Here is a 72,089-nt window from a genome sequence, read left to right as displayed (position 1 = left end):
GCAGACATTTTTTTTAGTTGTATACTATAGGAAATCAATCGGTTACAGAAAAGCCAAATAACATTTGGACTTATAGCGTAGGTAAGAAAAGATTGGATATTTCACTGGCTGTGCAAAAGTGCGTGTGTTTCATGGAGCCTATATGTTTAGTATTTTCAAAATCTGAAGGTTTTCAGGGTAACTGTTACTGGTATATTTCTCGTTTTAAATTAATATTTGTGTTTCGCGTCTAAAAAATACTGCCTGAGTTAAAAGAGTATCTCACTTGTGTTAGTTCTACTTCTTTCTTCCTTTGAAGGCCAAGATCATTGCATCTTATCCTTTTCAATCACTCACAATAGAACAAGGTAGAAGGTAGAAAAATCTTGTGTTGGCTGCAGCTGTAATTATAATCAGAGACGATCGCGGAGTGACACTTTGTGTCCTTGTGCTGCATGGAGTTTGTCTCCACATTCAAAAAAGACAACCAGTGCACAAAACAACTTGATTTTCTAGGTGACAGGCAGACCTGTTTAAAGTAATTAGCCTTAACCTAATTTAATGCAACACTTTTTCCCCCCTCTGTGATGCAATTGACTATTTATAGTTAAAATAGATTAGATAGATGGTTCGAGGCAGTGGCAGTTTAAATTATCCTAGAAAATATAAAAAACATTGTTTATATTGTTATGATGAATATACTGTGCTGTGCTTTAAATATAGTGTGTGTCTTCTTTCTTTGTTAACATAGCACAACTACATTTCCATGTTGAAATGTGCATTTTTCCCCTTCTTTTTAATCCAAACCTACAAATAGAAAATATCTACTAAACAAGTGCCGGTAGTAACAATTTAGTCGATTTACTGGCGTGTTTTGCGTTTAAAAGTTAATATAGTTGTTGGGTTTTAGTTTAGTGAGTTCAACTGGGACTAGATGTGTAACTCCTAACAGGCGCATGAAAAAGTAGTGATATCTTCTTCTGCAGCGTGTTGTTTACGTCTCCAAGGGGCTAATTACAATAGTGGAAGTGTGAGGCTGTCAATTGAAGCCAGGAGCTCACCACTATGCTCAAGTCTTGATATAAGCCCATAAAAGACAGAGTCCACACTGAAAGGCTGTGTAACTGAGATCTAATGTATCATAGTTTTCGTTTGCTCAGTGTTGAATGTACCCTGTCATCAAAGCTGTCAGCCATTCCACTTGATATTTTTCTATTTTATCCCATCATAGGGATTTATTCTAAACTTTTATTTGTATGATCTTTAGCACTGAATGATATACACAATTCACAGTCAAAGAAAGGATAGTGGTGTTATGTTGATAAGAATATGCAGACAGGTAGATATTAATGTGTGAAAAAAAAAAAATCAGTATTCTCTGTCAGCCTGCACAAGGCCAGATGCTGTCAGAATAGACAGTGCATCATAATCTTGTTCCATCTGGCATATGGTGGATACAATCTCTAAAAATGTTTCACTTGAGGGATGTACTCTCGTAGGGCTTGGCATACCCCCTGCTGTCAACATTTGAGCTATTGCGCTGACTTACTCCAAATATTCCATTCTGGCTGAATGTCTCAAAATGTCACCCCTGACTTCTGCACAAAGAATGCGATCCCCACCAATCAGGTGGCTCAGGTTGAGGAGATAAATGACATTCTTTAGGAGAGAAAGTGCAATCTAATTTCTACAGCGTCCCTAAGTTGCTCATCCCTGATAGCCTTGCACATAGCTCTATTGCCTCTGCCCCTTTGGGAAAGCAGACCATTTTTCTTTTTGGCTACGGAGAAGGAACTGAGCAGGAGCCAGCAGAAGCCAGATTGGCAATATTTATCTTGGTCTGAAGAGGGACTGAAAACAAACATTCAGGGTAATTTTAACCTGGAATGTATGCTCGGGAGGGGAATGAGGACTGTGCCAATATCAAAGTAAAATAACAATTTCCATTGGTTTGGTTAGCTTTTTTACTGTGATTAAAAACATGTAGGAATGAAGAGATGACAAAAAAACCTATACAATTTATTTGTAATATATTAGCTCAGCTACATTCCAACCCGCATGTATTTGCATACATTATAGAGGCCACTAGTGCTGACCAAGCTGCCATCTTTCTCTGTTCCCATCTTTCAATGGCTGCTTCAATTTCAGCTTGACCCTCTAAACCGCAGGTAAGTAATCTTTTTTTTGTCATCTTTCCTTGCTGTCCCACTGGACTGGACATTAGTTTAGTTTTTTTTAGCTACATCTGGTGAAGTTGTGGTAAAATGCTGGTATTAGCCTATTCGTTGTAGCAGGCTAGCATGAAGCTAATATTTGCTAAATTTAGGGATACCTGTGTCTCTTTAGGAGTTGGAGGCCGGTGTTTTAGGAGCGGCACAAGATCTCATCAACAGGCAGTGTTGGGGAGTAACGTAATACATGCACCGGCGTTATGTATTTAAAATACAAAATATGAGTAAATGTATCTGTTACAGTTACCGTTCAATAGGTGATATTGAGAATACAGTTACTTTGTTGAAATAAATGGATTACATGGCGGTATTTCCCTGTTTCATATGTTAGGCTATGGTCTCTCTATTTTTGGTAATTCCACGCCGGTGGAAACCCAAACAAAACACGCAATAAGAGGCTCTAAAAATCATTATACAGAAACGATTTAGTATGAAGGCAATAGCAGAGTGTTACAGGCATCGCCCTAAACAATGTAGCCTGATGGGCAGTGTACTCCGTGCTGCAGGGAGAATGGACTGCCATACCCGTTATGTGTCTGTGAGCGAGGGAGGGAGAGAAAGGAAAAGTATGAGTTGTCACCGAGCAGAAACGGGAGCTGGAAGCATGTAAATATAATAATAACCACTGCAGGCAAAAAGAGTGCCTGACGAGCCCAGCTGTAAGTAAGCTATTAAGACTCGACTGTACACCGTGTTCGTGTTTTCCTCTGAAACAATAAGTTCAGTTGGAGCAGCCTTTCAATGCCTCTCTCTGTCTCTCGTTAGCAAAGTTGACCCAGACAACAAAGTAAAGCTAGTTTTCAGGCATCTCTACATCCTCTAGCAGACCATTACATGGGGAAACCTTTTGAATACAAGCGTGCTGATCCACACAGGTGTGCACACAGGTGTTCACTGTTCATAGACATAAACTACACCTTTATTGGCTGCTATTTCCAAGCACATTATGCGCTGTCGGTCCTGCTTGCTACACAACAACATTCAATATTGAGTATTAACTGCTGTTTACACTTAGCTAGATTAACGTGATGGTGTTGTGTTTAGTATGTTGCTCTGGTTTTTTTGCTTGTTTTCTCTTCTTTTTCTCTCAACAGGTGATCCAGGAGATTTTTTTTTTTATCTCTTTCTCTTTTTAAGTGCCCTTTCTCACTGTCCCTCTTCCCTTCTGTTTTTCCTTCATCTTTCTTTCTCCCTTTCCTATCCCTCAGTCATGTCTGTCCTGTCTGTAACAACTGAAAATAAAATAAAATGACAATAACAATAAAGGTTGATCAAATGGATCAATACGGCAAGGCCGTGATGATCCATTTGACAAAGTAAATCCATTGGGTATCCTTGTTGGTCTTCAGACAACAATTCTGACGGCTAAAGAACCAAATGGGACAGGCAAAAAAAAAAAAAAAAAAAATTGTATGGTGAAAATTATACTTTTAGTTATCTTGATTGGCAAAAGAAAAGTAAATACAAAATCTGCTTCTCACATATAGAAGGACCGCTGGACCTCTCAGCATCTGCCATTCCCGAACAGACACATGCAATTTTTCCGTGACCGCAGCCGCGTCGTCAGTGTTTTCTCCAGTCATTGGTCAGCATTATAATACATGCAAATACATGCGGGTCGGAATCCCCGCCCACCCAGCGTGCCCCCTGACGCCAAAACAGTGCCAGCAGAGTGAAACTGAAAAATGGATTGAAACCGAAAAATGGATTGAAACAAAAATTGTAAGCGAAAACAAAAAAATTACAGTTTCAATTAATTGTTTTTCACTATCATTTTTTTTTTCAGCTTCAATACAAGATTTTTCAGTACATTTATTTCAGTTACAATATTTTTTTTCGGTTTCATTTCAAGGTGGCATCATTCTGATCCCATAGTTTCCTGTCATTGCCACACTATCCGTACACACACATGCACAACTTTAGAACAAAAGCCTGTTGGGAAATGTTTTTGTTCACCATTCCCCACAGACTTGCAATCAATAAAAAAGCTCAGAGCCTGTTAACCTACCTGAACTATTTAACACCAGCTGGCCCCTATTACTCAGACCAGTCGATGATGTGTGTCACTTAATGTGATTAGTACACTTTCCTATTAAGCCTATCAGAGAGCTCTGCCTGTTACTGAAGGGGTCAGCATTTGGCAGCTACCTTGCACCTAGCCTTCTTTTGACTAGCTAAAGAGTTAAACATTAATTATCTCTTTTTCTCTGTTTATTGGTGTTTTTCCATTTTTTCCTCTTCTTTACCTTTCTATATTATTTGTCTCGTCAGTTCTAATAATCTTTTTGAATTATGTATCTGATAGGAAAAGCTGCATGATTCTCCTGAGAGCTACATTTTAGTAGATAAGGAAGAGTACTTTGAACATTAAAACCAAAACAATGATACAAAATAGCCTAACGGACTATGTAGAGTTTGGTGGTTATTCTCTGTGATGCTCCTTACTAGGAATTTCTTTCACATATCACATAGTTGTTACATCGGTGGTTATGTTAGGATACATCTTGATTTATTGCAGCTGTGAAAGGTTTTGCACTAAAATGTCACTTTGTAGGGTTCATCATACAGTAAAAATGCTCCCTTATCTGGAAAAGGAACAGTTGCTCAGAATAGCTCAGAATCCTGAGTGATATGGGTAAAATCAGCCAAGGCAGAGAGATCAGCTCGCACCTGCAGGGATTACAGCAGGCCTACCACTGTACACATCTTTGCCTCTGACTTCACACATTTAAAAGAGCTGTTCGAATGTCAGCATCATTTTGGAGTGATGATAGAAGTGATTATTTCTGTTTATTTATTTCTTTTTTTAAATTATACTTTAGATGTTTGCATGCGCACAGTTATTATGCTTCACACCTAACTGTAATTTACTGATTTGATCGAGCGTAAACACCAAGGTATCGATGACTTCCTCAGCTTCATCAGCCAGCTGAAGAGGCGGGTCCGCTCAAATGCCACCGTCCCTGATTTCCTGTAGGCAGAAGACAGAAGGTCAATGGATTGACAATTCAGTTGGCTGGCAAGTCAAACAAAGAGGTGGATCCTTTCTCTCTTCTCTGCCCTTTCATTGGTATCGTATTTCTTTGGTAAAATTTTGTTCAAGCGTGTCCGTGAGTTTTCTGCGTTGGGAGTCGAGGGTGTGTAAGGGTGGTTTGGGTTTCAGAAAGATGAAAAGAGCGATTATCAATTGATACCCTGTGTAGTGTGCATCTTGCTTGTGGCACTGCTGGTGCCATGAAATGCTCCCTTTGTGAATTTCCAATGAATTGTTAAACATAGGGGAGGTATCATCAGCAAAGCAATAATTTATACAGTGAACATGATTCAGTACAAAAGGTTATACGCACTTCATAATTTCCACTTTTGTAAGGCTTGGGCCAATTGTAGGCTGACATGTACTGAATAAATATTTGACATTTTAAGTAGTTTTAAATTTCACTGGTGTAATTAACTCAAACAGGCCATTTTAATTCTGGTAATTGACTTGAGACATTTGACATTTTATTATGGAGTGTCACCCGTCATACACATAATGTATTTTTCTAGTTTAGCCAGAATGCTTTCTGGTAGTTAGATTATTTTTTTTAATCTGGAAATGCACCATTTGAGCCATTCACTTTTTCTTGTTACCACATTACAGATAATTCTAATTTTCTTTTTACCTTCCAGCCTTTGGAACCAAAACACTATTAAGTACTTTCAGGCTTCCCATTCTTCTCTTCCTGCTCAGTAGAGCCCATAGGCCAAGATGTATGCTTGTCACATTACTCTGAAAAAACGCATTGATATTCTGCCCACAAAGTGTTCTTTGTAGTGTTTTCCACTGAATATGGACTACACTCCTTTTACGTAGTCTGTTTTAACCAGGAAAAGACAGGCAACGGTTGCTTGAAATGAAACATCTCTTCTAGTAGATATATACTAGGTGCTAGGGTGCAAGAGCAGAGCTGAATGTCAATGCCATAGCTAATGCAAGAGAACAAATTGTTGTTTTCTTGCAGGGGAAATACCAGGGTGTGCTCACGTCTACAAAAATCAAAATCCGGTGCCACTCTGCCCGCACACTTTTTCTTTTTTTTTCCATTAGCCATATGTCTTGCCAGTGTGAAGTGAAGAAGACAACAATTTCTCTGCCCAGGAAAATACATGGATGTTCACACCATTCACTGTTGTTGTTCAGGACAAGAAGGGGAAATGAGAAAAATTATTTGATGGTGACCCATTGTTGCAGTACACTCATTCTAATTGGCTGCGTTGTTGTGGCTGCAATTGCTTGAAATGAGTTTCCTCCAGAGAGTTTTGGATTTATTTGGAATTATACTGCCAAGCAAAGGCAAAAACATCTTATAAAAGATCCATTTATGATGTCATGCCACATATTCTAGAAAATTTTTAGCATGAAAGTGAACAAGAACAAAGAGGTCTCATATAAATATAGCGATTTAGTTTGATGACTGAATCGGAAATTTCACCTTTTATCTTTTGCAAATGATTTGTTTAGTGAATGAGTAGTCCAGAGATGACAGATTTCTGTCACAGAGGGTTATAACACAATGTAACTCAACATGTCTGAAATTGTTTTGCTATTTCCATAATCATTTGTAGAGCTACTTAAAGCAGATCTCTTCTGTGTACACTCATCAGACACTGTGAGTACCGTGAACTCATTGCTACGTTCAAGTAACTGGTTTCAGATGACTTGACCTGACTGCAATGTGTTGCATTATCCTGTTGGAAGCAGCCATCAGAAAACAAGTACACTGTGGTCGCAGAGGGATGAACATGAACAGCAAAAATACTCGAAGAGTGTGCAAAGAAAATATTTGCCACACGATTACACCACCTACTCCAGCATGAACTGTTGATACAAAGCATGTTGTTTATGCCAAACTGATGGCAAATTCAGACCCTATCACTCAAATGTCGCAGCAGAAACTGAGACTCATTAGACCACATGATGCTTTCCCAATTTTCTATTGTTCAGTTTACTGAGCCTGTGTGAATTGTGGTCCGAGTTTCCTGTTCTTAGCTGACAGGAGTGGTGCCCAGTGTGGCCTTCTCCTGCTATATCTCACTTGCTTTAAGATTTAAGATGTTTAAGTTACTGTCGCCTTTCTATCAGCTTGACAGTGTCTTGCCATTCTCCTTTGACCTCTGGAATCATGTCTTTACGTCCACTTGTTGGATATTTTCTCTTTTTTGGACCGTTCTCTGCAAACCCAATAGATAGCTGTGAGGAACAACCCCAATAGATCAGCAGTTTCTGAAATACTCAGACCAGCCTGTCTGGCATCAACAGCCATCCAGTGTTCAAGGCCACTTAACATCACTTAGTTTCATCTTCAGCAAGTAGTCTTGACCATGGCTGTGTGCCTAAATGCACTGAATTGTTGCCATGTGATTGGCTGATTAGATATTTGCACTAACAAGTAGTTGGGCAGGTGTACCTAACAAAAAATCTGTTGACCGTATGTAGTTTTTGGAAATTGTGCCTTCCCCATGTATTTAGTGGCTGCTACTTTAATAGATTAAAGTATTTGGCACAGTTTTACACCGAGTTGCATTCTGCTACAGTCTGCCAGTGTTGAAAAGGCAAAGCAATAAAGCAATTTACAGGTGGAGACAAAACTTTTGCAGAGGAAGGCAAATCTCTATAAATTTCAGTTACACCTTTTTGCTGATGTTCCTTATCAGAGTGGTTGACTTTATGCCTTTAGTGTCTTTAGAATTGATTTTTAGAGTGTCTGTTGACCCTATTGGATTGGATGGTCCCACTCTCAGGGAGGCAGGATGTAAGTAGCTTTATAGGGCAGCAATTAATGAGATTTTGGTACAGCATCGATCTGTATGCTGGTAAAAGAAGAATGGAGTTAAGCATCAAGTCCTTACATGTTAATAAAAAAGTTTCTTCTCTGATATGGAATTGTAGATTAGGTTTAAAACTCTCCACTATATTGTTAACAGAGGTATGAAGATAAATACTGGGGTATTTTTTTAAATGTATAGAATTCCTCCTATACATAACACCAGGCTCTGTAGAATCAGGGCATTGTCGCAGAGTATGTCTCTATGGCAGCATATTGTTTCCATCATGAAAAAATAAATACATAAACAATAAGAAATGTGAGGTACTTTAACAATGGGGGAGTAATTCTGTGTATCTGTAATGTAAATGTAAAGAATCTCTATTTAATTTGCTGGACGTAGCTCAGGTCTGTTTCTCTTCAGACTGCAAACTACTCTGCTGTCAGTAAGCCATGCCACCGGTGAGGCTGCTGAACAAACAGAGAGCACAGGGTAATGCATTTTTGATGCCCACGATGGCTACCGTTTCCTTGCTTAGGGACTTGTGTGGCTGCAGCAAGAGGAACTCTGTGTCTTCAGGTCTAGCTTCCGAATAAGTGTTAAGTGTCGCATTAAAATGAATGTCCAAATCAGCAGGGAGAAGCAGACTCTGCTACGAGCTCCTAATCTCTCCTTTCAGCCCCACTTATCTGCACTATCTCAGAGGGAAGTTCTCCAAAGGTGGCACAGTTTGAAGTCCTTGTGCCCTGCCCTTGAAGGGTCTCACCCTTTTCCCCAGACATGTAATCAAAAAGTTTCTTCCTATCTCTTCTGCTCATGCCATTTCTCCTCTTTTTTACACATGGTAAGCTGTGTGCTATTCTTAAGACATGTTTTGGGTTATGGGGTTATGTATACAACGTATGTATGATGAGTTCATATGTTTGTGTGTGTGTTTGTAAACAGTTCACTGACTAGTAGGCTCTCCACATTCAAACTCATCCTGTATATAACAGCGCTGAATCTGAATCAGATGGCAAAAGTCTAGTAATAATACTGTTCGTTTGTTCCCCACCTACAGATGTTTTCATATGAAGCCTCACCAATCATGAGGACTGCACCTTTTCATTTTAATAGCAGCCCACTAAGATCCTTGGGGGCTGGTCCCTGTCATTCAGGCACTGAACAGACATTATTGAGGAAGGTAATTGGCAGGGAGCCTCATCTCTGGAGGTTTCCCTGGGCCTCAGTGATCTGTCAGAGGACTGTGAGACTCTGCTATTAATCAGTATAGGGATAAGAGAAAGGAGGGATGTGCCAGCACTGGCCCAGACCTTTACCTTTTCTTCCCCCTGACAGAAAAATCCTTACCTAATCAAACTGCCCCTTCTAATCTACGCTTAGCATCTTTGTGTAAGGTGGCTCACATAAAATGAGGGTAACACTTCTTAAATGAGAAACTGTATGAATACAAAATTGCTACTTTTTCAGTGAACTGAAAGAAATATTCCATTGGATGTAAACATGACATTTAGCATAGGCTATACTTATCCACATTAAATCCACACAGTGTCTGCATTATTATTTTCAACTTTTTTTCTTATCTGGGATTAAATTAGTAAACTGTTTTACTGACATTTTGCAGGCAGTGCCTTACATATTACAATAAGATTAAAGGCTAAGTGGATTTGTAAACTGAGGCTCATACTGAACTATATCCATTAGTTAAGAAACCAGCTGCTTGAAAGGGGTTACTGGTGTACATGGGTATGTGTGCCTGTGTCTATGCGTTTTGTAGCTTGTATTTTTTTTAATGTAATCCTCTCCTTTATACAATTTATAAGCAATTTGTTGTTTTAAATGTGCTTTAATTAGTTAAATGAATTCAAATTGGATTCGACTGGATTCATTGATTTAGTTTTGGTTGGTTTTTGGTTAAAAAAAACAAAAACTCCAAGTCCACAGAAAGTGGTCACCGTCACTCAGACTGTCACAGATATTTACACAGCTAGTTCCTGCAGTTATTGGATACACAGGTTAAATATGTTTGCTTTCTCCTCACTCCTAGCCTGGGTCTTCCGAGGTGTCTTGCTGCTGTTTTTCCCGTGGCCTAGTGCTTGCTCAGAAGAGATCTTCTGATTATTGTTTTTTTTTTCTTTTCTAATATTGTAGGGTGTTACAATATTAGCACATTGAGGCAACTATTGTGGTTATCTGGCACTATACAAATAAAACTGAATTTAATTGAACTAAATGTGTTGGAGAAAAAATCCAAACTGCCAGATCATTCTTGAGATGGCAATGATGGAGTCCAAAAACTAGTGAAATACATACTCTGGCAGAAGCCTGTTCTTTGTCTATATGAAACATGGGTTATCTTTTAAAATGAACATAACATGAGTCACTTAGCATGGCCGGGTCACACCAACATTAGTCTCTTTCAGTGCTTTTGCAGACCGCTTGGTTTGTGCTTTTAAAGGCTCATTACAACAGATGTTTTTGTTATGTAGCATAGTGTTATAACAATTTGACAACCTGCCACTTGAACTACTGACTAATTGTCAGAAAGTCTTAGATTGGGGACAGCCCTAAATATCTGTGTAGCAGACAATTTGAAAACCTGAATTCTACTATATTGACACATTTGTAAAGACTATTTTGTAAAAATGTGTTGTTCTGAATTAAAAGGAGCAAACAATGACTTTGGCTGGGAATTCAGATAAAGAATCTTATGTTAAGTACCTTCATTTATCCATAAATGTGGGGCAAAAAAGGAAAAACAACAACAGAACCAATCATTACCCTCAACACCTAATCCCATATGTCTCACTGATTACTTGCTCGGTCCCAGATAGATACGGCATGAACATTGTTTTGCAAGTCAATAACACAGTAATTGTGTGTAGTATATAGGAATCGTCTTAGTAGAGGTCATGGTAGTGAAATCTTTCTATGCTATTTGACTTTATGTTTTGCTCAGGGGAGCTGTATGTGCCTCAGAATGCAAAGCTGCCTCTTTTCCCCAACTGACGGAGGGGAGATTGTAGCAGATGCCTGACCCTCTCCCAGTGAGGTTATTTCTAATTTGTTTTTACCCCCTTTCTCCAGTGGGGACTTCAAGAGGAAAGGAGATTATTCCCAAAATACTATATTCAACATTTTACATCCATTTTCTTTTTCAAAAATTCTGATTTGTTCCTGAAATTGTGATTGTTCTGTCAAGCTTTAATCAGACCAGTGAGCTTGCTTTGTGTCATGCTTTGGATACAGATGACTGAAGTACAAAGACACCCCCGGGCTTTGAGATCATCTTCCAAAATGACCCACAAGATCAAAAGAATGGCAGACATTTATGATAAACAAAGTTCACTTGTATGAACTTCAAAATGGATGAACGTAATCAAAAGACAAGAACTGACTTGATGATTGATCTGGGATAAATGGCATTTCCTCTGGCTGACAGAGTTATTTCTCTAGTCAATATATGCATCTACCCTGATGAGTCAAAACAGTAAACCCACCTTCCTGAAGTTTTGTCTGACAAAACAGCTTTGATCTGGTGAGGCATGGACTTCAAAATTGTTCTATAGTACCAGGTATGTTAGCAGCAGTTATAGCACTGTGCTAAAGTCTCCAACCATCTCTTATTTATTCAAATTTTGGTTCCAAAAAGCCAGACTTGTCATTTTTTAAGGGTTTTTTTTTTTGTTTTTTTGTTTTTTTAGGCCTTTGGCTGATTTTTCACCTATTTTCAGTACAGCCCAGGGAAAATATGAACAGAATCCATGTTGTTTGTTTGTTTGCTAAGTGATTTTATACTGATCCATGAATCCTCCAAGCCTGAAAAGGCTCCTGTGGAAGTGGTGAACCAGTGCTGGGTCTACACATAACAGACAACTAACCAAAGAGCCAATTTTAAATTGTATCATTACACAATTTATTACTATGAGTCAGTTGAAAAACAGTTCCTGGTTTTTTGAATCTATGAAAAATGCAAACTATAACACATGCCAGTTATTTTAGGCATAAAATAGTATTTTAGCACCAACAAAGTGATTCTCAAAAAGCTATTAGCAAAAATTTGGCATATCTCAGCATGGTGTCTGGTGCCACAGGAGTTTTTTAGAGGGTCCTGGTCAAAAAAGACATGCCCAAAATGAATTGACCGTTTGTCTGCTATTACAAACTCACACCATCCTTTCTTCTCTATATTTTTGAAAATGTGTGGTAAAACAAAAATTCAAGGAAACCATGAATCAGCATTTGATTATTACCTTTGAAAGGATAATGCTGACAAAGTGAAACAGAGTAATTCTCATTGTAGTTGATTTTTGTAAACAACAAAACAAAGCAAAAAGCATAGATGACAACACTATTGTACACAATGGTAGACTGGTACATAATTTATTTTTATGTGTCAACAAGCGAACAAAGCAGAAAATCTAGATTTTTGAAGGGAAACTGCTCTCGAAGCACACGGAGAGATTAAGTTGTGCACAACGTGCATTTTTATCCCAGTACATTTAGGTTTTGGAAGCTTTTGGAAGATTCATGATAATGTTTTTCAAACATGAAGCATAACGTTGGTCCCCATTTGCTGCTCGTTCAGTGAATTTTGTTTGCAGCGTGATGAAACTTCCAGTTTAGGAATCTGATACATTGCTTGTCCGAGAACATGCCGTCGGGTGAAGAGGAGAATGCATGTTTTGCATTTTTTGTAGAATTTGATTACTTGCTCTTTTAGCTGTGTTTAGTGTTCGTACAAATATCTTTTAGGTGAGATTTATTTTTTATTTATACAACAGACCTGGTGTCACATCCTGTGAAACCAGAAGTTCACTCCTCGGGATTTAGGAGGTTAAAAAGAATTTGTGTAAACTGGACCAGGAAGGACAAAAGAAGGATGCATCTGACCCTGCAGTTGATCAATCTACTGTTTGCTAAAGTCTCATCAGAAATGATCTCAGCAGAAAAGAAAGCCATTCTTAAAGAAGGGAAAGAGGGAGAGGAACCTGAGGCATGCCAATAACACAAGAGCTGGTCTGAAAATCACTGGCAACAGGTCTTATTAGTTATTAATTCAATTTTGAAATTTTTGGTTTAAATTGTCATCAATATGCATGGAGGAGGTCAGCCAAGAGGTACAACAATGCGTTTCTATAGAAATCTATAAGACATGGTGGAGGCGCTGTCATTGGTTGGTGTCCACTTAAGTCAGTGGTGTTAAAGATCAAAAAGCATGACAATACTGAAAATACACTGAATAATCAGTAAAAGGATACCTGGATATAAAAAAACACACACAATGTAACAGTAATGGACTGGCCTCTCCACAGCGCACACCTCAAAATTATTGAAGCAGTTGGACATCATCTTGACAGAGAATATAACAATGTGTGCAAACAGTAGATGGTTGCACATTTTAATCAATCACTACACCTGTAGTGATTCCCGCTTCCCAAAATAAAAAGAAGCAAGTGGTGACTTTGTGCCGTACTTGGGCTGCTTTCTGTGTCATATCCCTCAGATGCTTGATCGGATTTAAAGATCATGTTTGGCATGTTCTTTATGACAGTGTGGCAGGGCACTGCACATAACACTGCCATGAAGGGTTGTTCATAGTCTGCAACAAAGCGTGGGAGGGTGGTCAGAATAAGATCTTCATCAATGCTAGGACCACAGCATTTGGTGGCTGGCCTTCTTCCCATAATTCATCTACTGCCACATCATCTTTGGGTAAATCTTTTTGACATCGCTCCATTTTCCAGTGGCTATGCTCATCAATTGTAGGCGTTTTATTTGGTGCAGGGGCCAATACACAGCTCTATTCATGATAAGCTGTGATGCACTTTATTCTGACACCTTTTCATTATAGCTGCTATTAGGTTATGAGCAATTTGCAGTACAGTAGTTCTCCTGAAGGATGAGAGCAAAGAGGCCAGCCTTTGTTGCCCACACACTTAGAGTAGGATCTGTCTTTTTATAAAGACAACAAAGTCTCACAAACTCCTCTTACACATAGCTTAAAAACTTTTTTAAATATCTACCATACTTCTAGCTTCTTTAGCTGACTGTGTATCAATTTCTATAGCTTTCAGTCAGTCCAAGGGAGGAAATTTTACCTTACCCTTAGTCTTAAAGCTGCTCAATATTTATGTGAGGCTTAAGCAGCATTGCATAGAATTTGTGGAAACACTCCAGCTTTCTTCCTGCAGGGAACATGCATGCTAGTATGAAATTTGTTTGCTTTGGTGAGAAATTAAGGCTCATTAAAATCTCCAGGGATCCACAAATGTCTGCAGAAACTTTAAAGGAAATCTGTTCCAATGCTGAGAAATTTAAGTCTGAGAAAAAGTTAGTAGACTGACCTTATGAGCTAAGTTTGGATTAATTTCCCTGCCCACATTAATTCTTGTCCAGTTTATTTCCAGATCATCCACCTACAAGTGTGCATGACATTTTCTCTGTCCATCGTGTGCACAAAGCTGTTTTCCATTTGCCAGTCATAGCAGTTAGCGTTTTTTGCTGAGCAGGAATAGCAATTAGATACACACATGTCTCAAGGTCAAACCATAATGGCTTCCTTTATAAACAAGACATCACCAGGCTGTGGTCTAAAAAACAATTGTTTTATAGCAATAAACGCACTGGTATTAGACTGATAAGATTTTTCTTACTGTAGTGGGGATTTAATGAGACTGAGTTGAGTACTAAAAGCAAATATTTCCAGAGCTGCATGCTGTGTTTAGTTGGAATCTCTCCTTGTGACTCATAATGTAGTGCGCAAAGTAAAAGAATGGTGCCACATCATCTTTATAAGCTTGTTTTCATTAGTACAAGCCAATGATGACAGCTCAGTGTAATCTTAAAAGGCAAACAGCATCACAGCTCCTATCTAGGTCTATTGTTTCTCACAGCTTTTATTCAGCATTTACTCTGAACCAGCACTGCACCATGGACATCTCACATTAATTCACATGGATTAACATGAAAAAAAAAAAATATATATATATATATAAATATATATATATATATATATATATATATATATATATATATATATATATATATATATATCCTCTTGAGTTTTTTTTCCACTTCATCAGCAATGGCTGAAGAAATGGGACCTGTCAAAATATTCATCATCGCTGTCAAAAAAATCCCGTCAGTATTCATCAGTTGGGCAAAATGTAAATCTGCTTATCATCCCTCATGGGCTGCTTATAAGGGTCACTTTTGAAAAGTCAAAGACAGATCCTGCATGTTGAGCTGACATAGAAACATCGTTGCACTACATCCATTCTTTTACACAGCCAGTAATATATATTTTTCTTTCCAAACATCACTGAAATGTACATCTAGTACATATAATATCTGTCGATTCTACTGATTTTCCCCTGTATTTACAATCAGGGAATACAATCAAACTTAACAACAATGTCAAGTGTTTATTGGATTGGAGAAAGATGTCATCCAATGCAACAGTGCGCAAAGGCTCGCTGTGTTTTTAATAGATGTAGACAACAGCGTCTGTGGCACAGATTAATCATTACAGCAGAGGCTTTTTCAAGTGTCACATACAATTTTTAACAGGTTGAATGTGCCTGCATATAAAATATCTTCATTCTCAATGCAGCAGCACTCTTTGTTTGCATCAGCTCAGAAGAACAAATTCGCTGAATCACGATGAGAGAGCTAACTTTGATGCTCTTATATTTTTCACTCTGGACTGAATATAAACCTTGTCATCCTGCACTGAACAGCAATAGCTGTAGTGCATCAAAGGTTCCCCACTATTACATACAGCCTCACAATGTTGGAGTCTGGGTCTGCTTAAAGTGGAGTATTTATGTTAAGTGGTGGAGAGGTGATTGTGTATGCCTTGGCTTGGTTGGCATTCTTTTTGTGTGATTGCTGTAATGTATCACTCCAAAGGGAATTTTGCACACACCTGAGTGCTGACTAGATGTGCTAATTAAGTGAGCCAACAGCTTAATCCCCAGAGACATTTCCATTTAAAGCTTTCTTTTTCTCACATAATATAGAAAAATATATACCTTTCAAAAGTTCAAATAAAGTGAGATGAAAATAGAAACTTTTTAAATTATCAGTTTAATTAATACAATAAGGTTTTTCATGATACCACTACAGTTCTGTCTATCTCCTGTGTTCCTAATGATTTGTCACTATATGTTTGTTGCTGGTCAAATAGAGTTAATAAGGTAGGATTCCACTGCTTCTGTCTATTTGCTGGTAGACTTTTCTTTGCCTCAGTCAACAGAAATCTGTAATTGTGAAACATAGTAATTGTGTTATTATGTTAAAATAACACTACTTTTAATACTACAGTTCAGCAGGACTGATAATTCTACTGCCCAGCTCCAACATTAGCATTATTGTTTTATTGTTAGACATAGATTCCAGTTTCAAGTTTATTCATTTATATAGCACTTTTAAAAACAACAGTTGTTGACCAAAGTACTACATAGTCAAAGTACTACATAGTCAAAGCAGAAGACATAGCTGCTCAGTAATAACGCCACACACAGCTAATGTGGCTAGTTGCTAACAGTTCAATGGCTAAGGTTAACAGATGCGTTATAACTGTTGGATACTTAGATATTGGTGAAACAGAAGCTTTACTGACCTCTTGAATTCTTCAGAAAGAGTAGGATGACAATCTTTAAGATACTTCTTCAAGTATGCGATTCTACTGTTCACATGTTCAGCTGCTAGTGAGGAGAAAGGCTGTGTATTTCCTATGTGAAGTTGTGTGACAGCTGGAGGAGGCAAAGATGGCTGTGCTGGTCTAAAAAGGTTGTAAATGAGCATCTAATTCTATAGTAACATTTAGTATCAATTAGTAGGGCTGTTCGATATAACGATATATATCGGATGACGATATAAAAACGTCTATCGTTTCATTTTATGCTATCGTTTGTTTCGTGGTGTCGCAAAATAAACTGTTTACGGCAATATTTTTTCATCGTTTTGATGGTCACTATAGTGGCTATATTAATTTCTTAAAGTTCTCTCTTTCTCTTATATTTAATATAACCACACTACGGACGGATAAGCGCCTGTTTTTATGCGTTGTGGTTAGCAACAACGATGGTAACAGCATCGCAATAAAGCTTAAGATCCTGTTGAGACTTTTCAAAATAAACTGAATCACGTGAAAGAGCAGATTATTTACGGATGAGAAGTAAAAAAGAGCCGCCAGGTGCTAAAAAATAAACCTTAGACTCAAACGTTAGAGCAGGCTTTTCCCCGCAGTACGGCGTGTAATAAATACTCACAAAGAAAACGGCGGCCGTTACAACTTATGTCTAAAAATATATCGTTTCATGCATCGGTTAAAACACTCGACTCCAGCTACATGACGCGCAGCTGGAAACACTTCCCGCAAGTCGAGCTGCCCGAGATTCACGGAATTTACAGAAAATGTTACATTTTTGTGATTTATATCGTTATCGGGACGATAGAATTCTTATATCGGGATATGAGATTTTGGTCATATGGCACAGCCCTATCAATTAGTATCCAACAGTATTGGGGTCTTTAGTCAAAAAAAGTAACATTCTACCCATTACCGTCCTTAGTCTGTGTAGGAACACTACACAAAGTATTTATTTAGTGTTTTTCTGTAAAATGACCTGATATGCACATAAACCGTAGGCAACAGTTCCTCATACACAAAAGTATGTGTGACCTATTGAGGACACCCATGTGATCTTTCCTTTAGTTTTTACATATGAACACAAACCCGACAACACAAAATAGTGATTCTACTGCAGCAACATGAATAGGTAGACATGGAGGATTCACACCTGACTGCTCATCACTGTCTTTGTTACCGTTTGAAGTTCAGAGTCTACAGCAAAGCAGCCAGTGTTAGCATTGCTGTGTTAGCATTGCTTTCTGTGCAGATACTTTCAAAGAGCCGAAGTTCTATTAGGATTATAATGCCGTTGTTTCTGTTCTGGACACAGTTTGCAATTTAACATCACACTCTTGTCTTTTTGTGCAATAAAAATTACTCTACAAATGCTGCTGAAGTGTGTGACCCTCCTCCGCCTTTTACCCATCTGACATGCAGATAACTGAAGAACTAAGCTGTAATGTAATGGCTAAATTTACATTATTGCGTTACTGACAAATGTAATGTGATTACAGGAACACGTTACTTTGGTACATCCTACTCTGTAGATATGCTGCCTACAGTACCTATGGTGCAGATTAAAAAAAAAAAATCATAAATACAAGTGCAGTAAACAGAAATAGAAACTAGATTCTATCAGTAGTTGATGTGCCAACCTTTGATAAATGCACCAATAATCTGACTATGCACTTTATCAGGGTACTTGGCAGGTAGGTTTGTTCCAAGCATTTTAAAACCTGCCAGACTTCTTCCGGGGCTTCAGACTGTCAATTGCTTCTGTCTCTTAATGTAATCCTAGACTCATTCCAGGATGTTGAAATCAATCACATTCAATCACAATGTCCTGTGGGATGATGGGTATGACAGATTGGATTAGAAATCCAGTGATTAGAATGGTCATTAAGCAAAACCCCTGGTTTATATTCATTCTGCGAGGCACAGCACCTGTTCCACATATACTGTCAGATTAATGATATTCCTCTGCATGCAATCTTTGTCCTTGCTCTTTGTCTGCCTTGGCTCTATTTTTTCTGACTTTCATTCCTGACTTACTAAGTTGTGCATCTAAAGATTATAGAGACATACATGGAGGGAAATGATGTTACAGATAATTTGTGCAAAAGATTGCTGCACAATGCTGAGAAAAACCTGTTTGAATGCATGAAGGGAATTTAACTGTGACTGACGGAGAATGCATAATCGTTCCTTTTTCTTTTTCACGGGCTGTATGATCCACAGTTAGCGGTAACCCGTTTTCTACGCTATGCATAATTAGCCATCATAACCAACAACCCTTGGTTTGTTACTTTGTATGTTTGACACGCATCTCGCAGCTGACAAGGATTTTAGTGAGTCGCAACAACACAGTTAAAAGATCACTCCTTGAAGGGATTTCTTAGACATCTTGTGACTTGCTGCTTCAGATGTGTTTGAAAAGGAAAGATCTCGTGGCCTTGATGGCATGACAGTTTGTGGGAGATTGGGCTTTGGAGAAAAAATGAAAGCAGAGCAAAATTTTCTTTTTACATTTCATACTGGTGACAGTTTTGTCAGTGAATTGTTCTGACATAATACATCACTCCTAAGGAAATGGTTATAAATTATTTACCATTTTAAGTCTCGGCCCTTTTGTTATTTCTCACAGAAGTGTATTAAATATTTTTTTCTATTAGTTCCTCCAACCATAAGTCCCCGCTCTGAGAAAACACCATGAAAAACACAGGAAATGCTCCCTTCTTAATGAGCTCAAATGACAAATGCAACCTAAATCTCATCTGCCGTGCACTCTCATAAAAACATCCACTGTGGGCGGTAAATGCAGCAATAAAAATCATAGATTTTTTTTTAAGAAGACAGATCTAATTAGTTTGAAATGTAGATATTTGTAGGTCAGAACTGATCAGACAGATGCTCTGCTGTGTATTTACTCTTATTCTTTAGAATATGAACTGTGTGAAGCATACTAAGGAAATAGATGGACAGTAGAAGAGAGGATTAGGAGCAGCATTGTCTTAAGAAGAACCTGTAAAGCCTTTTTCTGGGTCTTGAAAAGAGTCATATGTCGTTGCTTTTGATGTAATTTTCTCCCCTTATAGAACACTCACCACTGGTGTTTTTAATAATAATATAACATATATTGTACAGCCATGGCTTTCCACTTTAAATGCTCTAAACAAACCTTTGTGTCTTCATTTCTTTCCTTTCCAGATCCCGCCACCTCCTGGCATGCTAACTTTTAATTTGGAATGAAAGCATATCACACGTAGCCCGCACAATACTCACACAGGACACTGTGCTGTTACGCATAACCTTCTGTTATAGACGGAGCAGCAGAACTGCGTAGGCACAGCCCTTGCTACTAATTCCCGAGTTGATGAGAGGAAATAGAGATCAGGGAGTATCTGAATGATTCAGACCACTGTAATTCATGAACCTTAAGTGGATGAATGTCGGGTGACTAATTGAAGGTAAAAGCAGTTTTTTCAACACTTTACTTGGACATACTGCTGACGTATATTACTTGGCCTTCAAATATATTTGGAACCCCACTGCAGCATTTCATTTTTAATTTTTGCTATTTATTCATCCAAGAGAACAAAGCCAGTGAGTGCTAGCCAGTGAGCTTTGGCTCTTTGCATCTTTTGGTTTTCCCCTCAGGTGGCTTGCTGGCCAGGCTGCTGTTGTGTTAGTCCTTAATATCAGAGAGGATGTCATTCTGCTGTTGAACAAACTGCTACCTCACCGTCTGGCATGCAGTTGGTGACACCAGTCCTCCTTTTAGTCTGGAGATCAACGGGGAACTAAACACTAACCACAACCTGCAGCAGGTGTAGAATGGATTGATGCGTGACATGACTGAGTTTACAGATGCTGCCGAGCAAACAAGAACTATCACCACCTGCTAAAGTCCACAGTATTGGAATTTGATTTTATCCAGAGGATGAAAGAGTCACTGGAGAAGCTACTGATTTCAATTAAAATATTTGAAGAAAGTAACTAAACAATTTCTTCACTCACACAGTGCATGCTGGTGGAGCGGTGCTTAGTATTATTGTCTCACAGCAAGAAGGTCCTGGTTCAACTCCACCATATTGTTAGAGCCTGTGTGGTGCGTGGGTTCTCTTCGGCTACTCTGGCTTCCTCCCACAGTGGGGTTAGGTTTATTGGTGATAGTAAATTGCCCATAGGTGTAAGTGTGGTATGGATGGTTGTCTGTCTGACTGGTAATCTGTCCAGGTAGCTGGGATAGGCACCAGTCCCCCTGCGACCCTGAAATGGATAACCGTGAGAGAATGGATATGTGGACAAAGTGGATGCACATATGTACACATATCCATGTGGCCATGTTTACTATCCTGCTATAAATGGAAACTAAATCTGTGTCAGAGAAAGATATTAAATTATAACAATCATAATCCAAGCTGTCATGACTTGAGTGTTGTGGTCCCTGGAAGGATTGCATCAGGAAGGCTGAAAGTGCCAGATGAAATATGTGGATCTATCCAAAGTAGCAAATCCTAGTGAAGGAGTAGCAGATGAAAGTAAAACAGCTAGGCCTCACACTCTTCTACTACTGATTTTTTGTATTTATAAATTTGGTAAATGGCAAAAGAAGGGTAATAAAACATTAGCTGATTAGTTCAAATAAATACATGTCTTAAAAAATGTTAAAAAAAAATAGACATAAGAAAAGTTTCCAGTTTAATTTTGGCAGGATGTAGATCTTATAATACACTGAGAAAACATTGATTCAGTTCTTTATATCTGAAAACATAGCAAATATTTGCTGCTTCTTAAAAAAAAAAATAATTAATAGATATGTGATCCAATGTAAATGCACATTTTAACTAAGTGGTAGGAAGTGGGGTAAATCTCAGAGAAAAGATGTTTGATTGCACAATAGCTCATCCTGACACATTTTCAAAGTAAATGAATGCGTGGCAAAAAAGAAAAGACTTCTCGTTAAATTGCTTTGCATTGTAAATAGAAGAAAACTCTGCGCATGATTTATGTCTCCTGTTGGATTCTGACTGTGCATAGATTCAAGGAGAACATCAATATTTTACACATTTTTCAAAACATAAAAGATTTGTTGTGTCCAAAATCCCGATCCCTAGTGAATTATTCAGACGCTTTGCTTTTGAAATGTAAAAGCATCACAAATTTATTTGTTCTCATAATTAGGTGAAAAAAAGAGAAACTTTTCATAAAAGCATCTCAGATTTTCAGAAACAGCTGTCAAATCACTTGTACACTTGTACAGCTCATATCAGGCACTCGCATCTACACACAAAGCATGTCAGAGCCCTGATCAAAGAGAAACGATAAACCTGTCATAGTTCCCCCATCCTCTCAGGTCCTGACCCACCTTCCCTCTCCCCCATTTGCTTTCTCTGTCTATCGTGTCTGTCTGGGTTAAACCTGATTCTACTTATATTCATCTGCAGTATATAACCTCGGTCATCCTCTCAATTCCTCGCTGGATTGTTGAGCAATACTGAGCGGTAATAAGACTCAGGCCTCGTAGCAATGAAAGCTTGTTTTCTTGTTGTTGAAATATGCTCAATACATACCTCAGTTATCACGGATTCTTTCTTGGTGTGCCTACTTGCTTTACCTTTGGAGAAACCTGCCAAACCCAGTCTTGCACACCAATGAAACCCACCTGGACTGAAACTGTGAAACCTGTGGGCACTTACCTGCACACTAGTCTATGGAGAAAGAGTACATCCTCATGTTCATCCATACCTGAGAGACACAGTAATACATCATTAAAATGAGTTAGAAGTTACCACAAGCCAAGAAAACTGTGAACATCAATCTGCCAAATCACCTTGCGCTTTCAGGACCCGTCCTGGGAAGAAATGAAGACTTGAGATTCTTTGCTTGATTCATTTCAAGTGTCCTTCAACTGAATTGTTGGAGCCGAGGGTCAGTAGAACATTTCCATTAATACATTATTTATGTTTTTAAAATAAAATTGGGCTTTGTTGACTGTAGCCTTGACTTAAATACGTTGCATGTATAGTAAAAAAAAATTTCTTACCATGTATAGAGAGAGTAGCGACTGCTCTGACTTCTATAAACAGAGATAGAAATGTAGAAAACCAGATGCAAGAGGATTACAAGCGACACTCCCTCTTTTGCTCCTTTGAGGTTTCAAAGCTACTGCAATGCTCCAAGAGCAGCAGTCGGATCCTGATTGCTAATCTTGGCCCACCAAAGTCAAAGAGAAGGCTTTCAAAGCCTTTCTAGGATTCTCTGCCATCATCATTACTGAAGCTACAGATGGTCCCAGTTTTGCATGGCTACTGCAAGGCAGGGGGTATTGAGTGAGGCTCCTACTGAAAAGGGAATAGATGGTTTTTGGTGAGAGTGGTTTGATGTGGGAAAAAACACGAAATGTTGGAAATTAAATGTTTCATGGCCCAAGAGCCTTTTGACCATCTCACATGTTTCCCTCATCTTGCATCAAGGCATGCTTTTATTCCATTCTGCATTTGCTCTGACTGCAACCGTTTGCTGTCTCTCCGATGTTTATGCTCCATTTTTGGAATTTATCACTCCGTTACAAGCACAATGACATTAAAGTACAAGATTATTCCAGTGTGTAAATGTTAACATTTATTTGCTTTATCTGTGAAGGGTTTCTCTTTAAAAATGTTGCTCCTGTTGGTGGAAAGAAGTCAAAAAGCACATAATTCTCCTGGTTTGACATGTAAGGAGCTGAAAAAGGAAGTCCATCAAGCCAGACTACTCAACTACCAGCATTACACTCAGCAGGAGCGATGTGGTCACCATGGTGAGAGTAGTTGAGAGCCCATTAGTGAAATGTTTGTACTGGACACACAACAGGTCACTGTGATCTGTGTGCAAGTACAGAAAATATTTAGTTTCTTTCATACGGTGGGATTTGCTGATCTTAATAGCTCAGATTTTTTTCTCAAGCCAGATATCAAATGTTGGCAAATGTGCAAGCAGAGTTTTGAAGAAGAACAAAGCACACGGAAAATGGCATCTTCAGCAATCTCTTTTGGTTCTGAACAACCTTTGAAAATCTGTAAACAGCTTTCATCTGATCCGCGAAGCACCTCGGGCTAAAACGAATGGCTGCATGATTTTAAATGTCAAGAGGGGAAATCAGCAGGACTTAAAGCATCCATACCACCAAAGTGTCAGAGTTTGTGTGCCACGGCTGTCGTTTAGACTGTAAGCATTAGCAAACAGAGATAACTGAAGCATTGGCTTTACAGTCGTACTCCTAAATCTTTAACTCAAAGCTGAAATATATTTAGACTGCTAAAACAGTTTGGAAATACTGATTTGGCAGCTAGATAATTCTACATTAACAGACTAACGTCTCAGGATATTTCTGTATTCTAGCTGAATATCAGCATGGGGTCTATTGCAACATGTAGGTTTAGACAGGAATTTGCCAGATTCTTTTTATCACTGGAAAGGGAAAAAAAAGAAAAGATAAAGACCAGTGCAGATCAAACACCAACAGCTTAGAGGCATGGTGATGTAAGTGGTGGTCTGCAGCAAACAAAAACAAATGTAAAGTACTGCATTTGATGTATTTGTCTATTTAAAAACAAAAGAAAAACCACATGTCAGAACCAGTGCCTTGTCCCACTTGCGTATGCAAGCTATCAATGTGAGCATGATTAGTAAATGCACTGACCAAGCAGGGTGTTTAGATGGGTGGTTGGATGCATCAGCAGGGATGATGAGACAGAGTACCGGGCTGTGGTCGACTCCTTTGTCACGTGGTGTGAGCAGAATCATCTGCAGCTCAACGTGGCAAAGACCAAGGAACTGATCGTGGACTTCAGGAAGACCAGGAAACACTTGACCCCTGTTTCAATCCAGGGGGTCAGTGTTGACATTGTGGAGGACTATAAATACCTTGGAGTACACATTGACAATAAACTGGACTGGGCTAAAAACACCACAGCACTTTACAGGAAGGGCCAGAGTCGTCTCTATTTTTTGAGGCGACTGAGGTCCTTCAACATCTGCCAGAAAATGCTCAAGATTTTCTATGAGTCTGTTGTGGCCAGTGCGATCCTCTATGCTGTTGCATGCTGGGGGAGCAGGCTGAGGGTCGCAGATGCCAACAGACTTAATAAACTAATCCGTAAGGCCAATAATGTTGTGGGGATGGAGCTGGACTCCCTCAAGGTGGTGTCGGAGAGGCGGATGCTGTCCAAGATAAAGACAATGTTGGATAACACCTCCCACCCACTCCATGACATGCTGGTCAGTCACAGGAGCTCGTTCAGTGAGAGACTGAGATTACCGAAAAGCACCACTGAACGACACAGGAAATCTTTCCTGCCTGTGGCCATCTCCCTGTACAACGCATCCACTTAACACACTGGTTACTGCTACAACTACACGTTTCTTTTCCAGCTATTTATTAATGAGTGACTTATCTATATATATATATGTATATATTGTACTATTCTTAGTTAGCGTATTGTCTGTCTTGTCTTAATGTTGGTTTATGTTGGTTTATAATGGAGCACTGTAACAAAAAAATAATTTCCCCCAGGGATCAATAAAGTATTCTGATTCTGATTCTGATTAACAATGGGCATACCCGGAGTGTCACCAGTTACACTTAACACAGTTGGCTAAACATAATTTCCCAACTATAAACACTCCTACAGTTTAGCATTTCTGATGAAGACCCTCAGCTGTTTTGGCTTGGGTTGCCATGGGATGGCGGTGTGGTGGTTGGCTCAAAGTACACATGTTGGGTTTAAGAAAATAAGTTTAAGAAAATAGATGGCTGAATGTTTTTGGGTAGTTTTTAAAGAACATGTTTTGGACTAATGTCTTCATTTTAGGCAGTGCTTTAGTATTCAGAACTTTAAAAGTTCCTCCGAACTAAACATCTCGCACAAAGCTGAGGACATAACAGAAACAGAACCATCTAAATGCAAGCAACCTGCAGGTTATCACCTAAAGGTTTCATATCTCAAAAGATTCAGATTCTTTTTACTTTTTCCGTGCTTCAACTTGAGACGGAGAGACCATGTCACCCAAAGAAATTATTCAAATTTGTTAAGAAAAACAAACCATTCAAAATTACATGATTACAAAAAGATATAATTAGAAAGTATCTTGATTTATTTGCGACCTTCAAAAAGCAGCTTCGTAATTAAAACTGTTCTTCAGCATTTATTAAAAACAAATTTAGCAAGAAAATGTTCAATGGTAGAAAACATGTTTCCCGTATATGGATGTTGTAACAGTGCTGCGCCTTCCAGTTTAACAGGATGGCCTTGTTGACTGTTGCGTGGGAACTCTGCCATAGTTAGAAACGTGTATCTATAAATGTAACTGGACAAATTAGCAGGAGACGGAGGTGCATCATTCTCAACTGTAAAATCTCATGTAGATGGTAACCTGTGCAGCCAGTATTCCAAATTATTATATCTTCTTTAAAATAGCATCAAACATAATGATATCATTGATATTCTGCCCTGCTATACTGCAGGGATAAATGAAGTGAAAGGGACTATTTTTCCGGTGCTTCAGTTTATCCAGGTTTGCAAACTAATAGGAGTGTTACAGTTGTTCAGAACCACAGTTTGATTCATATGTGGGGTTCTTTCTTTAGAGAAGATAAATAATAAAAGGAAAAAAGTGGAAAAAGATAATTTTTATCACAATCCTGATCACTTGATCATGATTGGATCAAAAAGCTAAGAAAGAAAAGTCTGTTATTCTCATATATTTTCAGTTAACTTGCTACCTGTACAATCGTTAAATAATACAGCTTTGATCAGCACTGTGATATGATTTTGCAGATGTTTGCATTGATGTTGCTGTATGTGTAATCCCCCTTTTGTTATCAACAGATCAGCAAATCATTCCTGATTCTGAAAAGAAATTGATCCTGAAATTTACCTGGTAAATCCCCTGCAGAGAATTCACTTTTCATTAAATCGCTCCTTCGCTGGCGTTTGTGTCAACTAGAAGTCCCCAAGGGAAATATTGCCAATTCTGACTTTTGAAATCTTTCTCCCCTTGAGATAAAGGTATCTTTCCCTAGTGGCACGTGTTTCTTTGTTTCTTATCTGCATGTCTGTTCATTTGTCCATTAATCTAAGTGTAATTTTAAACCCTTTTAGACACCTCAGTTGCTATTGCATGGTTTGCAAAACCCATTTTTGCTCCTCAAACCTCCACTGTTAACTCAGCTAAATCTAAAGGGAATACTCTAACATGCTCGGTTTACCCTAATATTGCTTTGGTCTCTCAGGATTCACTTGCCATTACAAATTTAAAGCCAATTTCATTAGCATTTGCGAGCAGCTGAAGTCATGACTGTTGATGCACAAAACAATGAACTGGCGGAAAACTGTTTTGCATCTTCATGGACGCATCTTGTGGGAGTTTTTGCTTATCATTTGCATGTTTTCATTAAACAGAACCGCTGTGATGTGATTACCCTCAACCCGATGTTGCGTGGACAAATAGTAATTCAGTTCCATCTTGGTCGCAGGTGCCTGCAGCGTGCGAGACAACAGTAGTGATGGTAATTTCTGCCAATACAACCTTTCAACCACCTACCTCACACTCCAATCTTTTCTCTCACGCTCCTTCCTTGTGCCCTTGTGATTAATGTGTCTTGCTCTCCACATGCTGCCCTTAAGACAAGAGCAGCTTACTGCTTTCCTCGCCCTGCCACAGGTCCCCAAAAATGGCACAGTCAAATAGGATTAGATTTTGTATTTGGGGCGGAGGGTTGTTTTTGTGCATGTGTGTGAGGGCACAGAAAAAACATCCATGAAGTAGTTTGTTTTTTAGCCAATTTATGTCAGAAGAGAAGAAAGGTGCAGCAGCTCGGGTGGGTTGATGCCTTGGCAGTCATGTTGTTGTGAAAAACAAGACTGGAGGGGGTGAGATAGGGATTTGAGGGGGTGATTCATTGCAATCTGCCACAATGGTATATATGCCCAAAGCTGAAATCTCAGCCTAGGTTCTGCCTTAATAAAGCCTGTTGGCATTTAGCCTTATTACTCAGCAGTCAAATGCCAAAACACATCTCATGTCCCACAGACTAGTCTCATCTCTATCAGGTCCCTCTTTTATAGAAATGCCTTTACATGTATATTTTAGCTTAATTAGAATATCTTTCTCAGTGGCGTGCTTACTAGGCATTAAAATAGCAACAATCTTGCTTAAATAGGTTTTAAGCATCTCATCTATGATTTTAATTTATGGAGCATGCCATGTGATTTCCCCCCTTACATAATGCTAGCACAAATGAAGGCTTAGTCAGGAATAGCCATGGACCACAAGAGAACAGCAAAACTTCTGGAAGATGAGCTCACAGCAGTGGTAGAGGACACTAAAAAGAAGCAACATGCATTTTTTGGTTGACTAAATATTGGATTAATGCACAAAGCCAAAGAGTGGAGTGGGAGTGTGTGGTCACAGGACAAAACTAGGTAGCATAAAAAGACAGAGAGGCAAAGTTCATCATAGGCTTGGATAACCCCAAAGGGCCTTCTACATATAAAATGTTTTTTCACTATATAAAGCAAAGCCTTTAGTGCAGTTTAACTCCAACCATAGCTGGCTTGATATACATTTGCAGGACCAATGGAAATCCAGAATGATAGGAAGTAGTGCATACACATAAAAGCCAAGCCATGAATGCTTGAAAGAGGTATATAGTACAGGCAGAGTGCAGTAGCCAGTGCAACACAAATTTGGGGCCATTCGCTCAACCTAGCATTCAGCATAGCACATGTTAATTTCTATGTGAAAAGGTTTTAACTCATATGCATCCAAAACCATGATAACCTTACACAACCAGCAGGTAACTCACTTCTGCCAAATCTAATGTTGACAGTAGCAAGTTTCTGGACTCTGATTCAATAATTCTACCCAGTATTTACCGGGAACAATCCAATTCTTCTTAAAAAAACAAACAAAAAACCCCAAAACAAACAAAAAAAACCTCACCACACTCCCAGCAGACAATTTGAGATGGTTGTGAATAGACTTGTTGCAGCTTTACCTGGTGCTTTTGAAAAAAGGCTTCACAACACATCACAGTCTGTGCCCTCTCTGTATTAAGCCTCTAATGGTCAGGCAGGATGTCCAGCGCCATGCCTCTCACCCAGTGTCAGCTGGGATAAGCTGCAGCCTCAACCATAATTAGATAAGCAGTTAGCAACATGGCTGAAGTCAGAGTTTGCAAATAACTACTAGTTATAAAATCTTTATTTTTAAATTTTTTTCTCTTAAAATATACATTTTCCTTGTTTTTACCAGTGCTCGGTAAAATGTAATGTGCTACTACTGTCAGAAAGTGGCAAGTTGTTTGCCAGCTATCTTTAAACAACAAAAACAGAAGAAGAACATGCTACTGACTGCCAGTTTAGTCAGGTAAGGAATGTTTGGTGCTGTGAGATTAGATGCTACTGTAAAAATAGGGAAAACATGCAAACCCAAAGAAGATAGCTGTAAAAAACCTCTCTGTGGAGCTTCAAGAAATACATAAAATGAGATCTAGTGTAACACCTATGCACATGCATAAAAAATCAATTCAGGATTTTAATGAATCGATATCACGTTATCCAGGCCAGAATCGATTTTAATCGATAAATCGATAATCAAAACCCACCCCTAATTTGAACGCAGAACTTTCTTCCTGTGAGGGAACCACTGCATCATTGTAGTTTTGATAAAGATCTGCTTCTCCACTGTTAAAAATTAGAATTTTTACAGATTTGCATGATATGTGTAGTTTGATTATAAAACTATACCAATCAGATTTTAGTCTTTATATTTGGAGGCAAGTAGAAACGCAGTAGCGATGATGCATTCCTAAAATGCATTTGTTCCCAAGCCATAACACACAATACATCTCCCAGTACGTCTTACTGCTTAGACAGCTGCAAGTGCTTAAAAAAATCTGGCTGAAGCAGGACGACGGAGCATGAAGGATGCACAACAAAGAGCTGAATCACACAGAGGATATGATTGGAGGGAGCTGGGCAAAAGTTATTATATAGATTCAAGAAAGTGCCCTAAGGTGTAGGAAAAGAGGACATTCTTTAAATGGGTTTTTACCGTGAGGACTTATTGTTAATATTACTATTAGAAGTAGTAGTATTAGTATTAGTATTTTGTTTAGTTTTTTAAATAATCACCCTACTCTGCCCTGGTGGTCTATTATGACATTGCAGTTTTTTGTCCCTGTCAGTTATGCATGTATTTAACATTAAATTGTCACTTTTTTAACACTTACTGGCTACCAAAATAACCCGTGCTGCATTTTAATAAACGCATCCCAGTAAAAATGCTTTTGTTTTCCCGTCTTCTCACTGTAATTTGTAGATTTATTCCCCCCCTCCCCCTCCCCTCAGGGCACACACACACACACACACACACACACACACACATACCTGTTTTTCCTACATCGTGGGGTCCAATGAGTGACAGGTGCCTGATGGGATCCACCCTTTCCAAAGGGTGTAAAGACATGATTTTCACTCCTAAATTCATAATAAATTCATCTAAACTTAAATATGACTTGAAAAGTCAAACACTCTCAAATAAATTTTAAACCTGAATTTTTGTTTTACTGGGGACCAGACATAACCCGTCTACTGATACTGGGGACCAGTCATGTGTCTATGAGCATACAGTCAACAACACTGATCCATGAAACCTTACTATCATATTACATAATGATTGAGACCCTGAATTGGTTAAGTGGAAGAAAATGGATGGATTGTTTTATTAATCTCATCCTGACTGCCAGATACTTATTTTATTAATTTATTTTTTTAAATCTGATTCTAAAATATTAGTTAGGAAGTTATGAAATTACACAAACACTACTTGTGAAATTTAAGAATGTTGTTAAAAGTTGAGCAAAAGGTAACATTTTGTATAGTGTTTTACTTGGTATGACTGAACATATGCAAATAAAATAATTTTAAATCAATTCAGTTTGTCAGTTGATTTTCATCAGATATGAAGCATCAGATCTGCTTTAACAGAAAACAAAATGATATTTTTACCAAACCACATTTGACGGTTAAAAGAAGTCACCTACTGTATGAAATGGGCAGACAAACTGAGTTTATGCCTTCACGTAACATTTATTTCAGCCTTTTAAAGTCAGACCTTCAGCCCCTTACATCCAACAAACAGTGTGTGTTTATCTATATCTCTATATACGCACACATACATATATCTATCTATATAGCTATCTATATATCTATATCTCTATATATCTATATCTCTATATATCATATTATATCTCTATATATCATATTATATACAAGTATAAATATAAGTATATATAAGACAGTACTCCCTGGTAAGCAAGGTGGCATTTTTAGATATGTCACAACAGGAATGCCTTTTCCTTTTCAAAACATAATTAAAACTAATTAAAATGGAACATGAGTTCCATTCTTTCCAAACGTTTTTTTTTTTTGACGTCCAAAAACATTGGTCTAGCACAGAACGTAAAAACATTGCAAAGGGGCAAACAAGGCACAAATGAACAATTAAGAACAGGCTGTTAAACTCTTTTTGCAGCTTTACGCTGCATTGCAGTGATTCGATTTTTTACATAGAACTTTACCCCTGTCCAGGTTCTGTTTGTAAGTGCTTTCGGTGAAGCCTCAATACAGGCAACGCACTCCGACTTTCCTGGTACTTTACCAGACTCAATGAAGGACATTAGTGTCTTTTCCACAGCATGGACCTCAGCTGATGTCCAAGTCCTCTTCTTTGATGTTCCTAAAATAGAAAAGAAAGTGACTTAATACAGTTGTAATAATTAATTTAAGATAAATTAAGGCAAAACTAAAAAGGGTAGACGCTTCAGTTTTAGAGTAATCACTTTTAAATTTTGCACTGTTTCCTCTTAGCTGTTGAGGGTCCAGTTAAATCATGAATTTTCAGAATATTAATAAAATAAATCTGTCAGAGAACAGGCAAATTACACATTAGGTTCTTTATCACAGTTATATGTGGATACATCATAGGTCCCTGAAACTGCCTACACTTTTCTATCATTTGCATTTTTTCCTTGCTTCTTAGTACCTCCCAAGAAGGATGGAGGATAGATACAAGAAAATCTAAGGAAACATCCACTTGTAACAAGTGAGGTAGCTAATCACAGTTCAGTTGTCAGTCAGCTTTAACAGTTGAGACTAACAATAATAGAGCAGCATTGTTTTCTCCCTGTAGCTTGCTATTACTTTAGCACCTGTACATAAGTAAAAAGCTGCCATCTGGATTCATACTGCATCCTGCTCAGAGACAGAATCCACTTACAGAATTAGTGTCAGTATGTACTTAAGTTCTAATTGTGAACTTAATTTTTTTTTAAAAATACAAAATATTCTAGTATATTCATAATACTAGAAACCATTTAATTTAAATGGTTGACAAAAATGAAATTTCAAAGATCAAATCAGATGCTTAGAAACGATCTGCCTGTGAGTAGAAATAACAAATAACTTAGTTATCAGTGTTTCTTGCTGACAGACTGACTTGATCCAACACCCCATCATTGGTATGAAATTCAGTGATTATGTGATGGATTAGACCAGTTTGCTCAGCCACTTCAAAAAAAATAAAAATAAGATAAAATAAAAATATCAGTAATATATAAATAGGGTGGCTTGTCAGATGGAAAACTACTTTTGTGAAGCCTGCTTCTGTGAATGTTGCCTCACTCATCAAATACGAGCTTTGAGATGGCCTGCAAGAGTTAGAATCAAACCAACTTTCAATTTAAAAAAAAAAAAAAAGAAGAAAATTAGTGAATTAGGATGCACCCAGTGTATTTATTTGCATCAGTATGAGATCTTTGTCATCAAAAATGATGACACTCACTACATACTATTAAAAAGATTTTTTAAACAGTAACGCACAGGAAATGTTTGAATACATGGGAACTACCAGCCTAACAGCTGTACTGCCATCCAGAGTTAGAAAATGGGCTATAAATTTCATCTTTAACTGATAGTAAATCTGATGTCATTTCTGTTTCCATTCTTACATTGGTAAATCATTATAAAATGCGGTCTTGTTAAGTACAAACTATTATCTCACTACATCTCTCAATGTCTGTAAAAATGTAAATTTCTGCAAAATAAACCACTCAACTATGACCTTTGATGGCAACTTTATGGATGAGAAAAAGAAAAAAAATGCAAGTCAGCCAGTTCAGATACACCAGGAGAAGGAGAGGAGTCAAAGAAATCCTGCAGATTAGGTTTACAGGGTCTGACTCAGCATCCACCCTCACTCTGAAATGGAAAACCTGGATTACCTAGTTTTAGCCAAACATGTTTTCTGGCACAGAGCCCTGATTCCTGGAATGATCTTGTCCAGAATTAACATGACATAAAGACTTTTGTATGACTTTGGTTGCTTCAGGTAAAAGTATTCACCTACTGGAGCTCTCAAAAAAGAGCTGACAGAGGAAGAAGTGTTTTTCTGTTAAGTAACAACAGTAAATTCTTTGACCAGTAACAGTCATTTTGGACAAGAGTAATAACCAGCTAATCACCCATAAGTAGTCAGCCTTAATAAATTTGGCACACATTTCGCCTGCTGTAACGCTGACGAAAGCCTTGTACTGAAAGACGTCCGTTTTTTCTTACTGCCTTGTTACATTAATCATTACTAATTCATCATCATGTCATCATCCAGTCTAGATAGGTTGTACTAAGAACATTTGTACAACTTTGAAATAAAAGCATTATTAGGGTGAGAAAGCAAATCAGTGCTTATTTTAGTATAGCCTTTTTAGCTGTTGTGTGGAAAAGGGAATGGGTAAAGAAGAAATGTGGGCAAATGCCAAGCCTCAGTCTGTGGGATACCTGCAGTAGCGTGGTCACCATCAGGCTCATCTGTGGTCCACTGTCCTTGCTTGAATCCTGGTGGTCCTATGGGAAGAAGAGTAAACTGTAAGTAGAAAAAATATGTACCTTGTGACCCTGGAACAGAGAAGACAAATACTGAAAAACATGCAAAATTGTGACTGCAATGCAGTACAGTCTTATCACCCTGCTACATAACTCATCTACTGTGCTAAAATTTAAAATATTTGAAAAGTTTCAATATTACACTGTCAGGCAAATACCTAGTCCAGTCTCCTTCAGTTAAAGAATGTGATTTTTTTTGGCAGAGCTCTTGAAGGAAAACAATCACAAAGGTTGAAGCAAACGATTTTACCCATTCATGGTTCTCTATATACAGAATTAATGCCAACTGAACTGACGTGGCTTGAAAATAAAATGGTGGGCAAGCAGCTAGCAGCAATAGAAAAAGCTAACAATAATAAGCACGCAAGGGTACAAAGAAGGTTACACAATACAGGCAACAATGGTGCTATCAGGCTCTTTGGTAGGGGATACTGAAAATGATCAGTCTAAAAAACTTCTAACATACTTTCTAAAGTACATTCAGTACATCCAGTTACAATTACAGAAATTGTGGTTTTCTTGTGGATTATGTGAAATCTGCTCTAGACAGTCATACCAATCAAAAAGTTTTCAGGTTTGCACAACTGAAATATACCCAAAAAAAAGAACATCTATACTCTCTGTGCTCCTGTTTGGTTTAATTCTACCAATTTGTAAAAGCAGGTTTCAAAAAAAGGAAGGGGGGGACTTAAAGTTCTGTAGTTTGTGTGCAAATTACCCATTTTAGTGGCATCAGTGTCAGACTCCTTTTCCTTTGCTGAAGTTCCTGTTAACAAATTGAGATAGCGCACAATCAAAATTCTGTAATTGTTTTTTAGGTTTTTGTGAAGCTTGCTTAGAGGCTAAATTAAGACAGGTACCTGAGGCAAAACAGGGTGTGCGGTGGGTGTGAGAAGTACCCTCTTTAGGGTCATCAATGTCAGATCCCGTCTCCTTTCTTCTCTTAGGTGTTGAGGATCCTGTTAAAAAATAAATATATATATATTTTTATTTTTTTTATTTAATTTTTTTTTTAAATTTCTGTGTTTATAAAACCCACAAAATAATTTAAAAAAGGTACCATCTGGTTATTCTGCTGGATACCTGTGTGTGTTTCATCAAACTCAGTGGTTGGCTGACTTCTCGATCTTTGGGATCCTTTGACAAAAAAAAAAGTCAAAAGTCAAAGAAGTCAGTAATGGTATATGGTTGAACTCTGTGCCCATTCAGCCTTTACACTACGCAATGTATTTTTTGTTAGAGGTATTAACTGTATGTAAAGATGAATGGCATGTCTCCACATCTTTGCACTATTCAAATATTAAGCCATAACAACAAGCGCAGACATCTGTTGCTTGTCATTTGGATCAAGTGTCTGCACAATAGTGATGGGGCAGTGCAGCAAGGGGTACAGTTCTTGTCCATCTGCCTGCCAGAAACAAACTGAAATCAGCTGTCAATAATGACAGCTCACAGCCTTTTTATAACATTAAGTACACTTCAAACCAAACTGATCAGAAAATTTAACAATTGAACATACATTCATGTGATAACTAAGTAAAATGAGAGAAACTCTTTCGGAACAATTTGGCATGTACTTTGAGGTTTTAGTTTGTCCCCTCTGTTAACAGTCTGCCACTATAAGATTCCACGTTTTTTGCTACAAATGTAAAAACCATCATGTCATCTATTTTTATATGCAGTAAATGGCTGGATGCTAAAAACAGTTAAACCTGTCACCTACTCGATGTTGAGGAACTGAAAGATGACTCCTTTGATGCATCTGTCTCTGAAAGATCACTTTCCACATCTTCCTGCATTTCTTCTGTAAAGCAGTGATAAGAAAACCATGTAGCACAAAAGACATTTACTCTGAAATAAAAATATAAGAACATTTTGTTTACCATTGGGATTAATTTGGATTTGATCGAGGCTCATTCCCTTGAAGTCTGACAGTCGGCCTTGTTCTAGAGCAATGAGCACTTTGCTGACTTTAGCCAACTCAAGTGTTCCTTCAGGCAGTCTATAGTACTCCCTATGGACTCTGATATCATGGCCTAGAAAATTTGCGAGGATGTCCATCTCATTGTCTCTCAGGTTTAGGACTGTGGACAGTGTGGACACATGCTTTCTCAACTTAGTTGAGGACAGTGTTTCTGGATGCTTCGCTCCACATTCCTTTGCAATCTGTCTGATGGCATCTGATCCCCTGAAGTGAGTGTCTGCTTCAGGTCTAGAGAAGAAAAAGGGATTTTCATCAGACACACCACAGGCCCGCCGATGTGAAACCAAGGCTTCCATTGAGGACAGCATGTCTGGTGTTAAGAGGATAGGAACTTTTCTGTTCCTTTTCCCTCTTATTTCGATGCGCTGGAAATGGCGACAAAGTTTTTGTTCCAACTCTGAAAGTCCTACTGCCAAATCCGAATGGACTCCTGAAGTGTCTCGCAGGGTGAATGCAGTTAGTGGCATTTTTGATACCTCACCCTCTCTCCTGCGGTTAAACAGTATCACTTCGCAAAGAGTCAAATTGGCCAGCATTGACCAGTTCTTCTTATTGGGATCACTGGCAAGTCTGGTTTGGTATTCTTTTCTGTACCTATCAAGATACATATGCATGGTTTTTACATCCTCGGTGAAAGGGAGGAGTTGAGGAGTGTTCCATTTTCCTTCTTTTAGAGTTTGCAGGGCACGAGATGAAACACACACATCCCATTTCTTCTCATAAAGATCCCGGCTTCTCTTCAGATTCTTAAGAAATTCCTCATCATGAAAATCTGCCATCTTTGCTTCACACTCAAGAATATCTGCAATCTTCTTGAGACTATGGCCCAGTTTCAGAGCCAATGATGGAGCTCTGTAGATGTTTTTGTCTTCATCAAAGCCAGCCACATCCTTTACTGCTTGAACCACAAACTTGAAATTTGAAGGTACATAGAAATCCTCCATTTTTTTCAGTGTCCCTGCTTCCCGTGAGCGCAGAAGTAACCGTCCCATTTCTCGCATTTTTTGTCTGATGTACTCATGTTTGGTCTTGTCATGTCCATGTTTTGAATACAAGTGTTCTCCAAGTCGCAAGATACTTTTCTCCTCTCTGATGATGTTTCTGACTTCATCCTGATGCATAGCATTCACCAGTTCCCAAACCTTTCTGCTGACACCATCTGGGACAGGCTGTGCAAAGGCACAAAGTGACTGGATCCGACTTTTGCCTGGTTTTGCTGTGCTGCACTTCTGTGAAAGCTTGCATCTTGAAATGTGTCTCCATAATGAATGTCTTTTCAGCAGTGCCTGGCAGTTAACGCAGTGCATGTAGTCATTTGGCTTCACTGGTTTTTTAGTTTGCTGACTTGGGATTAGTGTTCCACAGCCCACTTTCAGAACCTCAATATTATGTGCACGGTTCCCCTTGTTTCTAATGAGGTCAAAATGTAGTTTGCGCTCCTTTGATTTCAAAGGAAAACTGATTGCTTCTGCTACAGCCAGTTCACTGCTGTGCTTGCGTATTAAGTGCCTTGCCATTTTATGGCACTCCTGTGGACAGTATAAGCAGTGATGCTTTTTACTGTATACTCTAGCCCCATTTTTCTTTTTTTGCAGCTTCATCACAAAAATATTTCCCTGGTTAGGTTGAGAGCTTTCACTTTCCGTCTCATGGTCCTTACCCGAAGATGTACTTGGAAGTGCTTTTCTTCTGGAAGTCTTTTGTGACTTCTTTCTTTTCTTAATTTTCAACAATGGGACCCTTTTTGCAGGACTGTCAGATCCCTCTGAACTGCTTTCATTCCGTGAGTCTTTTGATGGAATATATTCATCATCAGTGCTTTCAATACAACTTCCAGAAGCTTCTGATGTGTCAGCCACCTTGGAGATTGACTGCAGGTATTCACTGGTAAGCTGAAAAACCAGATAGACACATTTATAGCTAAATTCACAAGAATTACCCAGGTGTGAAAATCTTACACCGTCTGTGAGACCCCTTTAACACCTTCATTAAAGTGAAATTTAATTTGTTGGAACTGTTACCAGGTTAATGAAGGGTTATAGGATTTAGTGATTTTAATTTTTATCACTAACTTTGGCTTTGTATACACAAAGACTTGTTTACCGATAGTTTCAACCCAACCATAAAATTAATAAGGAAAAATTAGGGCTGGATGATACCATTTCAGCACTACCATAAGAATTCACAGCTGACAACCAAATGTCAAATGTTTGTGTGAAACAAGATACAAAAAAACCCTCAAAAAACAACCTGTAAAATAATTATTGAACAGAGCTGTTCAAATAATTGGATGAAAACTCCTGTATTTTTTCCTCTCTCTCATTACTTTACATTTTTACTCCAAGGAGGCAGACTTGTAATTTCTAAAGTGTTCTTGAGCAATAGTTCTCCAGACATTCGGAAGGTCTTTCAAAGTTTTTCTTTGGACATTGGCTACTTTTTCACTCATTTGAGTCCAGTCCTTGTACCTGACCATTTTCAGAGGAATGTTTTTGTTTGTTAAGCTACTTAACAATGACCTATGAATCATTCAAAGCAAAAAAAAAAGTCTCCTAACCTGAGAGATGAACCAGTGTTGTGTCCCCACATAGACAACTTAGAAAACAAATAAAATTTAAATGTTATCTGTAGGTAATTTCTTTCTAGCAGACTGTCACTAAAACATCACTTGTTTCCATTTCATTAATTGAATCTATGAATAATGCCAAAGATAACAGTTACAGACATAAAATACTATTTTTAGACCAACAGTATGATTCCCAACGACCTGAAAACCTTGCATCTCTCAGCATGGTGTGCAGTGTCTTTGAAAGAAATAAAATCTGAGGTAAGTGGAGAAGCGAAGCACAGAAAGAAATCGCAGCCATGAAAACGTAAAAGGGAAAAAAAAGATTACCCACAGCAGATCAGTATCTCAAAGTCTTGTCATGTTTGTGTTGCTTAAGAATGGTTATTAAACCAAATGAAACTGAGAAGATGCTGAGGTATGCCGAATTACACAAAAACTGGACTTAAAAACAAAAATCACTGGAAACATGGCTTGTGGAGTAAAAAAAATCCAAAATTGAATTTTTTTTTTTCTAACTCATCAACGTGTATGCAGGAGGATAGCAGAGAGGTTTAACAGTGAGGGTCTACAGTCATCTGTAAAACATGGTGGAGGCTCTGTCATGGTTTGGGGCAGCATGTGTTGGAGATCTTCTCAAAACTGATGAAATTATGACAAAAAAAAACAAAAACAAAAAAAACAAAACAGTGGAACATTAACAGTCATTGATTTGCCTCCCCAGAGTCTGGACCTTAACATTATTGAAGCAGTGTGGAGTCACCTGACAGAACAGAACCAAATGCAGAAACAGCCAAAGAGGACCTTTGAAAGTCCTTCAAGAAGCCTGGAGAACTATACCCATATAGCTAGTAAAATACAAAGAATGAAGAGTGGCCCAAGATTTTTGTTAAGTACATATAGTTTAAAAATTGCAATGCTGCAATGCCAGTCTTCTACAGTAAGTTAAAGCCCTAATAAAAGTGTGGAAATGACCAGAATTATGCAAACTTACAAATATGCTGTCAGTTCGTTTGAGTGATGGCACATCTGGGTCAGCAGCATCAGAGTATGAACTTTCAGGAGTGATTATATCGATGTCAGTATCAGCATCAACAATTATTTCCTATGGAGAGAGGGGAGATGTAAGACATTGACAGCAATGACTGTAATACATCGAGAAAGATATCAAACCTGATTTTTAACTTCTCAACCCAAAGCGAATTAAGAAAGAAATTTTTACATTTTGAGTTCTGTAAGTAAACTAACAACCTCATGAGTTTGATTTGAATAACATATCTAGAAATTTTAACTTCCCATACATTTGCAATCCTGTGTAGACTTATGCTGACTTCACCACACCAGGAAAACAGTTAATTTTATGAAAAATTCAACTCCAAGATTGCAAAGCATTATAGCTGAAGCAAAGCCACCCATAGGCCAGATTGAACCTCCTGTTGTTCAGTTCTCTGCCAGGCCATGTGTGACAGTATGTGACATAAAGACAGTACATGCTAACAAAACAGTGAATGCATGGTCAGGGCTGTGTTTGCTGGTTCTCTTTAAAACTGACAGCTTAACTCACTCTAGGAAAAACCTGCAAGTTATGAAAAAGTTTCAGAGCTACTTATGGTCATATGGGATAAGCTAAAAGTGCTTATTTGACACATACCATGCTCTCAGATGATGTTGGTAGCTCAAATGAAAGATCTGACAATGAGGTCTCCCCCTCTTGATTAAGACTTGCTGAGGGCTTTAAAATAAAATTAAAAAGGACACATGTATCACCATGTCTACATACATAATGTTAATGAGGAACATGTTAGATAAGATGTGTGGTAAAGCATACTTGCAATTTTGAAAGTCATGCAAGTCAATTCAGCAATTTGCACCTTGAAAACACTAAATATGAATGACATCTAATCCACATCAGAAACAGTGCAGACAATTCTGGCTCTCCTTCACCTCTCACACAGGATGGGTAACAAGAACTGGTATTGAAGTACTGCCATTGGCTTTTATTATTTGTTTACTCAATCCTAAATGTTGAATGTGGATTTTTAAAATTCCTAACAATCCTGAACTGAAAAATAAGCATTCTATAATTAAGAAGCAGTACAGCGCAGAAGTACGTAGCTCATGACCACAATAATTATATCTTAGTTATGAAAAAAGTTAACAGAATCACTCCTGTATCTTGTTTAACCATGTCAAGTCTTTGTTCCACATATCGATATGATAACCGAACATATAACATATCTAGGCCAAATGTAAACACTTAAAATCATGGAAATATCTGCCTTAAAACAATACAACAGAGCTTGCCTTTAAACTTATTAAAATGCCTTTCAGGGTCACTGGACTAGTACATTTTCAGGTAAATGAGAGATTTGTTTGGTTTCTTGTCCTGACTGGCACTAAAGCTGTGTCCCAAAACGTCAGCTGCAACCTCCTGAGGCCGCATTTGTAGACCGATTACATCACAGCGACGCCACGAAGGCTGTCCCAATTCGTAGACTCCTCCGAATCTGGCCGACAAATGCGTCCTCCTTTTCCCCAGATTTGAAGGATGGGTTGGGTGTATCCTTTGTGCCCCACCATATCCCAGAATTCATAGCGCGGCCCAGCAGATTCCAGTTTCCAACAATGGCGGCCGCTACTAACTATTAATCTTATTACTCTTTCTGGGTCACAAAATAAACTTTTAACATATTTTCAGGTGAGAATGTAGCTGTGTAAACTTCAAATATCTGCTCAGTTTATCAAGAGATCGCATATTTGCAAAAGTGCTCAGAGGTTTTCAGAGACTTCTGTTACCCAGCTGCTCGATAGCTGACCGAAGGGTTCAATGGTCACTTGAGCCGGCGAGACAGCTGAGTTTATTAAACGCCAACGAGACAGCTGGTGACGCAAATCTGAATGCTAGACCGTCCCGTTTTACAAGCCTCGCACTTCCGGCCTTCTCGGTCTTCGAAGGATGCGGCCTAGGTTTTGGGACACAGCTTGAGTGTCAACATACTTTGCACACCATCTTAATATACAACCAATGCAGAATGCAAATTTTTATTAAGTTTCATGAGCTGTGGAGGATAACAAAGTCACTTTAGAATTAGATATAACTGTGGAAAATTAATTGAGTGTGGTTTAAGGGGGGTAATGAGTTATGGATTCTCAATCATGAGGTATATCCTGAAGTCCATTTCATTATCACTACTGTGGGCTGTGCTCGTGTGTCAAGTTCTGTTCTGTCACCTACGTGTGTGTGAACATAACCCATCTTTTATACAAATTAGGCTAACATGCAGTGAAAGAAAGGCAGAAAAGCCACATAATGACTGGCAGCTGTCACATTTATTTATTTATTTATCGATACCAGCACCACTGCTAATTTTTCATCTATATCTACATGGTAAACTGTTAAACTTATAGAGTACTGAGCCTGTTATATACCACAAGTTAAAATCAATTTGTTACTTACCAAAGTCTTGGAAGCTGCAAGTTGCTTAGGTGAGAGCTGGGGTTGTGATGAAGTCTCACCCTCTTGGTTTGTTCTCTCCGATGGCTAAACATTACAGAGACAAACATTTCTTTTGATAAGGTTCACAAAAAGGTGATGAACAAGACCAATACACTACTAAATGCATCCTCTGTTTTATTTAAACCTAATGCTGTGTAAGAAAACACAGCATTACTACACATACTTTGGTTTTGATGTCTAAATTCAGAAGGCTTTAATTACAGCACAACCAAAAGAAAAAAAAGAAAAAAAAACCTTTCTATTAGCCTATAGTTGACTAAACATGGTTCCATCTTAAAAAGTGGCCCTCAGTACTGTTGTAAACTAAGCTGTAGACAATTTCAGCTTGCACTGAGTGATGGGATGTACCAAACATTTTTTTCAAGTACTGTACAGAAGTACAAAAAAAAAAAATGAAAAGCTGAATTTCAGATCAGCCAGGCTGATAACACCCCCTGAAATACATGTAACTGTGTACACACTTTGCTTTTATGTATACATTTGATATTGAAGTACATTATTTGCCAGGTAATATTTATGATACTTAGATACATATATCGGATATTTAAGAACTTAATGATGCACTTTTGTACCAAAGTACTAGTTTCTACAAATTTTTACATTTTAGTTTAGAATGACATTTGGGTACAGCTTCTACTTCTTTATAAAAGGCTAATATGTCTTGCTTAAATGTCAGTCCTAGGTTTGTACACTATTCCCCCCTCCTCCCACACATGGCAAAAGCCATTTCAAATTAGTTAACTAAAGAGCTGACACGATGCTAAAGTTGCTTGGGTGAAACTCGGGCGTTACAGAGACACACACACACACACACAAAACAAACTTCAGCACCTGGCTTTGGTGAAAAAAAAAAAAATTATCTTTTCAGTACACCTGCGTAATCAAACCAACACACCCCTACAGAATGTTTTGGCACATGCATTCATACTGTCACAAATCTAAGTCAGAAGCACCACTGTATTTATTAATATTGTAATATGGGAAAAGTCAAAACCCTATCATGATTACCTGTGTTTGGTGTTTTAAGGAGTCCATGGCTCTTGACAAGCATTTATCATGATGGTCTCTCAGGCATTGCAAACGTGCCTTCAGTCTGGTGGATTGTTTACTCTGGATGAGGTCAAACACAAAACAGCTAACATAACATGTCCATACCTGAAGTACACTAGTTTTATACATCAACAAGTAAGAAATACACACTTAGTGATAATGGGATAGTATTTAAGGTGACATCAATAGGTCTAATCACATATGTTAGTCACTATAAAGACATGGTGCAAATATGAATACGGTTTTATAAAAATCAATCTTTTGAATATAAGTCATAGTTTAAATGAAGCTGTGCAGTAGTCTGTTCACATGCTTAATATTGTTAGATTTATTTATCTTAATTTACTATGATAGTAATTTTATTATTTTATATTTTTAGTACTTCATCGTTTGTGATTAACAGCAATCAAGCCACTGCAGAAGTAAAATTTATTTTTTTGTCTATCACAAACAATCACAACAAAACTTAAACCACCACTAAATTACTTTCCACGGCTGAATATTTAACTGAGGGAAAAGTCGGTTCGCCTGCTGCTCTGGTACTGTCGCTGCCCCCGCGACCTCACGCTTCGTTTTGCATACCACGACACAACATTACACTTTAGCCATTTCTTAGCTCGTCACGACAATAATTGCATTATGAACTTGGGTCCTCGACAGCCGAAGCTAATCCAGACTCCTGGATTAGCTTCGGCGGGTCTGTCTCGCTGCTCCGACTGCCACCCTCCCCGCCACGACAAAAACTTGACGCTTTGAAAAGAAAAGACTCTGTAGCTGCTTAGCTTGTTTCTTGTTGTGAATACTTAAGGCCTATAGTTGAACGAAGTTGTTCTAGAAATTTACTCACCATTTGGAGCTAACACTATTGCTAGCTACTCATTAAGCTCATTGATTGCTCATTAAGCGTTCATTTTCAGTCCCACAGACGACCGAAAATTACGACAGTAACTAATAAAAGTGTCCAAAACAGACATTCACGACTGCATGAATGTTAAGATATCAGCTAAAAATTGTACAGTTTAGGAGAATGTCGTCGAACACCACATTAAGCTAAGTCACGCAAGCATTAGCAAAGCATGCTAACTACAGAGCAAACTGTCGGCTGCAAACACTTCACTTTGCCTAATTATTAAGTAAACACTAAAATAGTTTGTTTAATGTACTTACCACATTCATCCCTTCATCCTCTATTCTCTGACTGTCGGACATCTCCACTTTCTCTCTGTCATGCTTCTTCATACTTCCAGCCGTCTCCTCTCGCCTCCGAGCTACGCCCCGCGTGTCTGGCTGCACCGAGCACGCGACTAATTAGCAACACCTGCAAGCCTGTGACTGCAGCGGGTGGGGGATGGGAATAGGTAAAGTGAGGACCGCAAAAGTCAGGAAAAGTGTGTTTTCCCTCATCCCTTCCCTTCAGCACCAAAGTGTTAGCATTAGATTGCTGAACTTGTGTTTTAACGAAATATTAATGTATCCAAGAAAAACTAGTTTAATATGGTTTTAACATCCAAAATTATTAATTAACCTTTTATTGACCAAGCATAATTTAGGCCGCCTGGACTTTTTTGGTAATTTTGGCTGTAAAAGGGTCAAAAAACATACTATAACTGAATGCTTTTGCCCCATTTTTTTAGAATAACCTCAGCTTTCAATACCTGGCAGCCATTTTATATTATTTTATTGTTATGAAAGTGGAACAACAGTTTAAATTAAAAAAAAAACGAACTTGAGATTTATAGTGGAAACTGATATTCAGCAATAACAAAATACAACACAACATCAACTTGCAATATGAACTATAATAAATATGTACAAAAATGTTTTTTTTATCCTTGCTCACTCAGTTTTTAATTTATTGGCCTTTTTATATTACAAGCGTCCAGGCGTTTTTGGGCCTGTGTGATAGACCCTGAAGCAGTTCCTACCCACCTGGAGACAGAGACCCACATTGCACTGCTCACCCAGCCAGGGAATTTTTCTTTTGCACAGAGTGCACTTTCGCCTTCCTTGGGTGGCCATGCTTGCTTTTGACTGTCTTTCCCTGCTGCTTGTGGGGACAGCAAAATGGTTGGAGCTCGGTGCTGGTGGGCATCCCGATTTCAGAGAAACAACAAGGAGATGAGCACATTTCACCTGCTGATGGATTTCCAGAATTTAGAGGTGGCTGTACACCAGGGGTTATTTTTGGGATAAACCTTGGTGGCTGGGGGACCACATCAGAGTCTTCAGTAGTTTTCCAGTGACAGCATGGTGACCAGCTGCGAACAGGATTCCCAGAAGTTCGATCCCTCTGTCAGCGAATCTGACCCTGGGTGACACTCCTCTCCAATACAGAAACCAGAAAACCAGCAGAAACTTCGGAGTCCAACAAAACAAAATCCCGGCAACAGGAGTCCAAAACTAAACAGATGAGCTGGGAAAACCAAAAACACAGAGTCCAAAAACACAGCTCAGTGGGCCGACCCGGAGGCCAGTGGCTCAATAATACAAGACGGTAACTCCGGGGGCCAACCCAGAGGTCGATGGCACCAGGGTCCAAGGTACACAAGTTCAGGGGGCCGACCAGGAGGCCAGCAACAGAAACCAAGTAGTTCTGGAGGCCGGCCGTGCAGAAGGCAGCGGTGGCAATGTAGGCGATCCGAAGGCCAACCGCGTGGAAGGCAGTGGCAGCGTCGGAGCATTTCAGGATGCCGACCGCGTCGGCGACGGAGTCCAGTCAGCGACCTGGAAGGTGGCCGCTGACACCAAACCACACACGGACAAGGTCGAGCAGGCTGAGCCGGACGTGGACGAGGTAGTGGTGTGGCAGGACCAGGACCAGACGAGGCAGGACCAAATGACAGCGTGGCAGCCGCAAATGATGGAGTAGGTGGCGCTACAGGCTGGATGGATCCCTCGGACCCTCCAGCAGGAACAGATACAGAATCAGCAGGCACAGGGACCTCTGGCAGTGTTGACACTGGCTGGAGCTGAGCAGCACATTGGCTTGGCTAAGGCAGCGACAGTGGGATGCAGTCCTCAGAGCGCTGAAAGCGTTCACTAATACACCCAGCAGAGGATGGAGGCGGATGGGTGAACTCGCTGGAGCTCTCAGCGGGTGATGACGGCTGAGACTGCTCAGTGGAGTTCCCCGGTGAGGTAGCTGGCACTGGCGCCTTAGCCTCCAGGGATCTAGAGTCGGCTGGTGGCTGACACTCAGCCTCTGGGGAGGCCCTGGAGGGAGTTACTGTCTCTAACATGGCCAGCTTTTGAGAACCAGCAAATGTTTTCATGACGTGTGTTCCCTGCGTAGGATGAGTCATTGAACCAATGAGTGGACTAACAGCTGAGCTAAAGGTGAGTGAGCTAGGGGCTGAGCGACAGACTGAACAGGCAGTTAAACTAAAGGCTCATCTGCAGACTGGACTGATGATAAAATAAATGGCTGAGGTGCAGGCTGTGCTAATGGCAGAGGTACAGGCCGTGCTAAGTGGAGCTAGCGGCAACACAGGAGACTGAGCTAGCGGCAACACAGGAGGCTGAATAACAGACTGAGCTAAAGACGACTGAGCAGGAGACTGTGATAATGACTGAAGTAATGGTTAAGGTGAAAATGGAGCTACAGGCCGGGCGGCTAACTGGGCTACAGGCCGAAGTGGTAGTTGTGGTAGAAGCGGATCAGGTGGTTGAGTGACTGACTGAGCTAGTGACTGAACAGACCAAGCAGTGAGGGTTTCTAGAAGTGTGGCTGAGTCCTCCTTGCCTGGGCTGCCCATGCAAAACAGTTCAAAATAGAGCCTCGAACATGTGGGAACACAGCCGGGAGAAATTAGACTTAACGAGATGGAGGAAGCAAAACTAAAAACACTGACATAGGTCATGGACCTTCAAAATAAAGCAGGAAATCCATGGACAGAACTCAGAGGTACAACACCGACAGAGAACGGAGGGAACACAGAATACAGGGACCTGAGAGACATGAGACATGACTGGGGAACAAGAGAATAAACACAAGGGCGGAACTAAACCTAAAAGCTAGAATTCACAATCCCAGAAGAACAAGAGAACAGAAACCAAAACCCCAATAGTCACGAACCATGAACCAAAAGGAAAACAGACTAATAAAGCATAATACAAAATCAAAACATTAGGTCACAGGCCCAGGACAGTAACAGACACAGGTTCTGGTGAATTAGGGACTGCCTGCCGCTGTAATCTACCATTGCTCAGGCTGGATCCCCTTGTATTCTGACCACAATGCTGCATGTCGCTCCAGGACCGGAAAATGTGTCAGAGTACCAGTGACCCAGACCACCTGGCCAACCTCCATAAGCGGGGCACTCATTGCTGAAATGGATGGGTCACCCACACGTCTCTGTTTTGTATTACAGAGATCAAATTTGAAACTATGAAAAGCTAGCATATTGCTAGGTGCTACGGCAATCTGTGTTCAAAATATTTTATTTATTTATTTTTTACAAAACTGGATCATCTAAAATTTTGGGAATACAAGTGGACTGTTTTTGTTGGAGTTTAATTGAAAAGTTAAAGATTTTTTGATGTCAATGGTGAGTGGATTTAACTTTTATATCACTTGTTTATTTGCTTATACTCTAATTTAGAGGATGTAGTTGCTGTTGTGCTTGAATCTCAAAATGGTTGGTATTATTCAAACTGCAGTAAACAATTTGAATAATGTGGGTTGACTTTGCATAATACAGTGATGCATTTCCTGAATTTCTTTCTAATTTGTCATCAGTATTTTGGCTGAAAATGCTTATTTATCCCAGTTTTATTGTTTCATAAGTTGACCATTTATTCATTTAAAAATAATAAGTATTATATACTTTAATGATTTGATATTTTGTCTCCTTAAATGATATCAGTTGTGTAAAAAATCGTAAGAAAATGAAGTATAATAAATAAATGAGCTCCCTTAGTAACTGTGGTACAAATAATTAAATAAAATAGAAGTCTGGTCACATTAAAGTGGGCAGGCTCTAATACTATTAATAAAGGAACAAAGTGGTATCTTATAAATACTTTCACACTTTGTCAGAAAAGGGATGCAATAGATGCAAGTTTACACACTGCAATACCATCTCAGACCACTGGGATACACACTTATACACACTGTCAGGAAAATGTCCCCACGGATGCAAATTCACACACTGCAATACCACCCATGGTCACCAGGGCATACACAAAGTTGTGAAAATTGAATCTGTGGGGACCATTTTTTTTTTTTGAAAAAAACTTGACCAGGCATGTCAGCAGCCTGTTTTCTATTGAATACAATGGTTGTGCCCGTGGGGACCAGGGCTCGGTCCCCACGGGAAAAATTGGTCCCCATGGCGTGACTGATATCTCAGGTCATGGACCCCAGGAGGATAGAAAAACAAACGCACACACACACACACACACACAGACCTTCACCCAAGAAACATTATTGTCAGGCAACGTTACTGGCAGACACATGATGTAACTGAGTGTAAAGAGCTTGCTAATGGTGATAGATCATGCAGATCAATTTGCAGGTCACTGAATAAGACCTTGCCATAGTTAACTTATCTGTTATCTGTCTTTACTCTGACAATTATGAGGTGATAACAACAGTCAGTAGTAATCTTGAAATAATTCTTTTTTTTTTACTTAGGTTTGTAATAAAAATAGATCATCAACAGATCTGTCTTAGTTTTATTTAAAAAAAAAAATAGTTAGCACTAGTTGCATTAAATAAGACAATTCACATTGTTAGAAACATTTACTCATCTGGAAGATGTATAGAGGTTATTAGCTTAAATAGTAAGTGCAGCAAAAAGTCAGTCCACTGTCACATTTCTGTCTCCTTTTTTAATCTTTATTAGCATCTCAATTCTTGCCAACCTCTGTCGCTATTTGCTAGGAAGCAACCTTGGAGAAACCATTTCCCGAAGGAGGAGCTGCAGGCTGTGTCTCTTTTCGCCTCATCACCTGCTCTATCCCCCAGACAAAAGTAAGAATTTCCAGGCAAAGCAAGGCCGGAGAACACAGATGTTAAGCAATTTGTGTTTCAATGTAATTTGTCTTTGGTTTCAGCTGCAAATGATTCGAAATTACAAAGAAATTATTTTTGCTGCCAGTGAAATCTGATGAAGGGCGAATCCTTTCTGCATTACTGAAAGAACAAAGGAGATCCAGTTGCTTTGTGTCTGATGATGATTTTGACAGTATTACCGGGTAGCCATATACTTTGCAAATTAGGGATTCACCAATTATCACCCCTGCTGATTATCAGATCCAGTATTTGTGTTCCCAGCTACCAAAATGAGTACTTGTCTGATATGATTATATAACTGTCATATTAAATTAAAACGCACTCCTCTAGCAGTGATTTAGGCACCTTTCTCTGAATGATTCTATGTTATCTGACTGGTTATATGTCCCCAGTTGATATATAGTCAGAGACATGCTGCAGCACAGGCAAAAGGCAAAAGCAAAGGTAAAGATGCCTTTCCCCCCAAGATGTTCAGGAAATGTCACAGTTGTTATGACCTGTTTTCGTGATAACAATATTTCATTTGCCCTCATTCTGGTGCACCAAGCCATAATGGCACTCATTACTGCCCCACGAGGGCTCAAAAAACAAACCTGGAGAAGGAGCACAAAGCTGAGATTGCTTTTTCAGAAGTTTTCAAACTGTATTTTTCAGTTTTAGAAGAGAAATGACTGCTGACAAGAGAAGAGATTACCAACAGGCTGATTTGACAAATGTTGTTACCGACACCACCTTTGTCCCAGCCCATTGCCAGGTTGCTGAGTTTCTCCGTGTGAAAGAACAAAACTGGTTCCCAGACAGTGGGTGAAGCAGTCACTTTGCCAATAACAATTTTAAATGATTAGTCTGCTGCTGAAACATTCATTGAACACTTCAAATTCTTCAGATTCTCCCCCATATTAATATTAAAATGAAAGTTTACATGGCAGCTTAAAATATTAGTCATTGTTCTATATTGCAAGTAATTGATATCGGCCCTGAAAATCTCATACTGGTAGACCCATTTTTTTTAAATGACTATTACCATTTTCTAGTTTCGTGTTATTGAAGGTGATGGTTTCGTTACTGTATGATCAAAGTAGAAGATTGGAATTGGTTGCAAATAAAAAGAGCAATCCCCACAGAAATGTCTGACTTCATTGCACTGGATGAGATTGAAGCTGTCTCCTTAACCACCTTTCTGTCCATCTGCCACCGAACGCCAGTGGAGTTGATGCAGGTGCACTCCGAACTGTGCTGTCACTCAACATTCTGAAGGCTAATTCAAAATGACAGTCTCTGTCCATCTGTGCAGCCTCACTATCTCTTTATTTTAGAAAGCACAACTGGGGGGCAGTCGGCTTTCTTTAAAACCTTCTTATCCCTAGAAATGTGTGACACTTTTTAATACCATGTTAGATTTTCTTGGCTTGGAGGAAACGGCCGTAAACGAGAGGCATTTGCTGAAGGCTTCCGCTTTGTTTTAATTTGATAAATTATTTTGCCATCTCCTTTGAGAAATGTTGCTTTAAGGACATGTTGCTTCCACGCCAAAGTCACCTCTTGAAAAACATTTTACAAGACTGTGTTATCCGCTTCATATTTCAAAGACAAATCCAGACAATATGACGGAGAGAGAATCAAGCCGTAAACCAAGAAAATGTGACAAGCTATTGTTCCTTTGCTGGGTTTTCTGTTTTTGCACTGGGCTGTTTTGTGTCAGCACAGACTGACCTTCTTTGCCCATATGAATTACAGTTACATTTGCCCAGCAGACAGTGGAAAGTTTATGAAATCTCTCTGCCATATCCTCTCATAAGGCCATATCTAAGGCCACAAATACTGAATTATTGTCCAAACACATCACAGAGGAAGCCTGTATAGCTGTGGCCTGTGTACAGGTGCCAAGTCAGGCTGCCTTCTCTATAGGAATGCTATATATGTGCTGTCGAGGACTGCAGTCATAAATGAGAAGGTCTCTGTCCATAACTTTTTCCTTATTGTTTATCAACCCCGTCCAGGACCCAGTCAGCCTCTCTGGACACCTGCTGAGCAGATCATCTCTTGTGAAACATAGATCTGAATTTTGACAATGAACCCAGGATGAAAAGATGGAAAGAGCAGCAAAGTATGAAGAAGAGAAAAGGAGAAGCTATATTTCAGGAATGACAGACCGTTAAGGGGCAGCTGGCAGCAGTCTCTCTCACTTCTGGTCTGCGCAGTTGGGTTATGAATCAAGTAAGTCATCCAAGCTATTGCAAAGTAGAGGTCAAACTTTATCTTCACAACCAAAAATTTGATTTGCATAAAGATTACCAAGCCTCCAAAGGCCCTTGGATATTAAGCGGATGTAGTCTACATATTATATTGGTGGTGAGCTGACTGACTTTGAGAAAATGTTGTGCTTTCACTGATATGCTGATAAAAGATGTTTTAAAGGAAAGAAACTAGGAAATTGTGGCCCCAAAGGGGCTCTAGTCAGCTTAGGATTCATGTGACTGATGGTGCCTGTATCTTGTTTCACTTGACAGCAATATTGACCACAGTGTTAGTTCAGGCAGGCCACGAAGTCAAGCTCAGCTTCCAGTCGAGGTAGATCACCCGATAACAGTTGAACTCAATGCCTGGCAATATCAGCTGAAAGCTCAGCTTCATGCCCTTCAGTGCATCCAGTTGGTAAATCTCAGATAGAAATTGTACTGTAAGTTGTTTACATACTCTATCTACAACTCCTGTTACACATGCAAGCCACTTTGCAACCTACCTTCGTTTTCTGATCTGTTCTTTACTGGTGGTCATTTTGCTGTTATGTTCTCTTAAGCGTTTTATACTTTCATGTGCAAGAGCACAGTGATATGGTCCTTGTCCCTGAAAAGATAACAAAGAGAACAGTCTTCATTTAAATTGCTCAATTACAGATAAATCTGTCCTCTTCCACGGTCTCCATTGGGTTGCAAATATGGGATTTCTTTTAATTAATAAAAAAAAAAAGTCAACATTGAATTATAGTCAAGTTGCAAGTTTCAAGAAACCAGAGAAACACGAACTTAATTTCACATTCACAGAAAGAAAGAAACAAGAGAAAGAAACATGCACAATATAAAACAGGAGCTAACAGCTGCAAAACAACAAAACACTGACCTTTGTCTTACTAATTCAGTTGAAATAGAAACGCATACAAACATGAAACAACATCAGCATTCATTCAGAGTTCTTTGCATCTTACCACCTGGTGAATATTGTCAGATTTTCTCTCTCTTTTTTGAGCGAGCAACCAGTAAGAAAATAGCCTGATCCATTAGCAACTAATTTAGCCTTTTACCAGGTATTTGCTAACATTTTTCTTTGGTCAGATAAATTATGACTCGGTCTGTTTGGCTAAAGATACACAGCAAAATCTCCAGTGTTAAATTAACACTAGAGAGTGTCTATATGGGTCCACACCTCTGAGTGTTAAATACAACACTGTTGAGTGTTAAATTAACACTTTTGACAGTGTTATATGTTTAAAAGTAACCTAGTCAGTTTTGAAGATTAACAATGGCTAACACTGAGCAGTGCTGACTTTCTAACACTGGAATATTTCTAACATTTTGAGTTATTTTCCAGTGTTAGAAAGTCAGCACTGCTCAGTGTTAGCCATTGTTAATCTTCAAAACTGACTAGGTTACTTTTAAACATATAACACTGTCAAAAGTGTTAATTTAACACTCAACAGTGTTGTATTTAACACTCAGAGGTGTGGACCCATATAGACACTCTCTAGTGTTAATTTAACACTGGAGATTTTGCTGTGTAGCTGCCTGCTACTGTGTACAGTTTTTACATGAAAACAGTTAAGTGAACTTCAAAGGCAGTCTGCAATTATGTATACAGTATGAAAATACATGCACAATCCTTTTCACATTGCATCATATTGTAGTTATCAGACATGTATTTTAATATAGTACAGATAAAAAGTAGTGCAACATACCTGTAGAGTACATACACTTTACAGAGTGCAGTTACAATAAGTTGAGTTTAATGTTGGATGTTATGAATTTTTAAAAAAAAATGAATAAGGGGTGTTGCTACAAGCATAATGTGCAGCTAGAAACAACATAATGCAATGCATTTTGTTCATATTACTACATTAATTTGACAAATTAATGTTCTTTAAGTGGCAAATAAATTAAAAGTTAATAATAAAAAAAAATAGAGCAATATACTGCAGTACATGCAGGAAGTCTCAAGGAACTAATCAAATATTTATTGTAGTCATTTATGAAACACACAAAAAAAAACCAGAGCAATTGTTTTTGTCGCGCGGTTGCCTCTAATCATTTTGCTGCTCGTACATATACACATGTTGTCTTAAGGCAAGATCGATCTCATGTTGTGGGAGGATGATCAACGGTCTTGCTCCTTTAAAGCTGTAATTACCTTTAATAACAGTGTATTTACTGTATTAGTGGTGCTCATCTGGAAATTATCTCTCTCTAATTGCTCTATTAGTATGTGTAGCATCAGCCCCCACAAACTCCGGTTCCATCATTATGCGAAGTTATCTTATAAATGAAAGACTTGGCATTGCATGGAAATTTGCCTTTAATTATTTTATTATTAGAGGTTCTGCAATGTATCATTTCTGGTTTGATGATGATTACATGTCAGTGTTGTCTCTCCGTTAGTCACGAACATCACTCTTGGTTTAGGGTTAATGCCGTCTGTGGGTTTTCTTCCTCCGCTGCACATTAACAGAGCAGGCAGAGCTGTAGCGCCATGGACTGAAGTCAAACACCTGCAGAAACGCTGTGCTCACATTTGCCATCATTGCTGGAGAAAGAAAGCCAGAGGACCAATGATGTTTTTGCAATTTCCCTTCGTGCAGAGAGATAATTAGAGGAAGAATGTGATTCATTACCCTATTGAAAGAAGCATACCTTCCTCCCTGAGTGAACAACCCCTCCACTTCAAAGGGAGCACAGGTTCTTTGATCCACAACCAGGAGTAGGAGATGGATAGAATAGTACGTCGCGGTGATTGCTGTGCACTTCGTGGCTTTGCCTCTGCCTCTGGAAGATGGATGGGGATCGTCAGCCACGTTAGAAAGATAATGTGATTTGATTCTGAGAGGATTTGGCCCCTAAACTTGCTTGGCCAGAGCTGTCGAGATTAACTTTGTATCATGTCCTGTGATGTCCACCTTAGGTTTTGCTGGTTGTAGTATCTTTCTTTTCTTTATTTCTTTCATCCCTTCCCCACATGTGGTCTATTTTACAGCTCACTGACCTCAACACTGATGCCGTAAAACAGAGCTGGGAGATAAATGTGTGTGCATGAACATTTTTTTCCCCGCCATCTTTCTTCTTATTCTCTTTGTTACTCTCTTTGAAGAGCAGGACAAGGTGATATTCCAATTCACTTGGTGGCTATGCTTCTTTCAATGTATCACTGACCTTCGATTCCATTACATTTCTCAATGCCGGCTGATGCAAAGCTGGCAGCAGCCCTTTCAGAGTGTTCTTTCTTTTTAATTTGCGATGTTCTATCTTCTTCTTTAAAAGCTTTGCTACAATTCCTTCACAGATAGATGCACTACTTTCGCGCAAAGAGAATCCCAATTAATTTAGAGGTCATTTGTTTAGTCCTCCTCATCAGATCAATTTTATGCAGGAGGGAAACAGGGAAAATCATTACACAGCTTAAAAGAAACCTAAGTGAATTACAGTAATTATTTAATGCTTGGTCTTGATCAAGCTAAGTGTCTGTACAGGCTCTTATTTATTTCCTTAATTGCCCCTTCATCTCCCAAGGTCCATCTGTGGACTGTGATAAAAGAAACATTCATGAACAGAGGATGTATCCGACTGTAAAGAAAAGAAGCTGCAGTTCAGATGTTTTTATTGGAGGTTTTTGTTATAAACCAACTTGGAAAAGTCTCAACTTTCTCGGGAGGCCTTAAATGAACCCACAGTTTCTCAGCCAGTATCCAAGATGGTGTTCTGAGATGGTTGCCCATGTTCTACAGTAATCAGAGAGAGTGGGCAGTTTATATTGTTTGCCTGAACATACATTTTCACGTGGAGCAAGTGTCCCTGGTTGTTTTATGGGGGATATTAACACTAAGAGAAGATTTTAAGTGGTTTGTTTGACCACACGTTCAGCAAACACTTTCCTTTTCTTTAATTTTTTTTTCAGAAATGTAGCAGAGGAGCTGTTTTTGCAATGCTCCAAGAAAAACTTGTATTTCTTTTGTATAATGGAATCATTAATCATTTTTAATATGGTGTGGTCTTTTTCTGCCCTTTTTTGCATAATACAGGAAATAGTAGTTGTTTAACTCAAGGTGTCATCTTTTGCTCACTGTAGGTTCTTTGTGCTCAATTGCATTGCATAATTTATTTAAAAAAATGATGTACAGGTAAAAATACAGTGAACACACTTCGCTTTGATATAAAGTAACTGATGAGTTTGTAAACTTGGAGCATTTTCCCCTTAGTTGAAAAAGTTGGCCTATTGTTCAGATGTGTCTGGAGAGGCAGCAAAGAAGTAAAGGCAGGAATTCCTGTAGTGTAGACCAGTGTATATATTGCTGAAAGAGACATTTCTTGTTAGACCACATTCATTCTCCGGCTAGCTTCTATCACTACACCACAAATGCTACAGTTTGTGTGCTCTGCTGAATCCTAAAATACAAAACACTCCCACTCAATGGAGCTAAAAGATTGTGTGATGCTTAGGCTGAATCATGTTTCTGCCTCAAATTAACTTGTTTAGAGTTGTATCTAGGACCAAACTGAGACCACACTGCACCCGAATACAATATCCGTGTTTACGTCTGCCAGGCAAAAGAAACTAAAGGTAAAAACAAACCCGATTAAGATTTCATTGGACTAAAGAATTTGCTCCTAGTTGGAATGTGATTCGCCTGAGAGTGAACAGTAAGCAGTAATGCTAAATTAAGCATGGCATAAATTACAAAGAATCCTTAGAGTATTTGAGAACAGTACAGATTCTGCCACTAGCAATTCAAGGGGAAAAATGATTTTACATTTATTATTAACATAGTTTTGTCAATTCATAGTATGATATCTTTACTAACGAGTCCAACTGGCACCAGAAGTTTCACTGACAAATGTCCTCTGAAACCACTGTTTAAGCTCCTCATCCATCTCTAAGGCAGGGCGCAGCCAAGTCACTCTATGGATCTCTTTCGTTTGGACACTACCCAGAGCTCATGGCCACGAGCAAGGGCTGAAATGTAGATCGACTAGTAAATCAAAAGCTTTGCCTTCTGGCGCAACTCTCTCTTCACCAAAACAGTCTGGTGCAACAGCCGCGTTAGTGCTGCAGCAATCTCCCCTGTCCGTATCGTGCACCACCTTCCCATCACTCTGAGAAATACCATTCTGAGATGGATAAACTCCTTCGCTTGGTTCGACAACTTTCCCTCAACCCAGATGGAGCGATAGAACATTTCCCGACAGAGACCCATGAAATGAGTCTCTCTGACTCTCACTAATACGACTCAGGCAGTTGCATAAATCTCACGTAGACTAGACTGAATAACAATACATGCAGTTCTTCTTGATATCAAGTTGCCGCATGAAATGTTTTTGCATCTGACTTTGTGAGTGACTTTCTTTTGTTTTCACATGAAAAAAATATTAACCAAATCATGAAGATTAAAAAAAACTGTTATCTGTAACATTAACAGAGATGCCATTCCAACTACCACAGCCACAAACCCACTGAATCGTCTTCTGATTCTAATATGACTTTAACTCCACTGCTTCACCAGATGTAGTTTTGTTGTGCCTTAAAGAATGAAAGAAGTGAAATTACACCCTTTCAGTTGAAGCTTTTTACTTTGAGCATGGCAGATTGTTGTGTTTATTGTGCTCTAGACAAAACCGGAGGCTTTTCCTGTCAACACCTCTCACGTACAGCGCACAGAGCTTGACACTCTTCAGAGAGCAACTATAAGTACTCTGGCAGAAGGAGGCAAAGGGAAGGTCAGTTAATGATTTTGTGAGCTCTAACCTTAAGAAAAACTCTGCTCCTTTTAAAGGGCACTGCCTGAGCGAGAACAACAGTTTTATCTTCTTTTACTTGAGTTTTGAATTGGAGGGAACAAAGCGATAGACAAACAGTTCAGCCCAAACAAAAGAAGATAAATCCAGCACCACATTTGGCAAACCAGTTGGAGCTGAATGAAACGCACCTGGTAATTCATATGGTTGCACAAGCTGACGTGGCCGCGACTCAGAGAGCCATTTCTCAACTGCCTGGTTTACTGCCTGGTTTAATTGCTTCTTGTTGTAAATGTGCTTTGGATTGAAGGGGGAAAAAACTGTTTAATTGCAAAGTCAAAGTAGGGGAAAAGTTGCAAGTGCTTTTATTTGGACAGTAAAACAGTAGCTTTAGTATTGCAGTATTAGTTGAGTCAATAAAACGTAGTTTATGTAGATGACAAGAAAACTCACTTCATGAATCTGTCATTTAAAGGAGGAAATATGAGGAAGCAGTGTGGCCAATTGGGATAATGCTTCTGAATGAAACTTTTTCCCTATAATGTAATTTCAATTTTACTGTGTCCTTTGAGGTCAGTGAATCTGTCTCACTGTGCCCTGGGAAGGTAAACTTAATTTACTGCTATATCTCTTTCCACTACTAAGGCACACCATATCCAATAGTGAACCTCCTAAGCATAATCAATTATCTGAGCTCCAATGGTGGAGAATGCAGAATGCTGATAAGACTTTGTAGACGTTTTTTTTTCCTAATGAAGAGAGAAAAGACGATTTGGTTCAATACCCTGGGGGACTGTTTTTTTTTCTTCCTCCTCTCCTGGTAAAAGAGAATTATTCATTGCATCCTCTAAGGGAAAAGTCGATCATTCCCAATAAGTCACTGAGTTGTTGTCCCGCTTTGGTTGTGCTGAGTAGGACCCTAGGCAATGTCGATTTTGTGTCATATGCTTTGCTCGACTTTTTCTTAAAGGCGCGGACGTCAGGCAAACAGTGACTTTGACTTTGTCGTATTGTATAGACAACTGACGCTTGGTGATATTTGTCAAGGTGCAGTGAGAGGTGCAAGGAACATCAGCTTCGCCCCCTGTTTTCAGTGCAACCTTCCTCCCTCAAAATCATCTTTTCCTATCTTGCAGCGCTCTCTAATCACAGCAACAAAGGGTGGAAATTGTGAAAGGACGGACGCAGCCCGTGTGTGTGGTCTCCTCCAGTATGATTACTTTGATGATGATCCACTGGCTGTAATATTTCAGAAATTATATTTCTTTGGAAAAAAAAGCTTTTTTTTTATCACACCCTTGGGTGAAGTTTATGACAAGCCCGTGTCCTAATGCATTGTGTTGATTGTTTCATTCAGCTGATTTGCATGCGGCGAGCTGGTCTGCAGACACGTGCAATGCTGCACATTGATAAGGAGTGATGCTTCCCTAAAGATCAACTGCATTGATTTTCTTTCCATATTTTTTTTTACCAAGCTTTGATAACAACCTCAGGCTTGCATTGACAAATGCTACATGTGGGGCTATGCAAACAAATGAAAACAATGCTTTAGCCTCTTCTGCTTTTTAATTTTTATAAGTAAAATGATTCAAAGTCATACTGACCTTTTACAAGCAGCATCTGTGCGGAACTAGAATTTATGATCCGTGGGTCAGGCTGTATGCCAACACTCGCTGCTGTTTTTCTACCATTAAACAAGAGTTATGTCATACTTCCCATTTAATCACGGGCTTTTTCAGAGGTCTGGGCGGAATCGGTGCGCTCAGCCAATGACTCACTGTGAGGGACCCATTTGACAGATTACACCTGCAGTCGCACTTAAAGGTAATGTTAGTAGGCTCTTGGCAGAGAAGGAGGAGAGCCTAACAGTTCCATTAAATGTTTTCAATTGACCTTCATGGCAAATGAACAGTTGGGTTCAACATAGTCAACAATAGCGCTTAATGCTGGTTGAAGCCTTGACATTCAATATTCCTGCTACAGAGCTGTTACTCATTATTCCTGTCAAAGTAATGTTTGTCATCATTGTATTAACACCACCTTTGCCCTCGCTGGAGTCGAATTTTAAACCTTAAAATTACTCAGGTCAGAGTGTTTTCCCAAGGGTATACCAGCAGCTTTAAGGGCAAACTTGGCACTTTCATGGTCCAGTGCTGTGCTGCAAGCTCTCTGCCACTACCTAGGAGACTCTCAGGATCATATAGACAGCAGAGTGACAAAGTGTGGAGCAGAAACCTGTTTAACACTTCATCATTGCTGTCATAGACATCCAGGAGGAGTCAGGCAATTCACCACATACAGGGAGGGAGAAAAGACTCCCGGTAAGGTTGATCACATCTGTGAAATTAGAAATACTTTAGGCCTATATGGCCACCAAGTGTGTTTGCTTTTGTAATTATCTGCAGTCAATTGTTCTGAGACTCCCTCCCCACCCCACCCCCTTTTTTCCCCCAGAATAATGCTGCATGCTGTTCCTGTGCAGCACAGAATTTGTCAAAGTCAAATAGAATTTTTGGGCAAATCTCACGGCCATGAATGGACCAACAAACTCTATTTCATGCATTGTTAGATTTAAAGAGTATTATAAGGCATTCAGGAAGATATATCTTAAGGCTAGTGTGTTTGAGTGTGCTACACAGAATATACTGCAGGCTGTTATAATAGTGGTTAACGGGCTGAATCAGGCCACGGTAATGCACCAGCACCTTAACAGTAACGATACAGTTAAAGAAAAGTACGACAGATAAGCCCTTAAGAAGTTTCTAAGGAAAAGAATCTCCAGTTATTTGGAACTATTGTGTTTCTCTTTGTTATATTTTAAGGATTTTTATTGCAATATGTTAGTGTTACAGGCGTGACTTTTCACACAAATATGTTTTTGTGCTTCAACCATGTCAATGTTTAAAATTTAAACCCTTTTTACACTTTTTCTCTATGAAATACAGTTTTTTTTTTCGTTATTATTTATGTATATATTTTTTGTCATGAAAGCAAAGTTCCATATTTTACATAATAAGTAAACTACATGCACATACTTCCCCCACTAGCTATGGCTAGGTCGCTAACCAGAGTTTTCCATTTAGGAATGGGTATTGAATGTTAAATGCTTCCACCTGGTGCAGAACCCACCTTTGTGTGTGTCTCTGTGCGTATGGAGGCGTGGGCACATGTGCATGAGATAACTGTGCACACTTGTTTGTGTTTTTTCTTTCTTTTTTTCTGGATCTATGTGAATGTGAGCTAGCCAGGTGTAAAAGGAGGATAAGCATTTTGGGGGTTAAAAGGAAGACAGGAAGCAATGTGGATATTGACCCACATTCCCTGAGTGTGTGGAAGTACAGGAGGGGGGGAGAAATTGTACTTCTGTTGAGGCCACATGGGGTGAGGGATGAAGGCTAGCTTTGTGGAAGTTTAACAATAGCTAACCAGCAAAGCTTCTGCCCTGGGAAGTCTAATTTTAAGGCTTTTCTGTGAAATCTGGTTCAACTTTGTCTGTGAACCGGCTCTCTTAGAAGTGTTTTATTAAGAGTCCAATCCATGAGTCCTGTGCCCTTTTGTAAAAGTCGCTTCGTCGTTTTAAGCATCACTGGAAGGCGAGGGTTTTTAAGAGGGCCGACATCAGACCGCCTTTGGGTTTGTGTGGATTTGTATGTGCGTAAGCGTGTGAGACCAGAACATAAAACGCAGTCAAAGCTGCTCAACATTATTGAACATTTACCAATTAGGATTCACAGACAACCTCACCACAGGCATCGTGGTGCTTTAGCCGAGAAATGCTCAGTAGAGGAAACAAGAATGAATTAGTTTTGTGAGCTTTCATTGTGTGTTAGTGCACATGGTAGCTTTTGCTTAGTGATTAGGGATCTCAAAAATATTTAGGAAGGCCAAGCTAAATATACAGCCGAGGAGACGTTCTCATACCGCACTTAACCAAGTGTGAAATAGCTTTGGCTAAGTAAGGGGACAACCATTAATACTGATAAAAATGGGACTAGGTGCTCTCAAGGTGGAATGTGAGCTCTCACTAAGAAAGTGATTTATGTCACCTTCAACTGAGGTTAAAAAAAAAAAAAAAGCTGGCACTCTGAATAAGAAAAAAAAATCCCACACACACTTCCTTTATTATCAAAACCAGGTTGTCATATTGATTATGACGCTACATCCCACAATGCTGTGTCTTTTCTTGATATCAAATATTCATCTTAAGGTGGGATTGGTGATTATCTTTAAGAGGCGGTGTCAGCTTTGCATGCTCCGTTTTGGCTTTGTGATATCAGGCTGTCACGGTTTAATAAAATGTTCCTTTCCTTCATCTCAAATCTACCTGCTTCTAAGTGCTTGGCAAACATGCTTCCACATGCTGCAAACATCACCCCGCCGTTTGGGATCAATACGCCGTCTTGTTTTTGTTTTCTCTTAATTGTCTTGGCAGCTTGAGAATATACCTGCTTGAAAGTGTTAAGTATGAAGAAAGAAAATCCTATCATCAGATGTATGCCTTAGGAGACACTTGGCAACTATTATACCTGATATAATAATCTACATTTTGTAACATAATCGCCTTTAGCATGTCATTTGCTGATTAAAGTTGCAAAAGTTGTAGCTTAGAAATTGAAGAGCCTGTGTAGACACCACATTGCAAATATCTTTAGGCCTTGGGTAAAACGCAACTTCTTCATCAGTACCAAAACACTGTCAACGGAACAAGTGACTGTGTGTGTGTGTGTGTGTGTGTGTGTGTGTGTGTGTGTGTGTGTATCTTTGTTTTTCTCACAGACACAGAGAGTTCCATCCAAGCACTGTCACCTTATGATGTGCAGGTACTTCCAGAGCTGTATCCTGCCTGGTACAACAGTACGAAAGGAGGCTATAGTAATGTATTGCACATTGCTGTATCTGGCCATTTTTTCAAGATTCTCCCCTCGCGTCATTATCATAACATGAGATTCTGAGTGTCTGCATAGAGATTACGTCCAGGGTTTGTCACCTTCCTAATTGGCCAAATCACTGTGCGGTACATGCCTGTGGATATGCTTTATTAGCCTAATCAAGACTCTAGAGGGAAGACCCACAGTATAAGACCCTTCACAAGTAGTTAATAAGGTCCTTGGATGAGATCAGCTTGTAGAACTATAGCAAGCTAGCAATATAACTGTAGGGAGAAGGTTCATGAACACTGCATGACTTTCAGAGAGGATTAGGGATTTGTATATGAATGCTTAGCAAGTAATATATGCAAGCGCATTCAGCACTGCTGAAGCTTTTTGTGCAGAATCCCTGGCAGAGTTTGAGCATAGCTTTAAAAAAAACATTACATTAGAAATGTATACTCAGTGCTGCTACAAGGGGCCTGGACAATAGCTGTATGCATAGTCTCCTCTGCTATTCACAAGAACAAGTGCGTTGAATCACTTTTTGTTTATCTCCACATGCAGCAATATGAATAAGAGAGAACTACACATACATGTGCACATTTATGTCACTTATTTACAGAAACAGGATGGTTTTACATGAAATGCATGCATCTGTGAGGAAAAAAAAGACTAGTACTAATTTGAGAGTATAATATCTTCTTTGAACCGTCTTCACCTGTTTGTATCTTCTCTGAGAAACAGGTTCAATAATAAAAATTCAAATAGAGTTGAGCATTGTGCACATAGCTTGCCAAAACCCTCAGGAAAGTCTTTGATGTTCTCAATTCCCGGGTGCACAGGAAGTGATGCATTTTATGTTTCTGGCAGAGCCGTAAATATAATCACCATAAACTAAATCACCGTAAGGCATTAACCCAGCGTGATCAGCCTCAAACTAAAGTAAATGGTTGCCTACAAAACACACTTAACACTATTTCAGCAGGGTAGTTTGAATTTATGGATGCACACATAAAGATTCTGTTTTTCACCTTTTTCTTAGCACAAGGTCAGGTGAACAGGTATAATAGTGGTGTTCTTCTTTAATGCTTCATGCAAATAATCTAGCAGCAGATGCGGACTGGTATGCTTCTCACTGAAAGACCTCCAAATGAAACAGAATGAGTGCTTTTAAGATGCAGCAGCTTAAAGAACTTAAATAACCTTCAATTTTTTTGACTTTCTAAAGCTAAATAAGAGTACATCTCCCACACTTGCAAAGCTCACTAAATGGTAAGATCACACCTATAATCCAGAAGGCCTCAGATGCTATTGTAACTAATGTTTGTCAAGGGTGCGCACACGGAGATGATAGAATTCAGCACCATGGACAGTGTTTTATGCTTCATCTGTGCAAAAGGCCACGGACAAATCAAGAGCATCACTGCAGGAGGGAACACTTAAGCACCCCGCTTATGTTTCCACCCTTTCTTGCCTTCATGGTCTTTAGAATACCAATCTGTGACTCCAAGACGGCATTGTTTTCACAGCTGCTTTGGCTGCCTAGAGAAATACACTTAATCTGTTGGTTCAGTTTCACTAAACAACATCGCTAAATACCAAAATGGGATTGTTGTTAAATTTGAATAATGTAGTTATCCAACTGTAAGCTCCACATAACTTTGAAGTGATTGCTTTTTATCACATCATGAACAAACTTTGTTACTATTTCTTACCAACATTTTTTTCAGGTACACGAGTAGAACTACTGAAGCTAATAGTAATTATGGTATTAATCAAAGCAGAAATTTCACGAGTTTCAACTAACTGTAAGTAAAATAAAACTGAACTGGAACTTGAGAGTAATAAGGCATCTCTATATTTTTTATTTCAAGTGGAAATATATCCTTTTGCTGTTCGAGAAAAATGTTGGTTTCAAATTAATCATTCAAATTGTACTAACAAATAAGCATAATGAGTTCCAAAGAAATGGTGTTATTATTATTATTATTATTATTATTATTACTGTTCTGTTCTTTCCTTCACTTGTAAATGTCACTGATGTACTCTTTCCTATTGAAGTAAACCTTTTGGCTCAACAGCATTCAACACATAATGTCATCACCGGTGGGTAATACACCATTAGCTCTTTGAATAGCTGCATCTCCATATAACTACATTAGACTTACACAAATGGATATGAGCACAGGACCATAAATCTCAGACTGCCTTGCCAGTGCTTCTTTTGTAGCCAACAGGTATCCAAATAATGGCTCAGACTTTCTTTTCAGTGTGCAAGTTATTGTTTGCTGTCTCATCAATGCAGATTTAATTAATTCATTAACAGTTTTAGTTAATTAAAAGTCTTTGTTGTCAAACAAAAAAACTGATGGTGCATTGATCGTTCACTGACTCTTTACTCGCAGGTATTCCAAACCGCCTTAGATGTGACAACTGTAAAAAAAAAAAAAAAAGTGTCTGGGACCAAAAATCTTTTTTGTGTTTGTGTCAACATTTTCACACAAATGTCTTACAGGGTAAAATGCTGAACCAACAGAAGTCAGGAGGGATATACATGTAGATGAAAACTGCAATTAACTGGTCGGCTAAAACATGCAAATGCATGGTGATGATTTTAGTTGATCAGCTGTAGTCAAAATTGCTGGCAAGATGTAGCTTTAACTTTTAATTCTGTGCTTTTTAGATTGAATCTTGTGGTCATGTTGTCAACGACATGCTTTTAAATTAGGACATCGGAAAAGTCACCATGTATTATAAGCTTGAAAGGTGCTACTTGTGAAAGTAGTTTTCTTTCTTTCTCAGTACTTTGCTCTGGAACATACACATGCATGTCCTTTCCTTCTTGTTTTTGTCCACTTTAGTGATGTATGCCGAGCAGGAACTCTGCTCCGTGACATAAGTAGCCACTGGCTCACAATGGCCCCATGTCACTCTCTGCCTCTTTGCTGCCCGCCCGCTGGCTTGTGCCTTTCCCCACCATATGCAGCTGTCTCATACGCCTCCTAGCAACAGCTAGTCTTGGCCACAGCTGCTTTATAAAAAACCCAACAGAGGCTTACAGACAAACACACACTTAAGCATGTAGGCTTATTGAAATAGAGAAGTCTCTCACTTCTATGTAATACAGTGTTTACCATTGCCCCATCATCACACAAATCTAAATGAACATATGAACATCTACATATGTTCATTTAGATTTGGGTTTCTGAAAGGCGCCCTCAAATAAAATGCATTATTATTATTATTATTATTATTACACGATACTCAGTGTTTTCACTAATAGCAGAAAAAAAAATATTAGCAGTTATTAACCATCATGCAGATAAAGCAGACTTATCCCAATGAAATTATCACACTTCTGCCTTCATACACTATATTCTACAAGTGGACAACAAAGCAAAATATCAAACATGATCAAACTGTACCGACTCAAACCTTTGTTTACTTGAATCCCACACATGGTCAACCAGTCTGCTCAGGTGCTGGTGAGGTGCGTTGGGATAAACATGCTGTTTGTGATGTTGATAATTGACAGCCATGTCGCTGCAGCGGCTATTCCCAGGTTATCTGGGGATATTCCTTGTGTGTTAGAATTTTGTTTTTTCCATTCTCCTGTCTCGTATCGACAGAATGCAGCAAAATCTGACGTGCATCAATATTCTGCACTCCAGTAACGAAGAAGGAGAAATGAGATGCTGGGAGCCAAGTGGGGCCTCGCTGTTTAGTGGGACAAAAACAGCAGTAACAGCTGGAGTGCAAAACAACAATGTGCTACGTTTCAAGGCTTTTTTTTTAAGGTGAATATCAACTACAGTATTTAACTTAAAGATATTTATCTCATGAAAGATTAAAAGATTAAATCAGACACTGTAAAGTCTTCGCTTAATTTAAGGAGCCTACCATTGCCACTGTAAGCCATGGCAGTCAAATAATCCTGGATAGAAATCTATCTAGTCTAAAATGCTGGCTAAAATGCAGCTCTCTAAGTGTTACTGTGTTACTTTTTGATTTGTTGATTTATTAAAGCAGCAGTATACAATTTGACATCTAGCCTCCAAGCTCATTGCTCCCTGTAAATATAATACACACAGAAATTGGGGAATAGTGAGTAAATATCCCTCTGGAGCCTAAAAGTAGAGACGGTGTTGGTGGAGGAGTTGGAATAGCAGGCTGTGTTGCATAGGGAGTGTAGGGCGTTGATATACCATAGGGATAGGAAATTCTGCAGCTTAAATCCAACAGCAGATTGGGAATGTGTGTTTGTGGCATGAGGAGGCTCGGGAGTGCTAGTGTGTATGATTCAGTTCATAACAGCCTGCCTGAACTACCTCACAGTCTTCAATACATTCACCATGGCGACTGTTTAGTGCTCCTGTGGGATTAGTGGTGACGCTTTGCATGTTGGAAATCTATATTGAGCCGATATTAAAGCTGGGAAGATGTACCCTTGCAAAACTGTTTGCTTGTATAGTATTAAGACTCATCGGTGCCACACAGTATGTTATGTCTATCTGATCATTGAGTGTAGAGTAATTTAGAGCGTGACATCAAAATAACTGCTTGGATTCGTTCCAAGAGTTGCTTCCACAAGGACTAGCATTTGACCAAGATAACTAATGAGGCCAATATTTTTTTCTATCCACCCACCCTAGATTTTTCATAAACAATATATCAAAGACAAATACGTGACTGCGAAAATAATTAATTGGTGCTCCCAAGCCAGACAAGAAATGTGATTTCTCCAAAGTGCCCTGGATCTGCACTGGGGTGTCCTTCTAGTCGGACATGCCCAAAAACACCTCACCTAGGAGGCCCTCTGGAGGCATTCCAGAACCACCTTAGCTGGCCCCTTTATCCACTCATCCATATTCTTCCCCTTATTCATTTCAGGGTAACTGGAGGGGCTGGAGACCATCCCAGCTGCCATGGGGCTAGAGGCAGGGTACATCCCAGATAGATTGCCAGCCTGTTGTGGGGCAAGAAACCAATTCACACTCACATTCACACCTACAGACAGTGTAGAATAATCAGTTAGCCTAACCTCACTAACTGCATGTCTTTAAACTTAGGGGGGAAGCCCAAATACCCAGAGTGAACCCATGCAAACACAGGGAGAACATGCAAACTCTGCACAGATGGTTGATTCAAACCCAGGGCCTTCTTGCTGTGAGGCAGCAGTGCTAATTTATTATTTTTATATTTGCTATTATAATGAATGGAAACAAAGTAACATCAATCATCAGATTATTAGCAATTTTTTAACGTTATTATTTTGTTCTTCTTTAAAATAACTATTCACTAAAGTTTTACTTGGAATCAGTTTACAGTTTGTGTGTGTTACTCATAGGCTTAAAGAATAACTAGTGACAAAGAGACCTACAACAAGTTTGTTCTTATGTATCTTTAGATGCAACTATCAATTTTTTAAAATGTACTTACCCAATTCAAGGTTGCTGGGCCGTAGCCTTTCCCAGCTGACATTGGGTGAAAGGCAGGATCCACCCTGGACAGGGCACTAAGACATTTGTCTTTATTTATATATATAAATTAATTAATATCTGTCCCTGCTCTAGTATTTCACAGGAAGGCCTTGTTTGAGCTACAAAGACTGAAATGCTGTTGTGGCAAAAACCTTTTGAAAAGATTTGGCAATAATTCGACAAATTGAGTTTGATGCATCCTGAGTATTTTACTCACAGCAGGCCAGTGTTGTGACTTCAGCTACAGCTAAATACAGAGGCTCGGAGGAAAATGCAATTTTGTGTGTAATGCAATCATTTTGCAGACAGTAATTTGGCGAGCAAAGAGGCTGAGTTCGCGGCTTATACAGACTTGCACCCATAAATTGGCCACAGTTAATGCACTTTTGACATGTTGTTTGGCATAATGCATTTGCTTTCTATTATTTTTATCAAGGCTATAGAAGAATATCGCTGGGTCACATGCTTTACTAAATTGGATCTAATGATGCAACAATGCCAAGGCACCTTTGTGTGAGTAAAGAAAACGTGACATAGTGGAAATGCTTTGTGAAAACACTGAAAATGTTACAAAACAGGCAGCACAAATGATTATTTCATGCCTGGAATTTTGAAATTCATTTCTCCTTAGTACAAGGAGGGACACATAATGTAGCACTTGCCTCTGACTGTCAGCTATGTGACACAGATTACCGTTCTGTCTGATTTTTTTTCTCTTTTTCTTTCTGCTGTGTTTCTTGATGACCAATGAAGTCAATACATAGTAAATGATTGTTTCAGGGAGCTGTCACTGCACAAACACTAGGCTTGCATCCTGTGGTGTGTGATGCTAGTAATCAACCAACCAGTGGGTCAGACAGACACCAATCAGCCACAGACTTCATCTCACCCAGCATGACTGCCCATATCAGAGATGGCCGGTACCACCCACAAGGTGCCATCTGCTCAACATTTCATCTCAAAATGCCTTTACCATCTCTGTGCTTGCTTGGTGTACACTTGGTGGACTTTCGGAGGAGTCGGGCAAGCAATTAGATTTTGACATTATGGGGCTAGTCTCTAGGGACCTGATGTTTTTTCTCCCCACAATATATGATCTACAGTATCACTCAAAATGTTTACTGAGAAAATAATCATTTCACTGCAATATATATGATTGCACATCAGTGCAGTGATATTAGTGGGTGTTATAAAAGAATGCTGAGTTAATGTATATTTTCTTCTGCCCCCAAATCCTATATGTTTTTTTAAACCCTACTAAAATCTGTTGAGTCTCTCAGTACTTTCCAAGTTTCCTGAATGTCTGCTGCATTCTGTCTGTTTGTTAACAGGCTAGCATCCACAGTTTTCAAGATATCATTTGCAAACTTTGTGTGATGGTAGTTCCAGCTGATTTAATTCTGGTGACAATTTGATTGAGGTCGGCGTCAAACCAAATGATAAATTCATGTTACTTAACATGATTATCAGCTTCAAACTTCACAACAAGATATTACGCCTTGGGGGACATGAGTACTTCTCTTGGCTAAGCTCTTGACTTTGACCTTCACTATTAGCGGCCAAGGTCAAAGTTGACCTTGAAAACCAATTTCAAGAAGCCATACCAAGCTGCTCTTGTTTGGTGATTATTTTCAGGTGTGAAGTATCCATTCATCCTCTTCTGCTTATCCTTTTTTTTGTGGGGAGTGGGGGGGAGAGGTTGACTGGAGCTTAACCCAGCTGTCTTAGGGCAAAACAGGGTGCACCCTGGACAAATCGCCAGTCTGTCGCAGGGCTAACACATATACACAGACAGCCATTCACATTCACACCTATGGGCAATTTAACGTTTTCAATTAGCCTATCCCCACTAACTGCATGTGTCTGGACTGTGGAGGAAGCCGGAGTACCCGGAGAGAACCTACGTAAACACATAGAGAACATGCAGACTCCACACAAAAAGACCCCGCCTGATGGTGGTATTGAACACAGGACCTTCTATATATTTCTAAATTTAATGAGTATTTTTAATGTGTGTTTCTACATTTCTGATAGGAGACCAAACTCTTTTGTATAAAGCACTTAGCTTTCATTGAAAGGAACTGAGCTATTTTGGCTTTTCTGCTTTTGAGCTAGGAATCTGATTGAGTCTGTGGCCTGACACTGACATCATTTACCTTTTGAAATTTCAAACATCCTAATGCTCTTTTGAATGTCCCATCACTAAAGAGCACTAACCAGAGTCAGCTATCAAGCTTGAGCGAACATCAAAGTCTGCCTCCAGTAACTGTGTTCATTTAAGAAGAAGAAAAAAAAAACGCATGGTTTGGATCCAAAATCAAAGTCAACAGTTTTCTTCTGACCATATTGTACGCTCCAGGGGTTAAGCTCATTAAGATGTAGCTTGTGGAAAAAGGTTTGAAACCACTGTTGTGAAAGAATATTTGAGTCTGTGAGTCTCTTCATGTGAGGCACCCATTTGGATATGTGTTTCTGTGCATGTCCCACAACATTCATTCTCATTTTGTCATTTTCTGACTAAGGATTATATTGTGTTAACCAGATCCAGTCATGATTCAGAAACAATAGTAACATTGTCCGCTCCATTTCATTGCGCCGAAGATTATGTTATTCCTCTCCAAACCTACAGCAGCAGAGGAATACCTCAGAGTCGGCTGGCGGCCCTGACACAGGAAGCCCTAGATCCATCACGCCATATCATTGTCTTAGTGTGCTTTGTTACATTTTAGGGCCCTGCTCTCGGGTGAAGATAAATGCTGTAAACACTGCTTTATGAATGAATAAATTCCCCTCGCACCGACACCGCTCCATGGCCCACCGTTAATAAACTGATTCATGGCGTAATCCACTCTCTCGAGCGTTCAGAGCCCCCTTTTTATACCCCCTATTTATGTTTGCTGTTATTTCAGAGAGTCAGCTGAAAGGAACCGCAAGAGAAAGAAGATAAATCACATTTCCCTGCTTTAATTTATGGAGGTGAGCCGGTGTTATATGATCAAATTCTGTCCCGGCAAACACCGCTGGTGAAAAGCGGTGGAGGAAAACCTGAAATGGAAGACGAAGTCATGCACGGCATCTCTCCCTGCGAGCAGGAAAAGGGAGTGAGTTCATTACAAACCTCATTGTCCGTAACCACGACAGAGAAGAAATCCTGGAGAAAAGGTAGAGGATATGTTGCACCTAAGTCCTTGCAAAGGTTTTGTCTTTCATCATTGTTGCGGGGCATGAAAACTGAAGGCCTTTCTTTCAGACAGGAGAAATCATTTTGCAGAAAACTTTAACATTTGTCAGAACAAATGATCATTCTGTTAAGCTTTTTTTTTTCTTTAAACTGTGGACATTTCATTCCACAGTTGATGTAGAAATGCTGAATGTGACACATCAAACCCATGTAACCAAAGGAGTGTGGCTTTAACAAGACTGCTCAGCAATGTTCCCTCTAAGCTGCGCGCGTGCGCAATTGCGCACTGCTGGCACAGTCTCTTGTGTGTGTCAGAACAATGAGGCGACTGCTGAATGTTACAGGTGTTACAGGAGTGATACATCTCCTGTTGTCAGGCCTGCAGGTATCAGGCTTGTGATGTTCTCCTTTATCTCATAGTGGACAGAAATTATTTTTTTGGAGTGGCACAAATAATTTGTGTGGCATCAGATTGATGCAGAACAGCTGATTGTTCTGTAAATATCTTGAAATGTTTGTTTTAAAAAACGCCTTTGCTGCATTTTTAGGTAAACGGCTGCAAAAAACGTTGTTGTTTGCAAAACTCAGTAACTTTTTTGAATAAGTAACTATATAATTAATTGCCCAGCATTGGTCATTATATACTGTATTTTGCAGACAGAGAGTTACAGGACTCTCTCCCAGACCACAGACTCATACTCATAATACAAGTCAGAGCTTTATTAAAAAAAAAAAAAAAAAAAAAAGAGTTGTGTTTTCAAAATTGTGCACACGTCTGATGTCGCTCACAGTGGTCCAGGGGACCGCTCAGAGAGTTTGTGTGTTCGCTCAGACACATGAAAAATTAGAGGGAACTGCTCAGTTTTTGGTTTTTTTACCAGAGCTCGAGGAGGACACTAAAACATTCAGTAAAGAACAAGATGAACTGATTGTTCTGTATTGGTGCCACTGGAAGCCACTGTTAGAATTCAGCTTATTATAGAAGCTAATCTAAGAAATATGTAGTGAAACACATAAAAATGGATGCTGTAGGGGAATTGTTCTTTTCTTTTATAAACTATTTATTCGTCTGCTGCTTTGTACATAAAAACATAATTTACAGGTATTCCAACTGGTCTTTGAGGATGAGGGGAACAGGTGAAAGCAAGCTGAGCGACTCCTGCTCAGAGACTGATTTGATATGCAAATAATGTTGACCCGTGGTCCAGGTCTGACAGAGTGGCCATCTGTTAGCAAGCCAGAGTGGCTGGTGGACGAGACCCCCAACAGTAATCCCTCTGCCTTTAGCCCTCTAAAAATAACCTGCTTTCCATGTTTGTTGTTCTATTAATGCAGAAATAAAGTGCATTAAGCCAGTTTTCCAAATAACATGTTGTGGCTTGTTTTCTGTGCACGGTGACTGTTGGTAGAAAAATAAATGCATATTCATAAAGCACATTCAGTGATAGTGTATTGACTGTGAATTCTTTATATGACCAGAATTCCCTGGATGTTTAATTTTTTTAATGATAAAGGTTACTGCATGTATGAATGTATGACGTACATATATGTTATTAGTAGTCGGTTTTGTCTTACTAAAGGAAAGGGAATAAAGCTAAACTTCATTTCAACCCTTACAAACTGTGGCATAAAACAATATCTACTGTCAACAATAATAAATAATTTATTACTGTCTATATTGCCACGTCAAATCTGGAGAAAACGTTTATATGAAACTTGAAAAGATTCTTTTTTTTCCCATGAAAAAATGAACTTGGCCTACAAGTCAAGCTATTATAAACCACAA

At 39.1% G+C, this 72,089-nt stretch overlaps 1 protein-coding gene across 4 annotated transcripts; it reads right to left on the bottom strand.

Annotated features, from left to right (window-relative positions):
* Positions 1-30,068: 30,068 nt before the first annotated feature.
* Positions 30,069-48,144, bottom strand: LOC146380392 (uncharacterized). Of its 4 annotated transcripts, XM_084939416.1 has the most exons (13): positions 44,691-48,144; positions 43,929-44,093; positions 42,720-42,821; positions 41,652-41,735; positions 39,846-39,926; positions 39,189-39,299; positions 35,528-37,520; positions 35,368-35,448; positions 34,728-34,781; positions 34,505-34,603; positions 34,363-34,410; positions 33,540-33,605; positions 30,069-31,443 (listed from the first exon to the last, which is right to left on the bottom strand). In XM_084939416.1, exons 2-13 carry the CDS (start codon positions 43,998-44,000, stop codon positions 31,223-31,225), a joined length of 3,012 nt encoding a protein of 1,003 aa, XP_084795542.1. In that variant the 5' UTR covers positions 44,001-44,093; positions 44,691-48,144; the 3' UTR covers positions 30,069-31,222. The 4 variants fall into 4 exon arrangements, with proteins under 4 accessions (XP_084795542.1, XP_084795541.1, XP_084795543.1 ...); XM_084939415.1 differs by having other exon boundaries at positions 43,929-48,144; XM_084939418.1 differs by having other exon boundaries at positions 31,280-31,443; positions 34,705-34,781; positions 43,929-48,144.
* Positions 48,145-72,089: the final 23,945 nt, after the last annotated feature.

This window comes from Perissodus microlepis, chromosome 9 (assembly GCF_051167445.1).
Source record: "Perissodus microlepis isolate ML-2025 ecotype Zambia chromosome 9, ASM5116744v1, whole genome shotgun sequence".
In the NCBI taxonomy this organism is placed as follows: Eukaryota; Metazoa; Chordata; class Actinopteri; order Cichliformes; family Cichlidae; genus Perissodus; species Perissodus microlepis.
This window is presented reverse-complemented; position numbering and strand designations above follow the sequence as displayed.

Bases quoted from the DNA above. Each gene is read 5' to 3' on its own strand.
- LOC146380392 (XM_084939415.1), bottom strand. From the start codon at position 44,000: ATGAAGAAGCATGACAGAGAGAAAGTGGAGATGTCCGACAGTCAGAGA. The intron at 39,927-41,651 runs GTAAGTAACAAA...TTTATTTTAAAG, and splicing joins TTGCAGCTTCCAAGACTTTG to CCCTCAGCAAGTCTTAATCA. The intron at 37,521-39,188 runs GTAAGTTTGCAT...CTGGTTTTTCAG, and splicing joins AACGAACTGACAGCATATTT to CTTACCAGTGAATACCTGCA.